This window comes from Tachypleus tridentatus, chromosome 3 (assembly GCF_004210375.1).
Source record: "Tachypleus tridentatus isolate NWPU-2018 chromosome 3, ASM421037v1, whole genome shotgun sequence".
Taxonomy (NCBI): domain Eukaryota; kingdom Metazoa; phylum Arthropoda; class Merostomata; order Xiphosura; family Limulidae; genus Tachypleus; species Tachypleus tridentatus.
In genome coordinates, this window is record NC_134827.1 from 87,935,115 (window position 1) to 88,007,203 (window position 72,089).

The following is a 72,089-nucleotide window of genomic DNA, read 5'->3' on the forward strand; positions in this document are numbered from 1 at the left end:
AAAATAAGTTAATGACGAAAAAACAACAATACAACGTGTAGAGTAGGTTAATAGACATATGCTTTCTATTTCCATGTTGAGGTAAAATTTAAAAAGATGCATTATTAAAATAGAATATTTGTTTATCATTTCATTACAAATTGCCATACACAACGAATTTTCTGAATCTACTTGAATTTTTTGTAGTAACAGGTGAATTCTATTGTAGGTTAGTTGAACTATCAAAAATGAAACAGGTAAAGACGTTCTTCACCATATAAAACGTATCGTTCTCTTTTAATTCGGGAATTATATTTAAAAACGCCTCAATCAGTAAATTCACCATCAATCAACGTATTACGTTGCCTTTTCTTGCGTTTGGCATAAGGTGAATGTTTACTATTTCATATTTAGAAATAGAATACAACTACAAATGTGACGATAAAATATTCCTGCAACTCAAAGATTCTGGTCCAATGTTTGTTGGTGAAACTGATGAGGAGCCCATTAATAATGATGGGAATTTTCGGGCAATTTTGGGCTACAGGGCAAAGGGTGATGTCAAGCTTTCAGCAAACCTTAAGAGTACAAAGAGAAATGCTACGTATCTGAGTCCTCAAATTCAAAATGAAATCCTCAATGCCTGTAATACTCATGTTCTTGATGCTTTGATCAACAGGATTAATGCTGCAAAGTGTTTCTCAATATTAGCTGATGAAACAACAGATATTTCAGGCATTGAACAGTTTTCGCTGTGTGTTAGATATTTGCATGCCAATGACAACTCTGTTGCAATGAGAGAAGATTTTTTGCAATTTATACCTTTTTATGATGTGACAAGCAGAAACTTGTCTGATGTTATTATAACCAATCTGACAAAATATGGTATTGACATGGCTTACCTGCGAGGACAAGAGTACAACCGTGCTGCCTCTATGAGTGGGAAATTCAATGGTGTCCAGAGACACATAACTGATAAATTCCCACTTGCACTCTATGTACACTGCAGTGCCCATTCTCTAAACTTGGCAATTTCTGATGCTTGTAAAGAAGTTCCTGTGCGAAATTGCATGGGAGTAATTTCTAGCATTAAAAGCTTTCTCAATACACCCTAACGAAAGCACGTTTTGGCTCTTTCGGTGGAGAATAAAGCACCTGAATCGAAAAAAGTTTGAAAGGTCTCTGCCCCACCCGGTTGGTTGAGAGGCATGACTCAGTCATTGTCTTTCTAGAATTAATCCATGCAGTTGCAGATGCCCTTGAGACCATATCAGGTTGGTAGGACAGAGATTCTGCCACGCAAGCCAATCAATTGTTGTGTTCTATAACACAGCCAGAATTCATCATCACTAAATTGTTTTCCTTTAGTTTACCTCTGTGCAACTTACTGCAGAAACAGAACATTGATTTAGGTGCTGCGATGCATCACGCAGAAATAGTGGAAGATTTAATCCGTTCACTCAGAAATAATACTGTGAATGAATTTAACAACATTTTCTGTGAGGCTCAAACTCTGTGTAGTGAGCTTCAAATTGGCATCATAATGCCCAAGGCAGGCTAAAAGACAAATGTACCGTGCTAACCCATAAACCACTAGCCCTGAGGAGTAGTTTTGTATTGTTGTATTTGTACCATTTGTTGATCACTTTCTTTCACAAATATGTGACCGTCTGTCCAGTCACAAAACTCTTCTTACAAACTTTATGTGTTTACTACCATCAGAATCTACCACAGAACGGTCAGAACCTACAGCACAAAAATGTGATCAAATTAAAGAGTTGGTCAATATATACAGGTCTAGCTGCAGTAGTTGAACTTAGGGTATGGCACAAATCACCTGCGAACAACAGACCAAAAAATGTCATAGATGCATATGTAATGTGAAATGCAGAAATGTTCTCAGTCATTTCTATACTGTTGAAAGTATTTGCCACCCTGCCTGTGTCAACGAGCTCAGTGGAGCGTTCGTTTTCAACTCTCAGAAGACTCAAAACGTATTTGAGAAATACCACCACTGAAGATCGATTGAATGGTTTGGCTTCATTATACATTCACAGTGATATTAAAGTTGAACCAAACTGTGTTGTAGATGTCCTGGCAAGAACGAACAGGCATTTGAGTCTTTCATAGACATTCGATTGTATTTCTATAGTTCTGACAAAACTTGTTGTATTAAAAGAGTGTTCAATCAGAAATTTGTATTTGACCACTTGTTGTGTGTGAAATTATCTGCCATGCAATCACGGATCTTTATGAAACTTCACAGGTGGCAACTGGACTTGTCTAAAAAGTTTGGGTTCATGGGGGTGTTTAACCCCCAACCCCCCTTGGCTACGCCCCTACTGACACAAACAGACATTGATACAATTATCAGGCTCTTTACTGCTAGTAGAGGTCTTGTGAGTTTCCATCTTGGTTGCGAGTCGTTGAAATTCCAGCTGATATGTTGTCAAGGCTGTATGAATTAACTCCGTCAGGTGTTTATTTGTAAGGATTACACGATGCTTCGATTTCACAAACACCATTACAGAGTACAGTGATTCACAATAGTATGATGTGCTGAAAATTGAATGAGTCGCACACTGGTTTTCTTCAGTTCATAAATATTTTCAATATTTATATATTGCTTTCAGAACTGAATTGTAGAATGGGATTTATGGATCATTTTTAGATCCAGGTCCTCCTGTAGTTCTACTAGTCCCATTTCCACAGCAGATGATTCTGTAACCAGAGGTTCGAGAATTGAACAACCATCATTGATAACATCAACCATAAATGGATTTACAAGAAAGGCGAAGCAAGTCTTCAGGTTCTACAAGTTCTCAAACCTGTCTAGGAAATTATCAAGCAGTCCTTGTAATCTATCTTTGTATTCTTCCAGTTTGTGGTCTTTTATTTCAATATCAGGAAATATATTTATTCTCCCTTTGAGATTGGGAAAGTAACTGAAGTTTTTTGGCAATGTTCCTCTTTGAAAATGTCTTTTTTTATTCCGAAAGCTGAAAATTGTCTGAGTAAGATCAGAAACAATCTTATCCTTCCCTTGGAGTGATGCTGAGAGTTTGTAGATGATTCATTATATTAGAAAGGAACATTAGATCTTGCATCCATTCATCGTTTCTCAGTTGAGGATAGAATTTTTTATATTCTTCAAGAAAAGTAATAATAGGCTCCAACAAATCCACAAATCTCTTTAAGACATTGCTGGTTGACAGCTACCTAACAGTGCAGTTGAAAGAGACTTCACTCGGTTTATCTTCAAGCTCCAGTTCTTCAATAAAATTTTGAACTATCGGTGTGTCTTCCCATTTACGCGTATGAAAGTGACAATTTCAAGAACAAATTTCATATCTTCATACTTGAGGCATCTGGCTGCCAGATGTTCACAATGAACAATGTAATAAACAGGGAGAAACTCTGGAAAGCTGATACCGAAAACTGGTTTCTAGCGATATAAGTATGCAAACATACCGCTTTTCCATTAGCAGTTCCAGTTTTTCAGTGGATTGAGATAAAAGTAAGTTGGATGATAGGTATTTTACAAACATATCTTCCATGTCGCATTAAACAAGTAGCTGCAACTGGCTAGCTGTAGCAACTGCAAACTAAGTGAAAAACGGCTGCAAGTATGTTGTTAGAATGCTTATTATTATATAATGTTTCTTTTTTTAGTTACCAAAACTTTATGATTTTTAAACATAGGAAATAAATACTATTAAAAATTACACAGAAGAAATAGTGGTATTTAAGTGCTTAATATAAGATATATTAATGGGCGTAAGGCCGAAATGGTTTGTTTTGTTTTTTGAATTTTGCGCAAAGCTACTCGAAAGCTATCTGCGCTAGCCGACTCTAAGTTAGCAATGTAAGTCTAGAGGGAAGGCAGCTAGTCATCACCACTCACCGCCAACTCTTGGGCTATTCTTTTGCCAACAAATATTGGGATTGACCCCACGGTTGAAAGGGCGAGCATGTTTGGTGCGACGGGGATTCGAACCCGCGACGGCCGGAATAGTATTAAATGTTCATTGGCTGTTAAATCTAACTATTACTCACTAGCTTCTAAGTATAGTGCTTGTTTGTTTCTAATTATTCGCGCAAAGTTATCTATATACAGCCATCCCTAATTCTGAATAGACAGTCTATAAGGAAGGCAAACTCTGGAGACTCTCTCATCTGACCAAACACTGAAATTCAATCGTCTTGTGTAATACCCAAACAACCTATGAAGGTGTTGACAATATTGCGTCATCCATGAAACACATAATACATGTAAACATTTTCATAGGTTGTCTTGGTATTACTTCAACTTTTTTTTTAAATATGTAAATGAAGCTTCTCACTTAGTTCAGAAGATTATATGCTAAAACGTGCACGTGATTCTACAACACTAATGACATTCTACAGTTAACTGTGAGAATATAATTGTTTCTGATGCGAGTGAAGAGAATCAAAAAACACGTTAGTAAAAATAGATCACTTGTGAATGATAAACGAAACGTATCTTGTGAACTCGATACATTATTTCCCATATTAGTAATATATAGTAATCAAAGAGAGATGATGGTGTGATGCAATACCTTTCTCACTAGTATGTTATGTAATTAGAAAAAAACAACAGCAGAAAATATTTATCTTTGTTGTTTTGTTAATTTCGCGCAAAGCTACATAGCTTTAAAGGTTTAAACACCATACTACAAGGGTTTAGAAATCAAAGACTGGGCAGGGCAAGGACATTCTATACAAAACCTTGTTTCAGCTTGAATTGTATTCAAGATTCTGAAGGAAGAACATGCAAATGGGACTGTTAACAATACAGGTATCTTATGGATCACAAAATGGAGTGTACTAACTGTATTTTCAATTTTCAATAAAATATTAGCTAGATTAACAAAATGCTTTGACGACATTAGCTTTAGAGGCAAAGCTTCCGGTGAAACACAACAATACCTTCATGAATGATACAATTTGATTTTATCACATCTAATATCTATATTGTAAGTTTATACCTGTTTAACCCTTTTCAAAACGTTTAAGGTCTGGTTAATGTTTTCTGTTCATTATGAGTAAATGTGTAAGAGAAGGTATATTAATTTTAAATTTTTGTGGCTTTTAAAATCCATGTTGGCTGTTCCCATGTACCTCAATGTTGTAGAAAAAGAGAATTACTGACAGTTATTAACGATTATACATGATCACCCTACCACAAATCATGATATAATATATCCACGAGATCAGGCAATTATATTACTGAGCAACGGGTGGACTACCTACTCACCAAATTTATTTGTATTTAAGCTACGGACGTGTCGACACTTAAAATAAACCTGACCTTAATCATCCCGTTTTATGGTCTGTTATTTCAGAGACATATGACAGTCAATTACACACTGTATCAACGACTTTACTTTAAATACAAATGTGAATATAATTTCGAGAACAGTAAAATACACTGTATGGAACGATTTCAGTGGATGCATGGCTGGTCAAAGGTCAACTACCAAGAACAAGTAATTAAATCAAAAAGGTTAAATCAGTACATTGTACACTTTAATATATTACCAAACTATTATATTGCAAACTATTTGTTTGTGACACTGTATGCATGTCTATCAATATGTGACTTGATTTGTGTGTATATCAATTTGTTTTTCGTAAATATTCCCATTACTATTTGTGTTCAAATTACAAACATTTTAGCTTTCATTTTGCCAACGTTTTAGTTTGGCTTTATTGTATGTTACGCATTTGAATCATTTCTGAAGTTACCACAAGAGGAATATTACAGTTGTATACTATGTGTTTTCTAGTGCCATCAGTCATGTATAAATTTAGAAATACCTAAAGGATATGTGCTCTTTATCTTTGCTTCTGTTATGACCAAATGACATTGATAACGCATGCAATCTGGGAAAGCTGATCCAATTCCTACAAATGTCCCCCAGTGGCACATCGATATGTATTTGGTCTTACAACGTTCGAAACTGTGTTTCAATAGCCGTGGTGGGCAGAGAACAAATAGTCTATTGTGTAGCTTTGTGCTTAATTACAAAAAAAAAAAAAAAAAAGCCATGAGTATATACTGGTTTTCTCGAGGCATTCACATATTTTATTGAAGAACTCTTGACAGTTATTAATGCCTTGTGTATTAAATGTCAATTGGTCTCGACTTTATAAATGATCGACTTGTGTCTTGTTTCTGTAACTTGTTGAAGAGGTGAGTACACATCTCTGCCAATGCCAAAGGAACACCCAAGGACCTGGACCATTCCTTTAACCCTTTCCAGTCTAAAAATACGATGTTCTTTTTCTCTCAAGTTTAGAAAGATTAAGTTTTAGTTCATACTACATTTCAAATATTTTCATGTGTACATACATACATAAAGACACATGTAAATTTCACATTTAGAAAACTGATCAGTCTATATAAGTCTTATTATTTGTACTAGGTACACATTTTCAGGGTATTTTGAAATGCTCTTAAAACATGTCACCAAAGAACTATTCTGGTCTGTTACGATGTCTTTAGCAACATATTTGTGTACAGGTGTAAAGAATAGCTAGATGTTCTGCCCTCCATTTATTTATTTATGGGATAACTAAGTGATGTAGGCAACATTGCAGGAATTAGGCTATTAGTACAATTATATAGTAGTTTCTTTCATTCTTCTCTAAAATTCTCTGTACAACTCCTCGGTATGGATTCCTGTACGTGGTGAGGGGACCTCCCAGGAAAGGTTCTGTTCTTTCTGTTTGCCTCCTCTGGGATCTAAACATCCACCCACGTGTTTGCCGAGCGTGGCGACCCGTGAAGGGGAGGAGAGAATCCTGGTGGTTGAGGGGTCCAACCCTAACACACCACTTTGGCCTTGAATTCCTGTAGACGGGTAGCCCTTGGGTGGTCTCCCTTGGGTCAATCGGCTGGTCCACTTGGGCTAGAGTCAACCAAGTACCAGTGTTGGAAGTTCTCAACGGGTGTTGTGGACATTGTGTCTGATGTTGGTGTTTGGGTATAGTGCTCACGAAACCATGGCGTTGCTGCAATGTCCTTGCATGACATTGTAGTGCATCCCCTCGTAGGGCTCCATGGTGGGTGGGGTCAGTGGGGACCGAAATTTTCTTTTTTTCCTATGGATCCTCCTAGTAAAAATTTAAATAAAATAATGAAAAAACAGTCAATAGGTAAACGACCACGTCTTGAAGACTCTGAGCAGCAATCTTCAACATCTGTAACACACGTACCTCATCTTCTTATATTACATTCTTTTTCAGAAAAATCTTAAGGGCAAATGTCCCCATTTTTTATTCAGAGGGGACTAGAGGGACTTGCTGGCTCTCCAAAGTCAGTAAAGAAGCTTCGATCTGGAGACATATTGGTTGAAACATCCACATCCCAACACAGTGAACTCCTCTTGAATTCAAAGGCAATTGGGGATGTGCCTATTGAGGTTATCCCTCATGCTACCTTGAATTCATCACGAGGAGTTATTGTTGAGAGGGATTTGAAGAACGTCCCCGAGTTAGAGATTCTCGCTGGTTTCTCCACTCAAGGAGTTTTTGCAGTGAGGCGCATCTCCACTCGCAAAGATGGAGTTACACTGCCGACAAATATCCTCGTTTTGACATTTACATCACCACGTGCACCTGCCACCATCAAGGCAGGTTATCTAAATTGCAGGGTACGGCCGTACATTCAAAACCCTCTCCGATGTTTCCAATGTCAGACGTTCGACCACTCAAAGACGTCATGTCGTGGTTCCCTGACATGTGCTCGTTGTGATGGCTAGACCACGATGCCTATGAGTGTAACACGGTTCCACATTGTGTCAACTGCAATGGTTCTCACCCTTCCTACTTTCATTCTTGCCCTAAATTGTTGGAGAAAAAAGAGGTGCAGCATTTGAAAACGACTCATAACATTAGTTATCCTAAGGCTCGGAAATTGCTGTCCGCCACTTCATTTCGGACATATGCTGCTGCACTTCGTTCCACAACTACAGTGGGAATGCAGACAGATATCTTTGTGCCTCCAAAGATACGTGGCCATTTACCGATGTTTATTAAAAATATTTTAATGGACAGGAGATTCCAAGTTCGTGTGGGTTCGACACTTTCCCATTCTTTTCTACAGGAACTTGGGGTCCCTCAGGGGTGTTTTGAGTGTCATACTTTTCAGTATAAAGATTAATGCCATCACTGAACAACTCCCTCTCACTGTTGCAAACGGGCTCTATGTCGACAACTTTTACATCTTGTGTCAGTCGTCGAACGTGAGATATATTGAGCGGCAACTACAAACTGCCCTCGATCGTATATTGAAGTGGACCACGGCGAACGGCTTTAATCCCTCTCTCTCTCTAAAACCATTTGCATGCACTTTTGCCACCAAAGGGGTATTCACCCTGATCCTGAACTCCGCATTGGTGAAGTTCATCTGCAAGTGGTTCCTGAGACCAAGTTTTTGGGGCTTATCTGTGACCGTAAGCTGACCTTTATACCACACTTATAGCAGCTACAGGTCAAATGCACAAGAGCAGTGAACATCCTCCGTGTTCTCTCTACCACCTGTTGGGGAGCGGATCGATGTTCTACGTTAAAGATATATCGTTCTCTTATTTGATCGAAACTCGACTATGGATCAATGGTCTATGGTTCTGCCAGACCCTAGACCTTAAAGATGCTGGTCCCCATTCATCATCAAGGACTTCGACTCTGCACTGGGGCTTTCCAACCCCCCCCCCCCAGTTCAGAGCTTATACATAGAATATCATGAACCTACTTTGCACCTTCGCCGTTTGCAACTGTCTTTACTCTATTCTTCGAAACTTTTTCCTTACCAAAGCATCCCACCTGGGGTTGTGTTTTCCTTCCTCGGTGGACCATACTTTTTCAGAACATGCGCAACTGGATGAATTGGGTCTGCCCTTGGATGACATTGCAGAATCTACTGGTTAACCCATCTCACCATGGCTTATTACAGTCCCTATATGTGACCTTTCTTTAAGTCATCTGAGAAAAGCAGATACTCCCGATTGGAAGTACCGTCTTTTATTTACTGAACATCTTTCGAACAATCTTTTCATTCCAATTTATACGGATAGTTCTAAATCATGTGACTCTGTGGGCTCTGCCATGGTTTGTTGCTGTTCGGTGGTTGCACGCAGAATCCCCTCTACAGCTTCTGTGTTCACTGCTGAACTGTACGCCATTTCTCTTGCCCTGGATCATATTAAAGCTAAGCAGCACTCCATCTGCACTATTTATACTGACTCGTTTAGTTCTCTACTGGCCCTGGAATCGCTTTACGTTGGTTCACACCCTGTTCTCGCTGATATTCAAACCGACTGGCCCATTTCTCATTGACATCTACTTCTATCCAGTGTTTTTGAATACCAGGCCACGTTGGTATTCGCGGGAACGAGCTTGCAGACACGGCAGCTAAATGTATCTGCTCTGGCACTATCACCACTGTGCCTATTCCATACATGGACTATGGTTTTGTATTCAAGGCTCGGCTCCGTGCCAGCTGGCAGTCGACTTGGAGTGAGCAACGCGAAAACAAGCTTTTCCAAATAAAACCCTGTATTGGACTTTGGCCGTCTTGCTTCCGTAAAGATCAGAAGGAGGAAGTTGTTCTGGCTAGACTACGCATTGGTCAGTTTTTTAACTCATCGTTTTCTTTTATCTGGAACTGACGCACCAGTGTATAGTCTATGTTACACTCAAATCACTCTAAGCCACATTTTACTTTCTTGCCATCGTTACGACTTTCAATGACGGCACTATTTTAAACATGTTCTGTCCCAAGGTTTGTTCATAACATTAGACAATGTTATTGGTGACGGTAACACTGTCCACCTTGATAAAGTTTTTAGTTTTTTAACGGCCATTATTCTTTTTAATGTCATTTAAGTTTTATATTTCTCATTAAATCTTTTTTATTGTGGTTCCCTTTAAAGAGTCACAATCTCTCTAATTCGATTTGAAATTAGAAAATTGCCGTAACATTAAATAACTCGACACCAGAAATAGAAAGGCAAACTTCAGGTGACTAACGTTGCTATTTGAATTACCCGTTAGTCGTTCTGGCGAGTTATTATTACAATTTTGCTGCATGTCTTTTAAAACACTTTTATTACTTTACCTTTTGATAATGGCCGTAATGACACATAACCCGGAACCAGGACTGGAAAGGCCAACTTCAGGTGGCTGACGGTGATTCTTGTACTTTCCCGTTAGTCTTCCTGGCGGGTTATGATAATTACCATTATGCAACGGAAAGTCTTTAACAACTTCTTTTACTTTGGTGTCTCTCTTAACATTGTAGACTAGATGTCAACGTTGGTTTTATGCTATTTTTTTTTTCAATGCTGTTTTGTTTTACCTTCACTTCCTTCTATGTATTTTACTACATTTACTTTTACCTTTTTACCGGACGTTTGGCGCAGATAGCCAAGCTGCTTTGTGCCATAAAACACTAAACCAACCAACCAATCTCTGTGCAATTAGAGTAAGGCCATTTATTGTACTGTACATTTATCTTGCCTTCATTCAGTTGGCCATATCTTGTTTTTGTAGCTAAAGCTATATTTTCCACAGTGTGTTTAGTCTTTATTCCTCAACTCAGTCACACCAAAGATTAATTTTCATCTGATACATTTTTACCATTCTTATTGAAAGGTTATAAGTGTATCCAAGAATACCACAGAAATATGGAATGCTATATTTGGTGTTGAGATTTTGGTTAGTTTTGAAGGACCAAATATCTAAGGTTCTTAACATTTATATGTTCAAGTCATCTTTATTAAATTGAAACATAATACATTCATGACTACTATAAGATACAAAAAAGACTCTCATACAACAAGTTAAAATTAGCTGCATAAACTTATTACTTTTTTCAATAAAACTGTTGCACACTGAAGAAAACCAATAGAAAATGTATACTAATTCATCAAAAATTAAATGACTTAAATGTTTGTCAGCCTATAAAATAAAATTATTTTAAACACTGGTAGAGAAATCTTGCACTTCACAGAAATAAATGTTTTGTTTAAATTGAAATGAAAAAAGTAGCAGTCTTAGAAATATGAATGTTTCAAAAATTCTGCAGCTAGCACTTTGACCACTATGTTACAATTACACATAAGAACATAGATATATTGCCATGTCTTGAGGATTTCTATGGAAAAGTTACTTTATATGTCTCATCATTTTTAAGAGTAGAACTTAAAACACAATTTTCTAGAAGAAAATTTTACAGACTCGTATCAGTTTCTCAATCCTCAAAAGTAGAGTTAGATGGCTGACTTTGGACAATGTCCATGAGTTTAAGTATTTTGAATTTTGCTGTTACTTGGCTATTAGGTATAATGATATATTTTGTGCAAATAAATTTGTAACCCACCTTAAAAGAAAACATCATGTAACACAAAAGTAAAATTCTAAGATATAGAGTACAAATACATATTTAAATGAGGTTGAAAACTATAACACATTTATACATTAGTTTTAACTGTTGGAGTTTCTGATAACTCCGACACTTCTTTTGCTTCAGGTTCGTTAAATTTTGCTTTCTTTTCAGGGCTACATTTTTCTCTCACTGTATCTCCTGCTCCATCTTCCAATTTTCTCTTTGAGAAATCCTTATCTGGTTGTTAAGGTTCTGCATCTGTATCTTCATGTAATAAACAAAGAAACATATTTTTAGATACCAGCACTACAGTACAAATGTATGAAACTTCCATATATTGATGTTTGAATCTACAGACACTGTCATTTTGACATAAATTTTTATAACATAGTTTTTCCCTTGCATCTGTAATAACAAAAGGTTAAAATTCATATTTAATTAACCACTTTCCTGGACTTACCACTATTATCTTTAACAGATTCCTCATTTACAACTTTTGTTGACTCTCCCAATTCATGTTCAACTTCCTCTTTTGGTTGTTTGTCATTTTGCTCAATTTTTCCTTCGTCTGTTACAGTTTCAGTCTCTTCTGTTCTCTGCAGTAAAAGATGTATTGATAAAATTTAAAATTGTTTTGAAATGAAACACACTAGGAACACAAAATTTTACACAGGAATAACAAGAAAAATTCATTGTTAATACACACATGCCACACACACTCTCTCCAAATAATTCTTGTCACTTGCAACTAATAATGAAACCCAAATTTCAATGTTTAACAGCTTCAAGATAAAACTTATTTATACAAATAGCCAATGTTATGCATAACAGTTCTGTGTATGATTCATCAAATGTGGTCTACATTTCAAATTATATTTAAATACAGCCTAATTTACACAGTATATTTCATATTAAGAATCTTAAACCAATTATAATTGCAACGATCCTTTTATAATTTGCGAGATCTGTTAAGATCATACAGGAATCATGTTATGAAATTTTAAAAACAACACCTTGGTATAACAACAAGCTCTTGGTCTATTTCCAAAGACAGGTTGTTTTGACTGCAACATTCAACAATTATATGACACAGAAAAAACTGACTTTTAAACAGCAAAAATATTTTTATAAGAATATATCACAGACTGTTGTGTTGAAGCAAATCAATATATTAATGGTTAAAATTTAAGTACAAGCATTTTAATTTAAAATACTACAGAATGTACTATTTTATTGCAAGTACCTCTTCATTTGTCTTTGGTGTTTGCCCCTTCAAATCATTCACAACAATTTCAGCTTGTTCTGAACTGTAAAGTATATTGAAATTCTGATATATATACTTCCTTCAAATGCAAAAAATATGCTTGTCTAAAGGTTTACTACAATAACTTTTCTGTTTATGATATCACTATTCAATTTTCTAACAATGGTCAACAGATTTAAATTTGCTGATAACATTAAGGTTCTAGTTGTTACTGACTGCCTTATAAGAGGATTTGGATTGTTTGGAGAGTTGGACAAATATATGACAGACTGTTTTTAGTTATAATAGATGCAAAATTATACATCTGGGATATCATAATTTACAATATTACGGAAGAAAACGACCTTGGTGTTCTACACGATCAGTCTCTTAAATCACCTAACCAATGTGCTTTTGGTAGTGGCTAAACAAATAGAACTTTGGGTTGTATCAATGGAAATAATTAATATAAGTCTAGTAAGGATGTAATGTTATATGTCATTGGTTGAGCCACATTTAAAGTATTGTTTTCAGTCTTGAGTTCCTCGCATTAAAAAAGACATTGAATTATTGAAAAGAGTTCAGAGGAGGGCTACTAGGATGATGCCTACCTGAAATGGAAAGGTTAAGGTGTCTGAACTTGGTTTCTATTCAATAAAGAAGTTACTGGGAATCTGATTGAAGATGCTTAACATAATGTTGATGCATCATTTTTCTTTATGTATTTAATGGTGAAAATGGTAAGACTAGGAAACCCAAATATAAATTATGGACAGGAAGAAGTCATGCTCAACTGCAATAGTTTTATTTTTGTAATGGGGTGGTTGGTCTCTGAAATGGGTTGTCTTCAGGTATGGTGGATACTGTCAATTTAAAGGAGTTTTATGGAAAGCTTGATAAATATTTGGATAAGGGCTAGCTTTGAAATTTGATTTTAAAGGGTTTGTTTATTTCAGTGGATAAGACAGCCTAGATTTACCAGGAAGTTATAATACTAAATATAAAATATTCAAAATCCAATCAAACTGATAGATGCTCAAGTCTCAAGTACATATTTGAGTCTCCAACACCACCTGCTGTAGCACACGCATCACCTGAAATCAAAGTTGGGCGCCAAGCAATTTACAAGTCCCATAAAATTACTTTTAGTTTTATAATTTCGTGTCACGTGTTTCTAGACTAGGGAACTAACTAATGATTAAATAAAAATAGTAAAGGTTCAATACCTATGTCTTATACATCGTTTGCAGGGTTTGTATTGTAACTGTAATCCTTCATTCCACGTGAAAAACAAGGATTCTCATCATAAACTTAAAGGACACAAAATAGCTAACTGCAATTCAAAATTAAAATTAGCACAATGTAATTAATAATATTATTTAGTAACTTTAGCAAAGTTACTTCCGTAAAAATCATACCTGATGGAACCAGTCTCTCTAGCATTATTTCTCAAACCGCAAAAACCGAGATGTGTTATAAACGAGTGTTTTGTATTTGTTTTAATAGGTGGTATGTTTTTCTGAAATTAAGCATTAAGCATAAAGCTACATAATGGACTGTCTACGCTTTGCCCATCACGGGTATCAAAACCCGGTTACTAGCGTTTTAAGTCCGCAGACATCCTGCTGTGCTAAGTAGGTTGAAGAAAACAACAAAAACATTATCTTTCTTCTCAGTACAACTTCCAAGTTAACATAACAGTAAATTTTATTCTTAGTTGTATTTGTTGGAGTTTTAACTAACTAAATAACCTGTTAGTCCTGACACTCAGAGACTAATTTAGCTTATTACGTTTTAAATTAATTGTTTACTATACTCTACGTCTAATTTACACTATAGTCTAAATAAATTCTATTTTAAATACAGGGTGCCCCGTAAGTCCCTACCCATCCATATATCTTATTTGCCAGTTATTGTATCCAGGGTGTCATCAGTATTCTTGCACTCATGTACCCACGTAACTGTCACAATACGCTCTTCAAGTGTAAATGGGCTTACATCGGCCATATTTCTCTGCAAAAAAAGAAACAAATTTATAATACATGCGTAATTGAATATAACATAATAACATATGGATGGGTAGGGACGCACGGGACACCCTGTACTTTAAAAATAGGTTCTGAGGCAACTTGCTCTGAGTGGTAAGAACATTAATCTTTATTACCTGTACAAAAATATTATAATTAATATTTTACACAAAGTTAGTAGGTTTACTTAAAAATACCTTTGTTCTACTTGTAGTACTGGCATTATTGATGTTGTATCATACAGAACAAAGACTAAAAAAATTTTCAACCAAGGTAGTCTTCCCAACAGTAAGACAACGAAACGAGTTATAAAACAGGCCCCAATACATATTTATATTCATTTTTCAATCACGTGGCTCTAACGTCCAATGAACACAGTTCAAACGATGGAGGAAAGAAGTTGCGTTTCTGTGGCGCGAAACTGTTATTGAATGTCGATACTTTTATATATTTGAAATTGTTTTTTTACACTCGACCTCTGTGGGTTTTTATCCAAACTGTCGTAATGTTACTTCATTCAGGACACTGTGTCAACTTATATACTAAATTAATTATTAGAGTAATTAAGAAGTACTTAAAGTATTTACAATAATTATTCGTATTTCATCAAGATTAACCTATCATGACATTAATCTCAACATTATAATAAAATTAAAAGACAAGCAATGCATATTCAGTACTTTATTTTACTTTATTCAAACAACTCATATTTGAGTCTACAATAGTACTTGCCACTAAAAGAACAAAATATGTTAATTTTTATCGCTTATTTCATAACACGAGGTAAAATAGTACACATTTCTGAATATTTTGCATTTAACATAATGCTAACACAATAATGCACAGGAATAATTAACAGTTTCTTGCAAAAGTTTTTTTTTTATATTTTGCTGAAAGTAAATTTCCTGATACATTTGACTTTATGAAAACTCAAAGTCCTAGTTATATCAACCTGTTATTATAGCAGGAATGGTATTATCAAGAAAACAAAAGCATAACTTTATTCATTTCATATATATCGTGTGAAACACGACTTAATCTCTCACACTTTTCAGTCTAGCAAACATCAACATTTAATAAAGCATTCTACTTTTATCTTTATAAAAATTATCATTACGTTTGAAGGACTCATTTGAATGTGGAAGTGTCAGTAATAACTGGTTTTTATGGTGTTACATACATAATTGGAACAATTTTGTCACCAGCAAGGTGTTTGCCAATGTCAGTTGGTATTGGTAGTTCCAGATGTTTATGATTTGCACGATGATACAACAACAGTTGGTTAAGACAGCTCAGGAAATAATACAGAAACGCGTTTTCAGTAGGTGGAAGAAGTCTGAGATCAGAGTTTGTTGAAACAAACGAGTGTTAGCGCCATATATCGACGTTGTTAAAGTCCCCTTTACAATACAATAAAACGAAAAACAACGTTGTTTCTGATACAACTTTATAAGAAACATGAAAGTCACCAGTTCTTTCAAACTGTGAAATACGTTGGTGTAGCTGATCGCTTTTCTTTTATGTAAGAATAAGACGTGATGTCACATGAGTATATAAAAGTATTCCAAGTTATTTTGATTTTGCTTCATAATTTGTCGATAAAGCACGTACAGTCTTTACACGTACACTGTGTTCTGCTACCGGTATAAAACAAAAATGGTACATTTAAGTTTTTATTATATCAGTGTAAGAACTTACAACTTGTTTTATTTCTAGGCTTTCTGGGCAATGTGCCAGACAAGCGATAATTTTGGTATCACTTCGTCACAAGACAATGATTCAAAAGTTGCCTGCACTTTTCTCCGCAAGGTAACACATCTGATTTTGTGTAGTAATGCTCCTCCCAATATTATTGTTACCTCTTCAGGAATAATGTTGTCATAAGAAATCTGAAAGATAGTCTACAAAGAAGATATGTTCTTTGACTTTACATCAACTCTTTAAGCTCAACGGTTTCAACTGTATCTACTAGTACGTACTCTTTGGACTGACCAAAACCAATTCTGTGCTCTTGATCATCTGCCTTGATAACACTGGGGAACACTCATTTTGTTGCATTTAAAAAAAGACCTTTCTATAGTCAATTTGAGTGTGTTGATTTCAAATCTGAAGCCGGTTTTTGTCTGCAAGCTACAGATTTTATGCAATTTGACATTTTTATTTATTTTTTAAGGCAGACCATTGTGTTTTCCTTTGGTCCAGTCTCGAAGCATTTCCTCACAATTGTGGCACACAACATGAGGAGCCCATTGCTTGTCTTGATCACCAAGATGAACTTCAAAATATGCCTTGTAGGCACGCTTGACGAACGAGGATATGTTACGTCTCTGACGATTGAGTGTGTAGCATCCACATATGTAGCAGAAGGCATCAGGCTTGTTTATGCAATGATATCTATTTTTGGAAGCCATGTTTGATCTGAAACAAAAGAAGAATGATCAAAATATTAGAAGCTATATATATATATGGACGTGAAAATGCTTATACATGGTTTACGCAAGTTCACATTTGTACAATTTCATTAACCTCAAATTGCATACAAACTAGAGCTTGTAGAGAAAAACTAATTTCAGATTTGAAATCAGCGCCTAAAACTCCTTCAGAATCAGTTAAAATATCCAATGCAACTCAAAGTTACTGAAAATTACACTGTTCCCCAGTGTAATTTAATTTCAGACTGAGCAGATTTATAATGGTCATCAATCATGTTAATGTGCTTACAAGAACTATGAGAGATCTATAACATTTTTCAACATAAAAACTGATAACTGTTTATAGTACTTTGTTCTCAATTATCAGTATTTTTGCACAAATTCCATGACAGTAATTAAATATATGATTGGTAAATCTTAGTGTGGTAGCTCCTGCTTTTGTGATAATCGCCCTATCTTTTAGCTAGTAAAGTGGCCAAAACGATAGCATCGTTTGGTTTTTCTTCATCGAAACGCTTGAAGTATTTTGTCTTTGGAAATTCAGCACAAAGCTACATAATGGCCTACCTGTGCTCTATCCACCACGTGTATCAAAACCTTGTTTCAAGCAGTGCGAGTTCACAAACACAACACTGTTCCACTGAGGAGGAGCTTGAAATGTTATTGTTGTTTAGTTTAAGGACTGAGACAGAATACTTTGTTCATTCAAGACAGTATGTTTCATTTCTTGTAAACTCATCTATTTATCTATCTATATATGCTGTATGAAACATTAGGCTCTTGTGACAGCTATTTAATTTTGATAGATCAGTGTCAGAGCACTTGCAAATCATCTAAGTGTTTTTGTCCGATTAAGTGTTTGTGTGTTGGGGATTTCTGTTTCTCTGGAAAGCTTTTTTATTCTCCTCAAATTGCTGCTATTTCATTTTCTCTCACTTGACCAGAAGATGAAAATTTTGCATCAGTAGCAATATTTATCAAGTTCTGAAGATGGTGTAGAGTTGTTTAATGGATTTATCATTTTATTTGTAGTGCATCTGGAATCTTTTTTTTAAAAGAATCAAGTTTGTTTTTGATGTTTTTTATCATTCTCTGTGATGTTGGATTCCCGCATCTTTATATTAACCATTGCCTTCACAGATTCGGACAGTATCATTGAGTGTTTCAAATATAGTTGTTTTTGGCCAAGAGGTTTAGAGAGATACCTTTCAGCAAATATGTATTCCTTTTTGTATTGTCCGTTTGCTATAAGGCAAAACTTGTTCATACTCCACTGAAGTATCCACTAGTATTATGCACTGTAAGCTGTGCAGTTAAGAAACATTAATGAACACCGGATTGAGTGTTAGGCAGATCTTTCATGTCTTTCAGGTACAGAGGCAAATAACTTGCAGTGATGAAATAGGGTAGCATATGTTTAACTTGTTTTAAGTGGCAAATACAATTACCCTCTCTTTCAACCCATGTGTAATTTCTTAAGGTTTATACTATTGTTATGTAAATTAAACAGTTTGTTTTTGAATTTTGCGCAAAATAACACAAAAGCTATATGCACTAGCCATCCCTAATTAAGCAGTGTAAGACCAAAGGGAAAGCAGCTATTATCACCACCCATCCCAATTCTTGGGCTACTATATTACCAACGAATAATGGGATTGGTCGTAACATTATTACGCTCTAATGGCCAAAGTGGCGCTCATGTTTGGTGTGATTGCGATTTCAACTCACGACCCTTGAACTACGAGTTAAGCGCCCTAACTACCTAGTCATTCTGGCCCCTCTATAGTTTGGATAGGATAATATTGCAGGACATATTTCGTGGTTGGAAAATGAAAAAATAAAAGGAAATTGATTAGTTTATATGAGAGACTTCTTGTTTGTTTTTTGTTTTTTAGAATTTAGCACAAAGCTACTCGAGGGCTATCTGTGCTGGCCGTTCCTAATTTAGCAGTGTAAGACTATAGGGAAGGCAGCTAGTCATCATCACCCACAGCCAACTTTTTTACCAATGAATAGTGGGACTGACCGTCATGTTATAACGCCCCCACGGCTGAAAGAAGGCCGAGCGTGTTTGATGTAACAGGTACTCGAGCCCATGACCTTATATGAGTCGAATACCATAACCACCTGGCCATGCCAGGCCATTGGAATTGAAAATGGATAATTGTAGTGTACCAAGTATTACTTATTCTTTTATATCCTTTATTGTGAGATAAGCTCATTAAGCTTGAAAACTGTATTTAAATATTGTAGGATTATGTGTACTGTTATTTTCTGGGAGAGAGAACTTCCATTATCTTTGAGTGAAAATTGAATACCCCTCTTCCACTAATTGTGATGATATCTTACAGATACCAGTTTTGGTTAATCGGTAATTTATCAGAAATTTTGCCTCCAGACGTTTACTTCCATGAAAGAAAAAGTGAATAGTTTCTGTCTCACAGCATTTTATGTATCTGTGAGTTGTATCAAAATAACTTAAAAATGAAGAAGATCAAAGAAGACAATTTACTCTAACAATTAGACAACGATAAACCTGTCACATGATCTAATGCAGTAATACTTTTTCTTGGTACATACTTTTAGTTTGAGCTTTGAGTCAGGGTATGCTTCTAACATAACTTGCTAGCAAATTAAGAATAATTTTATTATTACAGGTAAATCAAGAGATAATTCAAAGTTTCAGCCACTACCTTTAAAGCTCTAGAATCTGCTCAAGCATTAGAATAAAGCCTCCTGCCAATGTGTTGATCCTGGACAACCACCAAAGCAGTTCTTTGACTACAGCGGGAGGAAGGGTAGTAGGATCCTGCATAGTCTACTAATTATGAAAAGCTCACAAATGAGCCTGACTAAATGGAACCATGGTAGCCAAGGAAGACCACATCCCCAAAAGCATAGCACATCGGAAGTTAAATTTCATTAACCAGTCTACTCGAGCTGTCGTCTTCTGGAGCAGCTGAAGTTTATGATGGGTAGACTCCTGTTCAGAATGAGTTAATAGTAGCCGGTTATCCATATAATAATAAAAATGCATCCCAAGAGCATGGCGATGATGAGAAAAAGATCAAAATATTTAACAGAAATATACAGGGTTAAACAAAGCCTGAAGGGGAGCTTGTAAGATTGATAACTCATCCCTTGATGGGCAAACATCAAAATATGGTCATGACTGCAAAACTACTGGAATAAGTAAGAAAGTATTCGCGACCTATGTCTTGTTCATTCATATACTTGGAGTAAAAACCGACTTGAGAGTAAGAAACAATTTCATGATAAAACGAGGGAGATTGAGAAGTTGATTGGGGTGAAACAAATCTATGACAGACCGCCAGTCTTTATTTTTGTTGGAGAAAACAAACAGCGATGGAATAAGCCTGAGATAAGTCATAGGTTCAATGGCCTGTCGGTGATAGGGTCCTGAGGCTGAGAGAAGGAAATAGGTACCTTTGACAGAGGAATTGGGGAAAGAGATTGTAGTAAAGATCCATCTGATAGAATCCAAAAATCTCACTCATCTGTGACAAAAGATCATCACAGGGAAACAAATTCTCACAATCAAGCTTCCACCAAACCACATTTCAGTGATTAGTCACCGATACTCTTAACATTGTGCCAATCTACATGAAATAAAATGATGAAATACAGAACCTCTGGAAGAAAGAACAGGTAAGCATTGATGAGGACTAAAACAGGAAATGGGAACAGGGACTTGTCATGGTTTTACTACAACAAACAATTTACAAAGGTATAAATGGTAAATAATTCCTCACGTGATTTCAAAGTGTCAGGAACATGGTTCATACATACCACTAAAGAGAGGGGCAAGATGTAATTCTCCGAGATAAAATGGTGGCAAACTTCCTTGGGATAAAGCCACACTGGAATCCAGAAGATCCCAACAACAGAGAAACCACGTTTGTAAGTCAAGAATCAAGGATGACAGATGAGGCCGTCACTTAATGAACCCTCAAGATTTTGGTGCATACATAGCCTGGGAAAGATGATGTATTGTAGATAAATACCGTCAGAATGTAGTAAAGTTAAGACGAATATGTGAAAACCTGTTGTGATTGGTAACCCATGAAAGGAAAGACATGCTGGCACTCTCAACCAATTGGGAAGTAAAATGCTCTACTAAAAATATCATATATTTAGAGAAGATTGGCAGAGTAAATAATAATGATAAAGATGACAGGAAACATAAGAAATCGAGGAAACATATTAAACACCACAAACCTGAGAAATCATATGTTAATATGTCATTAAGGGCTAGCTGATTCCATAGATGGGGCATAAGAATGTACGGCAAAATTGAGCGTTGGAAAAATGCAATCAAAATCTTCGTTAAACCGAACATGTTTGATATGTTCTTGGGGAAGCGAGGTATAGTTCAGGAGAAGGTGAAGGTTGTTGGCCCATATAGTACCTATCTCTTGGCAAATAATCGTAGATAAATCCAACGATGGATGACACCACCTGTTACGAGTTACGAATGAAAAAGTGTTTTGTAAGAGGTGTGGTACTCAAATTGGTAACATTAACCTCGACATTCGTGGTAAATAGTGAATCGAACAAATTGTTTTATGGATGAATACAAACGTGCGAAAAACAAACAAACAAACAGGAAAACAACAAAGATTGGACAGTGAATTAACAATAATAAAAGCGATTAATAAAAAATACCATTTCAATAGTATGACTGTTTAAGTAGTAATTAGAAAACACACCAAAGAAAAAATCAACCATCTAAACATCTAGTAGAATTGAATGGAGGTACTCGTATGTGTGACAAGAATATGTGGTACTATTATTGGTGGAGGGTTTTCGTCTGGTAATTTGCATGAAAGACTCATTGCAATGAATTATTTCCAATGGAGGGGCGGTAGGACACTTGTGGTATGCGTAAAACCCTTTTTGCTTATGGAGGGTAGCACTGAATGAGTATAGCTATTTAAGGGGCCCGGCATGGCCAAGTGTGTTAAGGCGTTCGATTCGTAATCCGAGGGTCTTGGGATCGAATCTCGGTCGCACCAAACGTTCTCGCCCTTTTAGCCGTGGGAGCGTTATAAGTGACGGTCAATCACACTATTCGTTGGTAAAAGAGTATTCCAAGAGTTGGCGGTGGGTGGTGATGACTAGTTGCGTTCCCTCTAGTGTTACACTGCAAAATTAGCGACGGATAGTGCAGATAGCCCTCGAGTAGCTTTGCGCAAAGTTCAAAAACAAACAAAAGCTATTTAGGTGAAAGGAGGTAATATACGGAAAAAATTAATTGCAATGAATAAAATGTGTATACATTTGCAATATGTACTAATGATGCATAATGCTAATAAAATAAATAAACTCGTAGTTTTCAGTTTGAGCTAGTAAATTTCTCATTTCTACTAACATGTTTACAACTCTGCTATTTTTTTCTTCTACTCAAGGAGTTAGTGAAATACTATCAAAGTTCGAATTATTATGCAGAAAGTGTAAAGACATCTTTCTCCACATTTCAGTAGCCAGTGTATGAGAGTCACTTAACCCTTGTTTGAAAATACAGCAGGTTAATAATCCAGAACTTTGGTTTCCTCTGTATGAAATTATTTGAAAGCGAAGGAAAGAAATTGGGATGTAAAATTGATCAGTTTAATATCATATACTTACTTAGTATATCACTCAAAGTGATCAGTTTAATGTGATATAATTACTTAGTTGAAAAGTTTTTAAAAACTAATGAACGTAAAACAAAAATAAACAAAATACCAGCATACAAAAAACAGTTAACTGATTATTGAAGTAATATACTTAAAGTAATATCGGCTTATTATTTAGTGTTTTGTTCCAGGAATGATCTTTTTATCTCTAATATTTTACTACTTAGTACATATTTATATTTAAATCACTATATTATTCTTTTGCAACTTTTCACAAAATGTTAAGTGCTTGTTCTTTGGATTCAGTCTTCTGAACAACTCAAATGCAGAATCTCAAACCAAAGAGTGTCTACCACATAGAATTTAACACACTTTTCTTTAAGTTTTAAATGTAGAAAAAAGCTCCTGGTGTACATATTACATTTAAACTCACCCTTGGCCAATCTGTTTTATCACAGAATATTTTTATAGGAATCGCCCATTGAAACAATACTTTTTAACTTTTTCATAATTTTTTCATCTGTTATTTTCTTTTTATTTCACAAAATATCATAATATAACAATTAGCATGCCATGCAAATATGCGTTTGTCAACAAATATTACTTTTTATGATTGCTGTAAAAAACATTCGAGATTACACTATCAAATTTATGACCAAAGTTGGATCTACTTAAACAAAAGATCAATGTTATGTTTCACAGGCAAAAAGATTCATTATGAAAAACGCTCATTAATCAGGACCGTATACACATTTACAATTGTTTAACATATTTCATCGTGTTTTACAAGTATAAGAATTTGTTGTAATTTTCTACCATTTATTACATGTTGAACAAGTAATTATTATTTAGCATTTTCAGTTCCTTATGTAACCTTTCGCAGCAGACTTTTAGTAAAAATTAGGTATGTTTTCTATATAAATTGTCATAAATAAATACTTTTTGTCGTTTTAACAGGAGACAAGAGAAGTTGCCACGACTTACTATGGATATAACTTATAAAGCGCCCAAGTTTGCTAAGTAGTTGTGTAGATTTTCCAGCTGGATTCCACTGTTTCTTGTCATTTTACTGAGGGCAAGAAGAGACCTCTACCGAGGTGAGCATTTTTTAACAGTTGTCGTTTCTACACGAAGTTTCAAAGAGATTTTATTCAATGCAATTTATTCGACATGATACAATATAATAATGCATGAATAGAATACCAACATGAAAAAAATTACATCTTTAAACTGTTACTTTCATTTGGTCGACAAAGTAAGTCCTCTTTTTCTATTGTTCTTTCTTTCTTTCTTTCATAAAATTTCCTCATAAAACAAAACATTTTAATAAGATATATTTTTCTCGGATTGACTGCCTCCCAGTGAAACAGGATAAGTCTTCATATTTACAATGCTAAAATCAGTGGACACAGCATAAAGCGTGATGTGGGTATACTATAAGATCTTTGATTGCTGAGATTTGTTTTGCGTTTGAAACTGGTTCTATGGCAGATCGTAAACGCGGTAGGAGAATTATGTTACAAAATAAGTAGTTTTCTTCATCAAGTACGTAGTTTTTTCATAATCTGAAATATTTAAAACATTTATTTATAAAAGGCCGCGCAACCGTAACAACGCAACACGGGCTAAAGATTGATTGATTTCAACGGTGCACATCTCTAACAGCTCTAGCGGCACGAGTTAACACACATAACGATCTAACGCGGCTTGTGCAACACTTCGTGACCCTCCAGTAGTCCTCACATAATTAACCTCATTTAGTCACAATAACAATATTGTTTTCCAGCACTGCATTAGAAGGTCTGGTTACTTATAGAAAGCAATTGAACTCAATGAACCCAAATATTCTTGCTTTAATTATATTATCTATTTCTGTCAAGCAACTATTGTTAGTTTCTTCATACACCCTCAAGTCCTTCCTGCATATCCTAAAACTAATTGTTGAACATTTACTTGTCTGATTTAATGGCTCCTCTGCAGCCTGGGTAATGACATGTATTTGGATTCTATCCCTAAAGCTGTTGTCACTTTAAGATCTATTTATGAAGTGTCTTTTTACTTTGGTTGTACGTAAGAATTCTTATATTACAAATAATATATATATATATATATTATTTTTCATCTCATGTGCTTCACTACAATGCTTCCAATCTCAGTACCATTCTTGTATTTTAGTTCAATACATGGCTTGGCATGTTAGGGCGTTTGACTCGCAATTTGAAGGTTGCGGGTTCGAATCCCCGTTTACCGAACATACTTACCCTTTTAATCGTTGAGGTGATATAATGTGATGGTCAATTCCACTATTCACTGTTAAAATAGTAGCCCAAGAGTTGACGGTGGAGGGTGATAACTAGCTTCCTTCTCTCTAGTCTTCCACTGCTACATTAGGGACAGCTTGCAAAGATAGCCCACTTGTTACTTTGCGCGAATTTCACAACAAACCAAACAGTTTTACATTTCAGCTTTAACAATATTATGTTTTTCCATTTTCAGTAAAAATCTTCTGTGTAGCAGTTCTACACTACAATTCCCACATTATTATCCCTTTACGGCCTCAGTAGCAATATTTTCTCTCAGGTTTATATCACAGTTCAAGCAATATTATATTTTTTCCAGCCTCAGTAGGAATTTTATTTTTCAGTTTTACATCAAAACCAATTTACAGAACAAACATTATTATAATCTTCCAATCTCAATGTCCCCCAGTGGCTCAGCGGTATGTCTGCAGACTTACAACGCTAAAAACCGGGTTTCGATACCCGTGGTGGGTAGAGCACAGATAGACCATAGTGTAGCTTTGTGCTTAATTTAAAACAACAACAACCAGTCTAAATATACTATTACTAAGTTTTCAATTTATAAACATCTTCCTAGCCTATAACTTGAATTTGTAGAGAAAGCAGATTGTCCAACTATTTGATTGATGGTTAATTGTGGATTTAGACCTTTGATGGAATAGAGTTCTTTGATCCAATGCTAACTTAGCGTGTTTGTTACCACAAAATATCTAAAATCAGCATCAAACGGGCCATCATAACAAGTGGTATTCGAATCATTTTGTCCCCTCTCTACCCCAGTGGCTCAACAAGAAGTTAGCAGACTAACAATGCTAAAAATCGAATTTCAACATCGATTGTGCAGTTGCACACTAAACAACCGACCGATCCGCCAGTTTAATCATTTTGTAAATACGAAGTTGCCGTTGTGACTTCTTTTTTGTCTTTCTGTAACTAGGTTGTCGTGTGTTCTTTGCTGCACTTTTACAATTCGATTCCGAACAAACAGTAGGCCAGTGTAAGCCCCATATCGTAAAGAATTTTGCATTTTTCATGACATATAGGATTTTTAACTACACACAAAGTTAAAATGAAGTTAGTTCGCCATTCTTTGTAAATTTGAAGAAAGATTACTGGAAAGTAAACATTCCATATTATTATGAACAATACTGGTATAAGACGGAGGCTAAGAAGAGTTAAGTGAGTTAATTATAAAGTAAATACGTAAAGCGCCATATAGTTTAGTAGTGGTTAAATGCATAATAGCTTACGCATGCGCACTAATAATGGTTTACTCATGCTAAAATTACCAGCCTTAAGTAATTACTTTTAAAGTAGTTAAATGAACTCAAATGTTACACAGGTAAATTGATAGCGATATAAAATTATATAATCAGGACTCTTCTTACATATGGCTTGATAATTTTACGAAGTTTTAATGAATAGCCGTGTTTTTCAAGAGTTTTCTAAATGTCATTGTGTTTGAATGTTTTTCAGGAGGTGTGTGATCAGGAGTAAGGTGCTTACTCACCAACCTCTTCACTTCGTTATCCAAACTTTTTAATTTGACTTGTAAGTGAGGTAACGAAAACGGCGTCAACTCTTTTGGATTTTCACATTCAATGACTAAGGTGCACCTTTCAACCCTAGTAGCCAACAGCAGTCGATTTAGCAGATCTTCGAATTTTGAAAGCTTCATAGCTCTTGAATTTTGCCGGTTACAAGTGGCGACATCTGTATAGAGTTTAGGAAAGATGTTTTGTCACATTGATCAAATTCGACCCTCATAAAATAATAAAATATTTTTGTATGTCCGTAGTTATCAACAGACTCAAACCATTGTGGCAAAACAATGAGGAATAATATTCTACATATGTCCTTCATGTTTCATCAGAATTCGATCACCTTGGACTGAGTTATAAAGCAAAAATAGTATAAAAAATATATCCTCATGTTAACGGATATGGCTGTAACCTTGACCCAAAGTATATCAAATTTCGTCCATATCCATTCAGCTGTTTATGATAAATCGTGCTGAAAAACACACACAGAAATAAACACACTGGGATGAAAACATAACCTTCATCATCTTCAATGGCAGATACAATGACTGGTTTAAACCCCAGGAAGTTACTTTCTATTTTTTGGAGCGAATGGAATTCTGTAACGTTTCTTGTGTGCATGAAAACATTTTGTTCACTGCCTTGACTGAGGATTTAAATGAACTCTCAATACAGGATAAATGTCAGCTCTGTCCACAGATTTAGCTGCTGTTTCATCAGTCTTTTTCACATAGAAACAGTTACGGATATAATCGACACATAATTCCCAGATATTTTCAGTTACCTCATTTTCAGTGTTTAATTTTGAAAGCACACAAAGTTTAGATGCCTTGTAACAGGCTGGGTGCACGTAGTCAGACGCATCAATTTTCATAATCCAGTCGAAGTGAAAGAACTGGTACAAAAACTGTTAAAGTGTTAAACACACATGAGTTCTATATAACCACCTTTACTTGGTTAGAAATATTTAATGTGGGTAGATATTGTTCTACACTTAACGAGAAACTACTTATTTGTTAAATTGTTTAGTAACGTTTACCAGATATATTAGTGTTATTGTTTGTTTGGGGAAATTTCGTCCAAAGCTACACGAGAGCTATCCATGCTAGCCGTCTCTAATTTAATAGTTTAAGACAAGAGAGAAGACAGCTGGGTTTCACCACCCATCGCCAACTCTTGGGCTAGTCTTTACCAAAGAATATTGGGATCAATCGTCAATTATAACGCCACCACGGCTGAAAGAACGAATATGTTTGATGTGACGGGAATTCGAATCCATTCCCCTCATATTACGAATTGAACGCTCTAACTATGATGTTATGTCGGGCCATTAGGCCTAGAATCTAGATCTAATTGTTTAACGGGGGAACGCTTGAATTGTAACCTTACGATACATTTACATTTATATTTTATAGATCATATACCAGTAAATATATTTTAATGCATGATTCTGTCCAAATAATCACATTTTTCATGAAACAAGCACCACCTACAAGCTGCTATATAAACTTACAGTTTCGGAAATATAATGTGTTGATGATAAATATGTAATTAATGTGTTAAAATGAGGCAACACTCACAGTTTACAACAAAAGTTTATTTTCATATAAGTCAACAACTGATCTTGATTTACAGTAAAATAGTAAAACATAAGGGCAAACACAGTTATTAAATTTCAAGTTGTTCACAAATTAACAAAAGTTTATATATTGATGCTATATTTCAGTACTAGCCTAAATATATATAATAATAACTGTGGGCTATTGTTTTAGGTAGGATTGTTTGATCTGTATTAAAAATTATTCCTGTTCTCGAATCTCTCGTGGTTCTAGTGCTAATATTCATGATGTCCTCCGATGATACAGCAGTATATCTTTAAGTTTAAATTTCTAAAATAAGGGGATAAATTTCCCTCAGTAGAGACAGTAGATAACCAAATATTCATGACAATTTCATTCTCCAAAGAAAATACTTGTATTAAATTCGTGTATGTTTGTAACTACGTCAGTCACAATGACTGTCCGACAGCCCTTTGTATGGGTTTTCGGTCAACTAGAAGGCAAGGACTTGACTGCACATTGCACGTATATACACCCTTGAGCAAATTAATTGAAACAAAACGGAAAATTACGATTTTTTAAAATTTTTTGCGTTTTATTTCTGAGAATCCAAAAATTACTCACAAATTAATACATGATATGACTGCCTTTATTTTTCAGCAGATCATTAATCCGCTTTTGTATCGAGTCCACGAGTTGACTGTAATCTTTACTAATTTCTGGATCGCGGTACCACACCTTAATTATGGCCTCAATTAGCTTATCTTGCGTATTACAGTCTTTTGCCCGAAGGCTTTCTTTACAAATCGCCCAAAGATTTTCAATAGGATTTAAGTCCAGAGAGTTTTCAGGCCAGTCCAGCACCTTTATTCGCGTTGTAGTCATAAAATTCTTCACAAGTTTCGATGTGTGGTATGGAGCCAGATCTTGCTGAAAAATGCCACATCCATCTGGAAATCTCTTTTTCAATTCTGGAACGACTATTTTCTGCAAAACTTCGATGTACTGTGGTCCTCGCATTATACCTTCTACGATATGTAAGGCTCCGACTCCGTAGTATCTGAAAAAGCCCCAAAACATCTTCTTCAAGGGATGTTTTACGAACTGATTGATGTGAGATTCTCGAAGTTTCTCACCTGGAGATCTGTGAACATGCAGACCTTTTTGACCCTGTACGAAGAAATGAGTCTCGTCACTGAATAACACCTATCTCCACTGTTCTTGCGTCCAGTTCTTGTATTTCAGACCCCATTGATACCGTTGTTTCGTCATTGAGTTGATAAGAAGTTGTTTTTTGACTGGTCTCCTTGCCCTTCGACCGACATCAAGAAGCCTACGACGAACCGTTGAAGAGTTTGCTTTTATTCCTTTGACCTCCAAATCTCTTTTTTATGGCGTCATATCTTTCACACACTCCCTAACTACGTACGCGTCGTCTCTTGGCGTTGTTTTCCTTTTTCAGTCTGGCCCGGCATGGCCAAGCGTGTTAAGGCGTGCGACTCGTAATCTGAGGGTCGCGGGTTTGCATCCCCGTCGCGCCAAACATGCTCGCCCTTTCAGCCTTGAGGCGTTATAATGTTACGGTCAATCCCACTATTCGTTGGTAAAAGAGTAGCCCAAGAGTTGTCGGTGGGTGGTGATGACTAGCTGCCTTTCCTCTAGTCTTGCACTGCTAAATTAGGGATGGCTAGCACAGATAGCCCTCGAGTAGCTTTGTGCGAAATTCAAAACAAACAAACAATACTGTGGATGGTGGTTCAGAGTTATATTAGTTATTTTGAATAACTGGTTGGATCTCTTCACTCTAGTATTACTTGTCTGCTGGACTACTAATTAGTTTCTTACCTTCATATTTGGGGCTGGAATGCCAATTTCAGGAGGTAAGTTTATCTTACTTACCCCCAAGTGGTGATATGCTATTATTTTGATTTCTTCTTTACTTTGGAGAGCAGTCACTTTCCCACAATTGTTTGCTGGTAGTAAAGGGTGATATAGATGTGGGACGTTATGGACTCGAACACCCACATCTCGCTCTTCTAATTTCAATTGATTTTGATTATTTTATTGCTCTTGAATTTCTTCATGTGAGACTGGCGAGTGGAGGTTAAAACTGACAGTCAGTGTTTCCAACCACAATGTGGTTTCTACGTCATCGGTCAGTGTTTCCAACCACAATGTAGGTTCTACGTCATCGGTCAGTGTTTCCAACCACAATGTAGGTTCTACGTCATCAGTCACCTTCCAAATCTAGAGTACAGTTTACATATCACATTATAGCCTGGGGATCCTTTTAATTGGTGCAGCGTCTTTGATTTTTGTTCGGATATATTTTTCTGTTTATTACAAACATATGTTATACATATATTAATTATAGAAATGTAAACTAATTTGTTATAGATAAGTGCTATACCTATGAAACGTTATAAATGCAAAACTATGCCATGCAAATTAAATGTAGAACTGTTTGTTTATTTTTTGTTTAAAGTTAACTACACAAATACACAATGGGCTATCTGTGGCTGCCCATCACGCTTACCTAAACTTATTTTCTAGCATTATAAGTCCACAGAAATATAGAAGTGAAAGCCATTGGTAAAAGAGTAGCCCAAGAGTTGGCGGTGGGTGGTGATGAGTAGCTTTCTTCCCTCTAGTCTTACACTGCCAAATTAGGGACGGTTAGCACAGATAGCCCTCGAGTAGCTTTGTGCGAAATTCAAAAACAAACAAAACCCTTTTGTTTCTCTATTCTGTTGGTACCGTCTTCTTTGTCTTCTGTTAAATTTTCTCCCAGGCATTGTCCCAAAGTTTCTGCAATGGAGGGACTTTCTTTCATGATTCCTTCAGTTCCTACAAACCTACATTCGGGATGTCCCATTTTTGACACTTGTAAGGTCTTGATGTCTTGCTTGCTCTTCTTTTCTTGACCACTAGTGGTGACCATCAATGGTTCATCAATCTTCTTTCGGTCTGGTATCTGAGTTTCTACTAGCTGGTATGTTTTAAACAATTTGGTCAAATATGGATGTTTTATACTGTTGTCTCCAGGTCTCCCACATAATATAGTGCATTTATCTTTATTGTCTTATGGGACACTTTCTCATTGTCCCATCAATAAATACACTCACATGTGTAGTTTGCCTCTCATTTGGTCATAATATAGTAGACTGGTTCTCACTACTGCAAACAATTTCTTGTAGGCACTTCATTCTTTTGTCCACAACATATTCTTCACTCACTGGCATGTTGTGATTTGTTGATACTTCTGAATATCTGTAACATGCTCCAATCACTATTGGCACTGTTGATCCGTTTGTTAACTTAAGTCGATTGTTAGTCGTGTACTGATTAACCATGGAAATGGAACTTCCTTCTCATAATAAATCTGGCATCTTTTATTGATTTTGTTTCTTTTGGCAGCAGCATCTATGCTGACAGTCAAACTTTTCTCGTTTCTTAACAACACCATCTATAGAAGTTGCTATAGCAGCTTTATACTGAGATTTCTGCTGTTGCTTGTCAGTAATGGACTTTTATTCCTTCGCAACGTTACACATTTTATAGTAAATATTACATTTCTTTACCAATTTGTCTTGTACTTGTACTTTTATTAGATTGGATGACTTGGTATTCTGAGGCAGTATATTCTTTATGAGTGATAGTACAATCAGTTGGAAAATACAGCCAAAGAAGGATTTTTGAACCTGGTTGAATAGTAATAAGACAATTTGGGGATGGTATAACTAAGATTTTAGGTCTTTAGCTGAAGTATTTTTACAAGGTTTTGTGAGTATGTTAAAGTTAAAATGGTCTTGTTAGAATCAGTGTTATTTATATTTGTAGGAAAACTTTTATCCGTTTTAACATTGTGAGTGCGTTGTAGAAAGGATGTAGCTCTGGTGTTAAAACTGTTAAGTAGGTGGTTGTAGTCAATCCATGATGTTATTTCTTAGCTCATTCTTTACTGATTCATATTGAATTATAGACTGTTTCTTCTGTCTGAATTTGTACCTCATTTCTTCTAAAAGGTGATATTAACGTGTGAAATAAACTTTTTCTGAGAGATGAGTTATGGTTTTGGAATAGAGAAATTTGCAGATAATTTGATAGATAATATTTAGATATTGCTAAGAAATAAATGTCCAGTAATGGTATATGGAATCTTGGGTAAATGTTTTAAAAATATTGAAATTGCCAGTGTTACTATTTCATTGCCATTTGTAATGTTATAAACTTAGAAATCTATTTTATATTTTATCTTGTTTAATATAGCTTGCTCAAAATGGAATATGAATATTCCAAAATGTTGAAATACTAAATCGCTGTTGTCATCTGAAGTGTTAAATGTTGTTTCCATTGTCTTCATACTTTTATCATTAAACTTTGGTTTCTGTATAGATAATATGTTGTGTGTGTATAAATCAGAACATTTCAACTGACAAGGAATGATTTAAATAATAACAGCTTCGATAAAATTAGTTAAAAACTAACTTCATGTAACTGTTAGTCCTAGTCAGTCCAACTAGTTTGCGAAATATGGAATAATTAATAATTGGACTAATTTACTATAAAGTATTGAACTGTATGGATGGATAATTTAGTTCTATTTTGCACTCATGGTCATTTAACTTTGGATTCATGGGTTTAGATTAAGAGTTCATATAATGTGTTTTGTAAATTATACAGAAGAATACTATAGTTTTATTATTTTATCTGTCTTAAAATACAAGGGTTGGTGAAATTTGTGATTACACTTTTTTGTGGGGGTACTTAGCATTTTAATTGGTCCTCTGGGATGACTTGTAGTATCTGCAGTTAAATGTAGGTGACAGATGTTAGATCATCTAAGGACTTTATGGATTTAAACACACAGTTCTCTCCCAGTTTTATTGTTGTTGTTAAATTTCTTGCCTTAGCATTTCACCAGCAGTTTGAAAGTTAGATATGAAAAGTTTTGGGTGCTGATTCTGCAGTTACTTTTTTATACATTTGTGACTTTTGGATACTCTATTTTTTTTTTTTGTTTAGAATTTGTAAACATATTTTAGAATTATTTTTTGTGTTGTATGGTTTGTGTTCATATAACCACCGAGCAGAGGTACCTACATTAGATGCAGAATGTGTTTTTTTGCCTTTGTGAGAGGGTGATACCTCAATAGCTTGGGGAAGGAAGGGGGTAAATTGAAGTTTTAAAATTTACAAAATAGAAAATGAATGAAATAAAAGACTTAAATAAATGCCTGAAATTAGACTCTGCTAGAGTTTAAATTTTTCTTTCAAGAACTGCTGGTTTTCAGGGACTTGGATGCTTTTGAGAAGGCATCTGTTGTGATAACACTAGTGTTAAAAGTTACCAGTGAGCACTTCTTAATTTCCAAGGGCCCCTGAAAGTTTCACAGAGATAATGTCAGAGAATTGGAAATATGTCTTTACAAATGGACATAGATATATAATCTGCTTTATGGCTTAGATTACATTAGATTAATTTCATCACTGATTAGTGATGTTGATATATTTATAATTTGTATTTACTTGTGTTACACACACAACTATATTTGCCAAGTGACATCTGGTGGGTGTAGTTATAAATGTTTGTTCTTTTTTTTAAAGTCTGATTTTACAGCATGTAACCCATTTGTTTTTAACAATTTTTTATAATTCTGTGTATCTTAAGGACTAGAATTAAAAGTGGTTTGTTGTGAAGCAGGTAGATGTAGAAGTGTATGTGAAAACCTTAGAAGAATATAGTTAACATTTATTATAGTATTTGATTGATGTGGTTTTGTTGTAATTTGACAACAATAGAGGTATTTTGATAAAATTCTTGGATTTAATAGATTTTTGAAACCTGTTTGACCACTTTTGTTTAATATTTATAAGTTCAGATTTTGTTTATGTATCTTTCTATTAGTATTTCATAGTTTCTGTTTTTTTAGTTTTATGTGTGTACAGTGCATACAGTTTATTAATATTAACATTTTGTTCTTTAATAGAATAAGAAAATCATAGCTCTTAAAGTGGTTGAAAATATGAAATTCTTGTTTGCATGACATGATGGTGGAGTTAAGTTTTTAGAAATTTGAAAGTTTAAGTAAATTATTACTTCTTCAGAGCTCTTTCATACGGAATGCACTCATGTCCGGAACCTGAAAGTGTTAGATAGGCTGTTTTTCAAGCCAATGCAGCAGGAACAGCTTCTACCATCAGACCAATTATATCTTCTTTTTCCTAACTTGGAGGAGATGCTGGAGATCCACAGTAGGTTCAACAATAAAATGAAAGCCTGCAGGCGGGAACAGCCAGTGGTTGGTGATGTTGGAGACATCATGCTGGAAATGGTGAGTTTTACTGACATAATCAAGTTGCTCTGATATCTTTTATTTATTTAGTTATTTGAGATAGTGTCTGTTTCTAGCACAGAATCATATTTATTGAATTGGTTTCCAGATGATGTCAAGTTAATGTGATGTTGAACCTTCAGGTGATTGAGATTTTATGTAGTTGTAGGGGGCACAAAACTTCCAACTTTCCTGATGCTCACAGAATTTCAGAATACAACAAGTTTCTGTCAGATAACATTTATACAGTATTTGGCATTTAGAATTCACATATCCACTGGCAGTGTTTGGGCATTTTGTTTAATTTTCAGTGGTAAATAAAATCCACAAATTGTCATGGATCTTTAATATACAACTTTGGGTTAGATCACTAGATATTTCATTGTTTATTAAGATCTAGCAAAATACTTGTATTGAGAGGAAAGATAAAACTTGTAAAGGGTCTGATCTTGTCCTCACATTTGTATTGATGATAGGTCTATTCCACTTAAATTTCTGTTATTTAATTTGCCCTATTTTAAATCTGGATTTTTTTAGACCAAATTTTTGTGTTTCTCTTAAATATGGAATATACATTTTGAAATTATTTTTTTTCTAACTGGGGTATTTTAAAGTTTTATATAACAAAGCTCAACAAATGTATTTACTGATTTTTTTTATCAAGATTGTGCCTAGCAAATCTAATGCTTGCAAAGACTAATAAAACACTAAAACTATTTTACTAGTTTGTTTTAACTTCTGTTTAGCTTATAGGTTTTAGATATAAACAGTTCATTCTTAAAATTACTTCAGTGGAAGTAAGAATATTTACGTGAGTGTTATTTTTATTCAGAAATGTGTTATTTTTCTCTATAGCTTGATGGATCTTCAGGTAAAGAAATCAAGAGTGCAGCAGCTAAGTTTTGTCATAACCAGTCGATTGCTCTGGAAGCACTTAAGAATAAGCAGAAGAAGGAACAAAAGCTGGCACAGTTCTTATCTGTAAGACTGGTGTTTTTATGTATTCATATTGTTCTCAACAAAAAATGTATATAGTTTTATTTGTTTATCCTTAAACCTCGTTTTATTTGAACATAATCCAAACCTCTCAAAATTTTGTGTTATCTTACTGTATTAAATATTATAATTGGCTGGTTCAAGGTTAAGAAACTTCACAATATATCTTCCAAATTGTTAAGTTTAATTAAAACTTTTGTAAATTGTAGTTTTGTGCAATTTGATGTAGAAAATGTAAGTAGAATTCATATGTGCACTCGTGTGGATTTGGAGACTTGAAAAAATTTGTGATTGTACGCTATAGTAATCTGTAAATTACGTGCCATGACATATTTTAATACACGTACAATAAAAGTCTGCAGTATTAATACAAGTAAGATTCTTGTTTGTAAATCACGTTGGAACAGTCACTTTACTCTGTGACCTTGGAAAAGTATCATGTTACTGAGCATGTTTCAGAAAGTCAGATTTATTGTTGAGCAGTACAGTTTTGTATTATGGTAAATATTTTTATTGTATATTTGATTTACTGTAGATGCTGAAGCAAATCATCTCTGTAGAAGGTTACAGCTAAAAGACATTATTGCTACAGGCTTTCAGAGACTAACCAAATACCCTCTTCTTTTAGAAAATATTGCAAAATATACACCACGTAAGTATGAAATATTCCATCAACTGTGCTTTTGTGTGTGTGTGTAATATCATAGTTTTTGCATTGGAAGTACCTTAATAGCTTGTCAGTTCATGTACTTTTACATCTGCCTCTTTAAACCCTGTAATATAATCTGTAGTGTATTTAAATCGTATAATTCTCTGTGACATAATAATGTATGTGTAAGCATTGTTTGTTTATGTACCTTAATGAGCTAATAAATACTGATTTTGAGGTTTGTACTATAATTTACATGCGCTTGAAAACAAGATTTTTTGATCTAGTATTTCCGCACTGTTTCGACAACAAACCTCTTTACAGCACTAAGCCAGTAACAAATAATGATTTTATTAACCCTAACTCACCATTTAGTTTAATAGTTTCAAAAGTTTTAAACATGATGCCGTGTTGCAAGTTCATTTAAACAAAACTGTGGTAAGTGATTCACTCTTATTGTCCAAACTTGTTGTGTTATATTTGAAAAATGGGTGGTTTTTTTTAGTGTGCAGTTGTCAAGTTGTGCTTTAGTTAGATAATTGCTCAAACAACAAAATTTGTTTTAATGACTGAAACTTGTATCTTTTTTACACTAGTTTTATAAACCATCAGTTGTGACATCCTTAAAGCTTATATAGGTAAATGATTTTGCTTCTGCGTACTAAATGGTCATGATGATAAATATCTCGCAATGAGATTTTGTAAATTTTCATTAAGTATTCATATAAGTGCTTGATATATTTTCCATCATAAGAGACAATATGGCAAAACACAATTTAAAAATATCCTAGCAGTGTGTTAGTCTAAATCTTAAAACTTCAGTTAGAAATACTTGAGAATAAGAAGTGTTTACAACTACTAAATTTCTTTTTTTTTAACACACACATGTATGTATGTATGTATGTATGCTCCATGAATTTCTTTTACTGAATATTATTACATAGAGAATTCTGAAGAACATAGGAGGTTACTGCAGGCAGTACACTGTAGCAAACAAATCCTGGCACATGTCAATCAAGCTGTTAAAGAATCAGAGAATGAACACAGACTTGGTGAACTTCAAAAGAAAATGAACAGAAGTGTCTTTGAGAAAGTTAAAGCACCTATTGTTCAAGCTTATCACGTAAGCATTTTCATGATCAAAGTATGTAGTTGTATACCTTCAAGGTAGATAAGTCATTATGCTGTTTTTTCTATGGAAGGAAGGAATACCTCAACATTACAAAATGTAGTACTTATTAAACTTGATAATAGTGTGTAGACAATGCAGTTGTAATGTACTAAAATGTTTTGTTTTTCTGTGTATGTGTATAAATAGTACTTCATAAATTAGTTATAGTTTTAAAGACCCAAGTAATCAGTTAATCTGAGTGTATATGCACTTTTGCCTGTTGTATTAAACATTTTGAGTTTTCTGTCCAATAAAATATTCAAGGAATTTGTAAGTAAGTAAGTAAGTAATAAGAAAGTGGGTCTTGTTTAAACCTAGAATACATCTGGGAGAATTTTCAGTATATATAATATATATGTATGTATGTTGTAATAATTTACAAAAATACCAGATATTATCAAAATTTGCATTCAACTTTTAAATAATTTTATAAAATAAATTATGGAGGTTTTATTAATTAAATGCAAACACGATAGACAACTGTCATAGATAATAGTAAGAAATATGTATGCATGAAGTAATAACCAATGTTTATTCTTGGTTATTAACCGTTAAATTGAGAAACTATTTTGTTTGTGAATTCTGTCTTTTCAGCACCTTGACTTAACGAAGCATAAGCTGATCCACAAGGGTCCATTGACCTGGAGGTTACACAAACAAAAGACTATTGAGATGCATGTGGTATTACTTGAGGACATTCTTGTGTTGCTCCAGAAACAGGATGATAAGTTGCTGTTGAAGTTCCACAACAACAATCTGATGTCAGGCCAAGAAGACACCAAAGTCACCCACAGCCCAATACTTCGTGTACAAAACCTGTTTACAAGAAGCGTGGCCACAGGCAAGTTATATTTGCTGAATGTGTTTCTTTTTATAAAATATGCAGATCATTTAGAGACAAAAATTACAAATGTAGTTAACTTGTGCTCTTAGATTTGTATGAAGGGAAATAAATATTAAGAAATAAAATATATTGAGAAGATATTATAAAGAAATTAATTGTAATGAAACTGTATCGATAAGCTTCAATGCTCCAACTTTTTTATCATGTAGTTAATATATTTAAAAAAATTACTGTCCATCTTTATCTTCTGAAAAAAGTTTTCTAGTCTTCTTGAAACTGTGAGAAGAATTTTGTTAAACTCCAATTATTGTTAGATGTACAAACAAAAACAGTCAAGTATTTGTTGGAAAAAATATGCTTTGAAAATAATGGGCTGGCCAGCCAACATTTGTTTTCTTTATTGTTACAAGGAATCAGTTTTTCTTGCATTTGACTGCTAATCTTAGTGAAAGTTGTAAGTAAAATAAACTTCAAACAAAAAACAACTTATTTAGATATTTTTATCACAGATGTGTAGAAAGTTTACTTTTTCTTAATTGACCATTTGAAAACTGTTGAAAATGTAATGTGTAAGTTATAGTGATTAAAAGTAATGTTTGTAGGGAGTGGAGAACTGAGAAAGGCCCATTATTTATCACTGGACTTGGAATGCTGAATTATTACCATTAGTTGAATATGTGGCAGAAAAAAATAAATTTAAAGAAAAGCAGTAATCATATAGCCAAATATATTATAAGGAGTTTTAAAGGTTTAATTGTAAAATTTATATTTCTGATAGTTTTGGAGATCACAAGATCCAATTAAAATGTAACTTTTGTTCTCTTCATGTGTTTCATGTATATATTAAGCATTCTCGTGTTTTTCCAAAATTGTAACATTCAACCTACATTCCTATCTAATAATTAGTACTTGACCTTATGTAAAGTTATTGATTGTGTGTTTTTGTAAGGATTTAAAACAAAAGGAATTTTACTCTCTCAAATAATATTACTGTAAATCTACAGGTTATATTTCATTTAGTATTTTATATTAATAAATATGGCATACTGTACCCTTGTATATTATCTCCTGTAAAACAATTTCATTGAAGTCGCATTTTGTATTACTGTATAATTCCTGTTTATAGCTATTATAACATACTAAAATTATTTTTGTATTTAGAAGTATATATCAAAGTATCTTTAATTCTGCTTGTATTAATAAAGGTATTTCAAGAAATGGTACTTGTAAATTGCATGGTAATATTTGATATATGAACTAGTTATAATAACTTGTTAAATTTTAGATAGCAAAGGATTTTTTCTTGTTTCTACATCTAAACAACATGCCATCTATGAGTTTGTGGCCACATCAGCTTCAGAAAGAAAAATGTAAGAACTGATCTTTATTTTTTGGCATGTGCAGTGTAAATTTTAGATAGCAAAGGATTTTTCTTGTTTCTACATCTGCCATCTATGAGTTTGTACATCAGCTTCAGAAAGAAAAAAGAACTGATCTTTATTTTTTGGCATGTGCAGTGTAAATAAAGAATATATTTAAACACAAGTTCTTTTTGTTATAACATGTTTTTACTTGATGTCTGTTATAGACTTATTATTAACCAACAAATATGTAGCTGATAGATGATTTCCCCTTGAAAGTAAACTATTAAAAAAATTTTAAAGTTTTGATAAATGGTTGATGTACAGAATAATGTTGTCTACTATAAGTGTGGTTATCTTCACCTTTACAAACAAAAAAACAAAACACATAGTTGTTAATGTAAATTCGTATAGTTTCACTGGCCACTATTCAGTATTTAAGGTTATTTTATGTATGTTATGCCTTTTGAAATGTTATATTAAAATTAAACATTTTTCATTTAGTTTGAAGTAATTTTTGTATCTTGAATACCAGGTAATATAACTAAAGAATGTACAGTCCAATTTCTAAAGGTTTTAGTGATTATTTAGATGTACCATGAAAAAAAATTATTTTGTGAACTTTAAGGAAGTGTTAACATTCATCATACATGCACAGTTTTTACATTGTCTAAATATAAAATTGTCCCTTGGTTCTATAACTGTGGCTGTCAAATATGAAAAATGTTGATGCATCAATTATCAATTCCTTTTACAATCCTAAACACTTTGATCAAATGCCCTCTAATTTTTTTGTTTTTCAACAAAAACAACTTTAAGGATCTTAATCTCTCCTCATATAACAACCCCTCCATCCCAAGTACCATTTTGGTGACCCTCCTCTAAACTCTTTCCTACAGTTGAATGTCTTTCCTAAGGTAATGACCCCAAGATTGAACATAATACTTCAAATTATGGCATAACCAGGGACTTGTACAATGAAATGTGTATTTTGCTTGTTATGTCAGGTTGTGTTAATAAAATACTGTAGAATTTACTTACATAAAATTTATTTGTAATAGGTGGTTAAAGTATATCACAGAAGCCTCTGAAGCTCACAAACTGAGACATGGCCAATCAGCCAAAGCCCAGGATTCCTCCACATTGTTGTCTAAACAGAAGATATTTCAGAAGATTCTCTGGCAATAAACAAAGTGTAAGCTTTAAAATTAGCAGTTTGATATTATTTTTAGAACCATATGAACACCAAACTTTAAACTTTCATTATAACAGTTATTAAAGAAAACTTTTTTTTTTTTTTATAAAGAGAAAGAGTAGTTGAGGTTTAAGGTAAAATTATTTACTAAATATTAATCAAACTGATTTATTTAGATTTAATTTTTAAGGATACTTTATTGATTGATTCTTCTTTTAGCAGAAAAACATAATCACTGCTGTACTTTGATTAAAATAGTTAATGGAAATGAGTCTTGTTTTTGAAGATTAAATATAATGCTTTTTAAGTAGCATGAAAACCTTTAAGAAATGAAATATTCCTGTGTACAATGCATATTTCACTTAACCCTATTGCAATGGGTATCCTTTACTGTACATGACAAAAGATTTTAGTGTCTTATATTTAAAGTTTTACTAAGCTTATTGTATTTGTGTTATACCAATTAGTATAACATTTATCAAATAAAGTATTGTATAACGTTTTCTGAATCAATAATCATCAATTTTACTTAATATGCTGTTTATTCCTGTGAGAAACCAGCTTGGATGATTTTGTACCAACTCTTGTCACATAGTTAGAAAACCTGAAAAATTATAAGGGGAAATTGGCTACTTTTTGCATGTTGTTAGTCTATTTTCTTTGGTGCATTATTGAATTAAATAAAAATTATTTAGTGCATTACTACCATTGGTGTGGTGTGTGTTAAAGGGAGTGTTTAGTTTCATTGACAGTTGACAGCAAGAGAAAAGATGATTTGCTAAGTGCTTTATATCTTGTTTTCTATGGTTTTTCTTTATTTATTATTATAAAAGTAAAGTATAGAATTAAGGATCTCTCTCTTTACATTAAGTTTAGATCAGGTAAAATAAATAATAATAATTTTATAAGCTACACATGCAAACAGCTTGTAGTAACTCATTGGTAATGCAATTCAGTAGTTTAATGTGAACTGCACATTTCCAGAGTGATATGCAACTTATAATGGTGCAGGTAGTAGTTGGGGGCTTATTTCAATTTGGCAGGGGGGTTAAGAGGTCAGTCATATTGACTAACTTTATATATAGTTAGGGTAGAGAAAATAACAGATAAAATGTAAAGTTTTACTAAAAATAAACATTTGAAATGTATTTAGGAGGTTTTAGAGATTAAACAAGTGAAACTTGATATTTTTGACATGAAAAACTATTTTAATTTAAACATGAAAATCACTTTGCACATGAACTGTTCAAAACAAATACCCTATATATTGATGGACTATATATTGAAATCATTATTTTAATTTATTGAAAGTACTTCATTCAAAATTATTTTTTTTACATGAAAGACACATTAACTGAAAGATTGCCAATGATATACACACTATTTTGAAAATTAGAAGTATTAAATCTATAATGATATTAAATGATTACAAAGAGATCACATGGTTGGTTAAATTGTCCGAGCCAGTGTTGAGAGAATTAATAAGAAATTAACTTTGTCATAAACCTAGGATGCCTGTATCATTAGAATCTTCACATTCTGAAGTAAGCAATGGTGTGGAATCCACAGACACAGGAGAAACAAGTGATAGCAGCTCACATAGTGTTCCTAACACTGAAATATCTAGTCCCAAACTCCCACCAACAGAAAATCATCCACAGAAGGGTACTTCATTAGTCACACCACAGAAAGAAGCTCCTTCACCTTGTAGCTCAGTTGAAGATAGCCAAGAACAACAGAATCTTGAAAGAGTAAAAGTTTTTCATGTTCCAGTCAAACCCCAGCTGATAGAACCATCGGAGATTAAAGTCAGCGAAAGTGTGGTTCTTCAAGTTGCAGAACCTGTACTTACTCCAATAGGTACAGTTACCTTGTAGATCATTTATTTCATAAATCATTTTACTGTGTGCGTGATGTTTCCTCAGTTCATTTATATTTAAAAACAACAAAATCATGTACAAACAATGAACATACAGTTAATTTTTTTTTTCTAGGCAGATATATTTCTAGACGACATTTCCAATCGATAAGACACTGTAGGCAAAGTAAAGATGTGTAGTTGGGCAATTTTTACTGTTTTTTGTTTTTTTAGAGTAAATCCAGTTGACTTTTCATAATGAAAACTATGTGTGTGTTTATCTTATTTAGAATTCGGGTACTGTTTTCATGTTTAAACATTAACATTGTGTATTTTTATTGCTAATAGATCTCACTGATTAACTTCATAATTGACATTAAAAATAATTTGTTTTCGTCGTATTTTAAAATAGTTTATTTTGAGCATTATAAATTATTTAAATATTAATAAATGAATTGGAAAAATTTCCAAATGAAATTGATTTTACCCAGACTTGACTGGAATGATGTATGTACTAGTAGGTGGTTTTTAAAAGCTATGGAAGTATTAAAATATGCAGTATAAAGGAAGGGGTTATTGTTAATGTACAAACCTTATGTACTTTGTTATTCATCTTGCTGGTAGCACTAGTATTAGAAGGACAGTCTTGCTACTAAGTTTTGTAAATTCGTTTTTTTTTCCATCATTTGCATGGAAAGATTCAACTTGGATTTCAGCCTAATATTAACATAAAGAATACAGTATAGATTTAAAAACTGGTTGATGAAGGCGAAGTGAAAGGCAGTACTGCCATGTAAGAAGAGCAGTTTGGAATGAGAGAAAATTCTGTTATAAAATCAGCTGACATAAAAAAAAAATGTATACCAACTGGCTAGTGTCTTTGAAAGTAAATGTTACGTTGACTAAAGTAAATTTTTCTACTAAAATTGGAAGCTCTATTAGCTTTAACAGAATAGTGATAAAATTGGAGGTACAGGTTATTTTATTTCTTGTAGGCTTTATTAACTTAACCATGGTCATGTTTTTAGGATATTGAAGAAAAACAACAAAAAACAAACTTGCATCACAAAAACTTGTACCAAAAAGTTTTAAAGTCCTCTTTTTGAAATTTAATTTTTTCCTATATAAGTGTACTTTTGAATACTAACTTTTCACCATATTTGTCCAATACTTGAGTGTATTACTTGTAACTTGTACAATAATGTTGTGCTGCTAGAGTAAACTAATTTATAAAAAAACAAAAAATTCGTGCATAAGTTTCATGTCCATCTTGCTGTACTATCAGTAGTGGTCAGGATTGTCTTGTTATTAGTTCATAAAGTTGGTCTGATCTTGTAATAATATATTCGTATGTTTTGCCAAATTGATAAGAGGATTAGAACTAATTCGGTAGCAATTAGTGTTTTTAAAAATTTTTACAAAATGTTTAAAACATTTTCAAGATACCAGCATATACCTCTAACAGCTTAGTAAAAATCGTGAACATAATTTGAATTAAATTAATTTCAACAGTTTAACTAATCTTGTTTAATTTAGAAATGTTACATCGCAAAGATCAACAAATTGCAGAAGCTTTGGCAGAAAAGCAAGAACTCATTTCCCAGATTTTTCAGATTCCAAGGAAAGAATTTCAGTATGTTGCTGAGGTATGATAGAATTCTATAATTTTTTTCTTTTACAAATATAAAAACTCCTTTTTGGATGTGTTATGCAAATGTTAAATAACATGGTTGTTTTAGATTCCAAGAAGTTATACTAACCAATGAATCAGCACACTTGTCTAAATCAGTATTAAATACTTTAATGTTACTGTGAAAGTTTAATGTATTTTATGTACATGTGATATTCACAATTGTAAATGTCTTTTTCTAAAATTTATTTAATCTGTTACTAATATGAGATTTACAATGTTTTACTGAGAATGAAACATTAAACTGAATTATTTTTTTCAAGTTTGATTTTATAATGTTAATACTGATTTGCTGGGGTTTATGCTACATTAATCTGGATTTAATAGTTTTATGGAGAATATGTGCAATATTTGGTGGTAGTTTATTTTGAATATGCTCTTTTGATGTATTTTGAAATCTTTAACATTTGTCTTTGTCTCTATGTAAGTGTATAAACAAAAAACAACAGTGTTTTAGAGTAAGTCCATAACAAATTCTTACTCCTAAAAAAAAAAAGTGAAACAATTAAAACTCTTATCCTTTGCTACCAAATTACAAAAGTAGCATACTGTAATGGGATTCTTGCTTATATGATGCTGGAAAAGCTTTATTACATGATGTATAACCCATAACTTTGTGAAATGTTTTATCCTCTGTGCATGTAGATTTGCAATAGTGGTCATGATTTTTCTCATTTTGCCTTTGTTTCCCATCATGGAAAACCTTATTTTTCTCCATTCTAAGGGTGCAGATATGATGTCATGAATAACTCACATGCAGATCTAATGTACTGGTGCCATCTATATAAATATAATAACACTGTCTGTTGTATGACCACGCAAATACTTCACAGGGTGTGGATGGATTTTCACCAAAACTGGTATGGAGGTTCATTAGGTCCATGGAGGGGAATGCACAAAAATTTTCGGTTTTGTAGTTTGAGGTTTTTATGAGTGTTTTTTGTAGGTTTTTTTAAACACTATTTCTCCTCTGTTGATGGATTTTCACCAAATTTAGCATGAAGGTTTGTTGGGTCCTTGAGGAGTTGCATGTAAACTTAGTTTCACTTTTTGTGTTTTGCTGTGTGTATGGGCATTTTGGGTTTTTTTTTAAAAATTATATATAAAGGAAACAACTTTTCATTTCTTAAGATAACCTTTTCATCAATTGTGAATTTAAATAACTTTTGTCCAATGTGCAGGTACCTTAACTAGTAATTTTAATTTTACTTTTCTCTTTAAAAATTATAGCTCCATCATTGTTATGTAGTGCTGATTTTCTTACTTGTATACTGTTTACACTATTTAGTGTTAGGCTATTTTTGTTATGCCTGTGTGTGTGTTTCAAAGGAAAAATAATCATGGAGCTTTAAAGAATGCAGAAAAATGAAAGTTTAAATGATTTTTTTTTTTTATGTATGTGTGAACTTCACAACATAAATGTTACAAAATGACAGTCATAAGGTAAAAGTATTTTTGTATTACAATTATTAAATTAAAGTTAGAACTATTATTTTTACATAAATTTGATATGCAAGTATGCAATTGACAACTAAGAGATGTTTACATGTCTTGGTAGCATCAAAGACTTGTGTAAGTATTTTATCCAAGTGATATATTTGTTTTCATTTTTACATGCACGCACATGTGTATGTGTATATAATATATATAATCTTTTTTTTTTTTTTTTAATGTGTATTCCAGATGGCAAGTGAACTTGAGGGTCAAAAAGATTTGAAAGAACTAGTTCTAGCATCCATTTACCAAGGTAGCTTTATTTTAAGCATCTGAAAAATATTAACTTCTGTTATGACTTGTTAGATACTAATTTTGGTACTAACTTCAAACATACCATGATTTTTGGAGGTATTTGTTTTTGAAGTAGTTTTGATAAGAAAATTATTCTGTACTTTTGTTTTTGTTGTCATTTACAGTAGCACTGGAGTCTTTAATGTTGATGTAATAATATCTCGTATAAATTTCAGTGTTAAAACTGTGATAAGTAATTTGTTGTTACAGGTGTAATGCATGTAACTATATTTCAGCTAATCAACTTACTTCAGTATTAAATGAAGGCCTAAGAGTGTCTGAAGATGACATGTTTAATGCCTGCAGTGGAGAAGGTGAGTACTAGCTTTGAAAAACAACTTGATAGAAGTTTGTAATGAAATAGAATCTCTTGTTAATGTCAGAATATTTCAGCATTAATAGTTAAGCAAAGAAATTTTGTGAAGATATGACTATATAGTATTTTCTTTAGTTTAAGAAATACAAGTCTTTAATTGTGAAACGGTTTTTCACATATCCTTTTCCTGTCAAAAACAGCTATTTTCATTTGAGTCGCATGTTTTCTGATTGATCGCTATTCGATAAATGTAGCATGAGATTCTCTGTAATGAAATAAAGCAGCAAATGGACTAGATTGCTAGTATGGTTGAGCAAAAACAACAAAGGCCACTCTTACAATAAAATAACATTTGTTGAGTCTTTGAGATTATCATTTTTGCATATATTTGAAAATGTATGTTTGGGTGTTTTTGTTATTGAATTACAAAATGCTGGTATAAAACTGTTTTTGTTTCCAAAATAAAGTTGATTTATAACTTGTATTTGTTTTCATTATTACAGTTCTCTTTACACAAAAACAGGCTGGCTTAAACATTTTGTACGTTACATTGTGAACGTAATTAAAAAGGAGAAAACAAATTGTATAATCCAACTTAAATGTTGTATTTACCTGTTTGCATAATCTGATAATCCATTCAGATGAAGATCACTTATAAGGCTTAACATGGTTCTCAAACCTTATTGGTAAGGAAATATTAAATGTTCTCTTAATATTGTAGCTTGTTTATTACTTATTTCATGATTTAATAATTCTGCTGCTTACAGTTGTGGGGGAAGAAAGCAATAACACTCATGCAGAAACTTCAGTTGTTGCAAGGAAGACAGGCCTGTTACTTAGTTTACCTTTGCCAAAATTGATAAATATATCTATCACTATAAATAGAATTTGACTCAACTCTTGGTAAGTTGTATATTTTATAGAATTTATCTAATCATAAAATCATCCAATTTAACAATGGTAGTAAAAGCATAGAAAGATGGGTATTGTTTGTAGAGACGTTTTTTTAAAACATTCTTGTGTGTTTAAGAAGTTGTGGATGTATTTAACCTATAACCAGATATCTGTTTTATGACTGACTACAATGTTTTATACCTGATTAAAACAATCTTCAAATAATATTTGAAGAGAGATTTTATTTTATTTAATGTGTTACTTTTTCAACAAACAAGGGAAATGGAAATCATTCGTTATAACAATTGCTGCTATTTCAAAAGATGAATTCATCATTTTCCAAAAAGAATCTGAATTTGTTCTATTGAATTATATTTATTATTTGACTAAGTATCAATTAATAAATGAATGTTTTAACTTAAAAAACCAACAGATATAATTAAATTCTCTTTAGTTTCCTTTGAAAAAATAAGCACTGTAAAAATAAATAAAAAAGACAATTTATTAATTTATTTTGTATATAGTTGTATAGCCAATAAAAAAAAAAAAAAACTGTCACAAAATAGATTTTAAGGACCCAAAGTATTGATCAGGTTTGTCCAGAAGTAAAATTGAAACCACAAGCTGGTCAAAAATTGTTTAAGTTAATTGAGAAAGTGAACACAATAATATAAAGAACAAGAAAAGTCTTAAACAGTTACAGTTTCAGAAAAAAACATTATAATTTTCTGCTTTTTGTTTCTTTTTTTGAATTTGTGTACTTGTACTTATATATTGTAAGTCATATTTTACTTTCTAATTTTCTGATAAATCTATCTTTGTTTAACTAATATACTGAAGTTCATTTAACTCTTATATCTCTTCCTATCATATAGTCGTATGTCTCAGAGAGGGAAGAAGAAAGACTGTGAATGCATGACGAACTTCATACTTCAAGAGAGCAGCTTCATTTTCTTCATGAAAGTCATCGCCTTTGTCACAGATTATGCCCTTCTCCTAGCAACTTGAATGACATTCAATCTCGACCAAATAGCTACATCTCTGTAGCTTCATCAGTATTGGAAGGACCAATAGACTTTGTAGATGAAAGTGAAGAAACAACAGGTTTTGTGATAACATTCACATTTCATAGAATGATACTTACACAGCATATGTCAGCCACTGTTTCTTATTGTATATTGATTCTTCTTTATATTATAAATCAGAATGAGACAAGGGTTTCAAAGTATAATTTTACCTCATAGCCACAGTAACAGATGAAAACCTCAAGGAGTCTGGAGATGAGGAAAATGATTCAGAAGAAGAACATCAGGACTGTGATCTTGAAGGTGAAGACATTGGTGAAATCGGGCAAGTTGAAGATGAGGGATACAAAGACACTGAACACCTTTTGTATGAAAAGAAAGGAAAACAAGAATATCTTGGGACTGAAGGAAAAGCCAAACTGGAATTTTCTGTTGAAAATTATACAGAAAAAGATGTAGAACATGTTGGACCCTTTGAAGAAATTGTGCATCCTGAGGAGAAACTAGCAGAAATCTCTGAGAAAGGATTCTTAAAATTGAATAAAGATAAAATACAGCCCAGAGAAGAATTGAGCAAAGATTGTGATAAACAAGCTTTGTATAGTAAAGAATGTAATACGGAATACGAGTCGGAGATTGGTAGTAAAGCAGTAACTGAGGAAGATTTGAGCAGTGTAAAAGAAATGGAACCATACAACTTGGAGGAAGAGGAAGATAACAAAGAACAAAGATTGTGTGAAGAAGATGAAGAAACCAAATCTGAGACTGAAGAACACTTGCAAATATTAAATTCTGAATAGCAAAAATTTTTTAATACAGGAAAAAAATACAAATGCTTTTATACTTTATAAATAATCATTATAAATACTTTTGTCCAAAATATTCAAGGGCCATGTATATAACTTGTAAGAAATTGTGATGAAAAATTTTCTCTTTGAAGTGATTCTTAAATAATTATTTTTCGTTGTTTATTGTAATATTTGAAAAGTAGTTTTGGAGTATAAATTATTAGTTATTATTGGACTGTGTTATTAAACATGTTTTTAAAGGTGGAAAAAAATCTTTCATTATAGACAAGATTACCTGTTTAGCTAAATTGAAGAAATCTTATGAAAGTGAGATCTATTTGCTCTGAAGTTTTACATTGGTATCTATAAGTGGTTCAGATTACGATGGTATAAATTCAAGCTGGGATCATAACTTGAATTATATATGCAAAAACGGCTTGTTTGGGTTGAGAAAATATTTTACGTAGAAGAGCAAACAACGTTTCGACCTTCTATGTAAAATATTTTCTCAACCCAAACGAGCTGTTTTTGCATATATTTCTCAACAAGTGGGTTTCTCGACATCACTGATCATAACTTGAATTGTAAATATATATTAATACAAAATTTTTTTGAAAACGAAATCATTATGCACTTAATTTAAAATGTTTTAATAAATGTAAAATTCATTTTGTCAATAACTTGGTTTGGTTTTTGTTTCCTTTTTTAAACCCGAAGGTATTATGCTCATAAATAAACAAGAGGAAATTCCCAATAGCCATGGCATCTTAAATTCTTTTAGGCAGGATTAGAGTAAACTAATCTACGAGATCTTGAATGTGGTTAAATACAACAATCGAAAGAGTTTGATCTGCGAGCCCAAAACTGCAATTAGATCTCGAATCGGTCAGGAGATGAAGGACCTATGAGCTAAGTTTTTTTGTGTGTTTTTTTTAAGTACAAACAATACCTCAGAAGCGTTCTATGAGCCGCACACCCTAGATTAATAATGAAAGAAGAAAAATACATGTCTTATCGTGACACACTGTCTGTGACTCAAAAACTGCCACTTAACATATGGGTTACATACAACACGCCACGTGTGTAGAGGTAAATAAATTAACCTTGGTTCTCGAATCAACAATGGTTCGTGAACAAAGTGTAAGTGTAGGAAACATTAAGTTTTATGTCGTGTTCAGTTTTGAACAACTGACCACAATAAACTAAATTTTAAAGCCTTACCTTACCGAATTCATATTAGTGCAATTAAAAATGGAATAACTCCAATGAAATCGATTGTATCAGCAAATAAAAAAAAAAATTATTGTATGAAGAATCCATGTTTGACTACCTTTTTACCTTGATGTATTGATTCGTTCGTTATACACTAGCGTTGTTCTGAGGTTATATATTTTTCATACAATAATTATATTCTAGTGCATCACCATTTCTTTATATTTGTAGTAGACAAGCATATTCATACAGTAGAAAATAATTAAAACCTTTAATTATTCTGTTTTTAAATTCTGAAGTTACACTTATTTAAACCTTCGAATTTCCAAAGGGATCTGAACGTCGTCGCCTTCCGAAACACTGTTTGTTAATTTATTTTTGTCTCTTTCTACATATCGTTGCAAGACTTTATTTTTATCCCTTAATTAAGGACTAACAACGCATAGAAAAATACGATCAATATTGCAATTAATCCTTAATTACCGCTTGGGCAACCTGTATATTTTACATAGAAAAACAATGTAATTGCTACAAACTTAACATTGATGTAGTATGTGAATTTCAACAACAAAGAACAGTATATTAAGCGAATTATTTGAAGGCTAGAGATTGTTTAAACTGTTATTTTAAAGCATAATTAGGGATATCGTCAATGTTGCCAACTTCAGGGATGGAGTGCCAGATTTTGGTGTTATAAAGACTTAAAGAACTCGTTCATGGAAAACTTTCACCAGAGAATATTACACTACTTCAGTTATTGATGACTAGTTCAATATTATTGATGCTTTTCCTTGGTTTTTGATTAGTGGAAAGTTTGGGGACCTACAACGCTCAAACTTGGGGCTTGAATTGCGCGTGAAAAACAAAGCACATATGACTAATCCCTTATGTAATTATACACTAAACCAATTGTTCTTGGTGTTTTCGAAAACAAAATACTCGATTGTCGATGGTTACTGGTTAGCTGAATACTGTTTCAAGTAGTTCTGTATTACTGGTAGTTATTTGGCATAAGTTTGTAACACATTCGAAGAGATAGTGTTGAATATTTTAATTGTCCTTGTGTGTTTCCTTATTAGTCCATAATTTTTTTTAATATGATTGATACTAGCGCTACTTAGAAGTTTTTTTTTTATCTTAAAGCGCTTGTGTAGGATGAAATATTGTGAAAGAGCTAGAGGTATCTTAGAGGATATCGCTTTCTTTTTTTGTTTCCGCTGGGGTACCGTTCAACGGTTGAGCAGCACATGTTTGATTATGGCACGTATAAGAATCTAAATCGTTACTCATGTTGATATCTTGATCGGTTTGACAGGAGTGGAAGTTTAATGCATGTTCTGAAGAGCTAAAAGCTGTTTAGTAAATACCTCAAGTGTATTCCTATGAACTGAAACATCAATTTCCCTTTATTTTTAAAGCGGTTGAATTATTAGATGGTTGACAAACACTCGGTAACGACGTGGAAGTATTGGAAGCAACGTCATTCATCATGAATATTAAAAGAGTATAGTGAAAATTCATGCATAGATATGTGCTTTTAATATTATTTCTCAGTATGAAAATACTAACATTATGAACACCATAACGTTATGTCTCATAAGATTCCAAGATATGTGTGTATTAACAAACGTAAAGAGACAATCCCTGCAGGTGTATTATTGGATATTTATAAAATTTAATTATTACTGGATTGGTTGGTTTCTTTTTACTTATAGCATGTTGATAATGTCTGCTGTTATCCCATGTTTGAAACTCAGACCAGCGTGTAGGTAAACGGCTGGTAGCACTCACCGCTGTCCCGGCCTACGCTCATATCAATAGATGTTGTGATTGATTGTCATATAATAACGTCTTTACGGTTGAAAGGGCAAACATCTTTTGATATATTGGTTCATTATATATTTAGATGTTGCCCCGTGTTTTCATGTCTTTTAATTTTAAACAAACTGAAATTGTATATATACAGTAAAATATATCAATTTTTTAAACTTGTTTATTGATTTCTCCTGCCACCACTATTGGTTCAGTCTACAGGCTCACTACGTTAAAATACGGGTTTCGATACCTGCGATGGACAGACCATAGATAACTTATCGTGTAGCTTTGCCCTTAACAATAACTGAACCGAACCTGTTTAACTTCATTTAGCATGTATTCACTGTTTTAAATTTTAGAGTGAAATTATTGAAAAATAAAAATATTATTAACAAAATTAGTTCCCAATATTAATAGAGAGTAACTGTGTCAAAATATGGTATTTTGGTTAAACTAGTGGAGTGATGTAGAACATTATTCGTTATTATCCTACCAAATATCGTCCGTGTTCGTTTTTTTTTCTAGCTTCCGTAAGGATCGAAAGGAGGAAGTTGTTTTAACTAGACTACGCATTGGTCACAGTTTTGTAACTCATTGTTTTGTTTTATCTAAATCTGATGCACCAGTGTAGTTTGTGTAACACTCAGATCACTATGAGCCACATTTTACTTTCTTGCCATTGTTACGACTCTCAACGACGGTACCATTTTAACACTGCTCGGTCCCAAGGTTTGTCCGTTACATTAGATAGTGTTATTGGTGATGGTAACACTGTCCACCTTGATAAAGTTTTTGGTTTTTTAAAGACCATTATTATTTTTAATGTCATATAAGTTAAACCTTTTTTTAATGTGGTTCCCTTTTAAGAATCACAATCTCTCTAGTTCGATTTGAAATTAGAAAATGGCCGTAACATTAAATAACTCAACACCAGGACTAGAAAGGCCAACTTCAGGTGACTAACGCTGCTGTTTGAACTACCCTTTAGTCATCCTGGCAAATTATTTTTACAATTTTGCTGCATGTCTTTTAAAACTTTTATTACTTTACTTTTTGACAATGGCCATAATGTCACATAACCCGGAACCAGGACTGAAATGGCCAACTTCAGGTGACTGACGGTGTTTCTTGTACTGTTAGTTTTCCTGGTAGGTTATGATCATTACCATTATGCTACAGAAAGTCTTTTACAACCTTTCTTACTCTGGTTTCTCTCTTAACATTGTAGACTAGATGTCAACATTGGTTTTATGCTATTTATATTTGTAAATGCTGTTTTGTTTTACTTTCATTTCTTTTTATGAATTTTACTACATTTACTTTATTTTAGCTTTTACCGGACGTTTGGTGCAGATAGCCTAGCTGCTTTGTGCCATAAAACACTAAATCAACCAACCAACTACATTAGGGACGGCTAGCACAGATAACCTTCGTGTAGCTTTACGCGAAATTCAAAAACAAACAAAGAAAAACAAATCGTCCCAAACTATTATTATATCTCAAATAAATGAAGAGATAATGAAGCTCCAAGTTTTTAAAAACAAGTACTTCAAAAAGGAAAAACAAAAACTCAAAACTTTACTAACAATCCATATACCCTGGCTAAAAAATAAAACGTATATTGCACAACATATATAAATAACATTTGCCCAATGTATAAAAAAGACCTTACTTCAGCAAATGTAAAAAGTAATAATTATTTAACATGCGTATTGATGAAGTGTTAGTAAGTGCGATCCAAGAGATGGATTACAAAAACAACTATAAACTGTGAATTACTATTTATATTATTTTCTGGATTACTTAATAAGAGGCCAGGCATGGCCAAGTGGTTAGGGCGTTCGACTCGTAATTTGAGGTTCGCGAGTTGAAATCCCTGTCACATCAAAGATGCTCAATTTTTTATCGTAGTGGCGTTATAAATAGCGGTCAATCCAAGAAAACCAAGAGATGGCGGTGGGTAGTGATGATTAGCTGCCTTCCCTCTAGTCTTGCACTGCTAAACTAAAGACGGCTAGCGCATCAAACAATTCAGAAATCCCTCAGAAGAAATATATCACTTCCTCAGAAAGAAACGACGTAATTGAGGTATAAAAATTATTCTCAAGTTTAACATTTAAATAAAGACTTATGAGCACAATAAATTTATATATTACAATGTGATTCCCAATGATCCAACGATAAGTCTGAAGGCTTATAATGCTAAAAACCAGGTTCTGAACTTTTCACTCTTCAGCTGAACACACTAACATCTAAGTGACGTCAGCCTGCTTCTTTAAATGAGAAGAGTTATATGTATTGATAAAACTTCCCACTCTATCCTAGCAAACTTCCTAGACTTTGGTGTTTAGTTTGTTGTAATTACCAGGATCGAGCCTCCAATACTCAAACGAACATTTTCATGACTGCTAATCGAAGAAGGAATCGTGTCTGTCAACTCATTGCGCATGATATCAATATAAATTCTTAAACATTTCATACGTCAGATAAAGTACTACTAATATTGAATTATCCACCATGTGGTTCTATGCTTCACATTTACAGGACCACTACAATACAAATTTAAGTTTTTAACTTAAGATAAGAGCGGTGATTAATAGCAGTATTTGTTTATTCTAATGTAAATCAACGCCACATTTGGAGACCGCTTTTGGGGAATTTCCTTTAAAATGCTTTTGTGAAATATTCGGGTTCCCTAAAGTGTTGGGTGAAGTTTTTCTTCTTTACATACCTCAAGGCCTAAACGGTTCGTTTGGAACCATTTAGAAATTAATGAGTCAAGAATTTTAAGAGAAGAGATTTGGGGGAATTTCCAGTTTTCCCTAAGGGCTTAGGCGATTTTATTTTTTTTTTTTTACCTTTTTGCAAATGTCGGAACCGAGACGATTCGTTTGGTACAGTTTAGAAGTTGATGCGATCAGCTGTTTATGGAGTTACGTTATACGAAGTCCCTTTATCTAATTATATATATATTTCTGAAAAGTGGTTGGGTACGTTGTGATTGTGTAAAATTCAAAATATAGTTCATGAATACAGATAAAATAGCTGATATTCATGAAACGCTTTGTCAGTGAAAAATTTGCGTTAAGATTTCGAGTATTTTTGACATTCAGCCATACTCACGACATGACTTACGTTGTGTTGTGGGAAATATTAGCTTTGATTGCATTTTCTTCATATACATGGAATAAAATATCTTCTAGCCTTCCTGAGTATCAAAAAGTATTAAATAAAATAGGTCAAACGTTCCAGTTGTTTTATAATGAGGTGTAGTGTTTTCTATTCTGGAAATTTTTATGATTTTATTTTTATATTTGAGAAGTTTGTAACGTTTAGATTCCTCGCAAATAAAAGGAAGCGAAAATACCTTGACCCGTATCTGTTTCCACTGTTTGGGAATTTTGCATTAATTTAAATCTAAAATTGTGCTAAACACCATTCACTTTACTTTTGGCATCAAGTGTCAATCCCTCTTCACAATGTACACACTTGTTAATTGAATTTGCTACGTCTGTATCACGTTAGGCGCGACAAAAGGAAAAATGGTGAGTGAAGTAATCATATTATATAACCTCGTAACGCGAAAATTCCTACGGCTAAGTTTAGTGCCAACAGTTAAAAATGCTTCAATAAAAATATCGCTGTCTTGTTTTGTTACTTAAGGATTATATTTTCAAATGATATCAAAAAAATAAATAGAGAGACAGAAAAAAGGGAAATAAAACAAAAATTACTCAGAATAGGTGGCAGTTGAGCAGCAAAACTATCTTTAGGTTTATTCTCTTAAGTGTGTATATAATTATTTGAACGTTCACGAGGGTTAGCTTGAAATCTACTGCTTTTAGATCAGTTTACATTTTTATTTATGTCTATTCCTTGCGAGAAGTACCAAGATATTTCGAAGTACTGTAATTTAGGACTTTTTCGAAAGGTTATTGTAGTACAACAACATTTCCAATTACAGAAATAATATTTATATCTTTATAAAGAAGTGAACTAAAAGATTTGTCTCAAGTGGATATTTAGTTAGTATCAAGCCGTGATTTGTTAATTATTCAGATTAAAATCAATATTTTAAGATGAAAACAGCATGAAAAAGAGAAAAACGAACACCCAAAAATAATAAATAAAAGTAGAACATGAATACAAACAGCAATATTAGGAAATAAATGAACATGTGCGTCGGGTAATGTTGTTTAAAGGGATACAACAACAATAGGTACATGAACATGAACTCGATAAGAGCGAAGAACGACTGTGAAAAAAGATTAATATGAAGGTGTTTGTGTGTTTTGTTATAGCAGAGTCATGTCCAGCTATCTGCTGAGTTCACGGAAATGAATCGAACCGCTGATTTTAGCGTTGTAAATCCGTAGACTTACCGCTGTACTAATATAAAGGTAACAAAAGTGTGTGGCTAAAAGTGAATTGGCAAGAAAAAGAAAAAAAAAGTGTAAATCTTCAAGGAAAATGTTGTAGACACCTTATTAGGGTGAGAAAGTGTAGGAGGGAAAAATGGAAGGATACAGTTAAAGAAAATATAATTCTTCTTTCATTCTATAGGGGACGGGAGTGCCTAATCTAAAAAAAGAATCAAACTTCTTTACCGGTTTTTTCTTTGTTTTACAGTGGATGGAGCAAATGTGTTTAGAAGTATGGATATATCAGATATGCAGTGTTATTAAAGTGTCAGCCTGTGGGTTTGGTAAAGTCATTATTCCTGATGTAAAAAAGATGTTTATGTGAACGATCGTTTAAGCGGCGAACCGTTTAACCAACGAAAAACATGCTTTACTTTTTACCGCCCACTCTGTGTATTCTATAGATACTAGCACTTGGTAAAATTGTAAGATACTATTCATTAAACTACAGAGATATTACTAACTGAAACATGTAAATAAAAGAAAGCTACCAAGAATTATTCCAACACCTAATTTATTCTTTTTTTTTTTAATTCTACAAATTAATACACTAATATTACCATAAAACTAAGGCTATCTCACAGTTACACGAGTTTGAGCAATTGCATGATAAATAGAAACAGTGTTTACCAGGAGAGAATTCTTCAGTAACAATTCCAAACTGTCTCCCTTGAAATATTTTGACGATTTTATCTTTGTTTTTACAGATATTATTAATATTTTTATTGCAGAGAAACGTTAGAAACCGAATGAAAGTCGTGACGTAGGAGTTAGCTTTACTATTATTCCGTCATACACCTGGACTCAAAGAATATAGAAACATAATAACGAAAAATTCTGGTAACTTCTTCCAAAAAGGCGTGTCTCATCTTGACAGCTAGCCAATGTATATCACGAGAAAGGTGGGTTTGTTTCAAAGAATCCAGAATTAGACATAGATTGTATAATCTAAATATAGAGCTATTACCAAACATTCGTCAAATTTCTTGAAGTATGTAAACACTATATTAGATATGTGGATGTTTCTAAAAGATTACTTGTTTCGCAGTGTTTTTACATTGTATAGTTGTTTTGTGAGTTATTTTATATTATAATTAAACTGTGTGATTTGAACTTTTCTGTGGTAAAATGTGTCAGAAAAATTAGATCTACAGTTTGTTACAGAGATACCTAGACTACAAGTTGTGAATAGTGTTGTGGTGTTAACAATGAGTCTTTGGCTCTAACAGAAGTTAAACAGCCGAGTCTTAGAACTAATGGTGTTGATTCGTCAGCCTCTGCTGCTGCAAATTCCTCATCCTCGAAATCGACTTTTGTTAAATACCAGAAGAGATGGGAAGGAAGGTACGTTTTGTAAGTATTACCGAGAATTTATGAGAAACGATTTTTATTAACCACATAGAACATGTGATGTTTTCATGACAACTCTGTTTACCAATTTTCGAAAAGCAAGTTGGGATGATGGGAAACATGCTCAAACCATGAAAAAAGTTGTTACATTAAATTATAACGAGAAAATAATCACATATATATTTATTTATTGTACAAAACAACCACAAAGTCAATGCCCAAGAACAGGTAAATTCATTATAAACAACTGTTAAAAAGATCAACTTAAAAACTCTCAACAGTTCTCCGACGAACTGACTGAATACCCTTGAGAAAGTATGTAAGTAATTCCAAGAGAGGTTGGTTTTCATACAGACGTTTTTGCAAGTTTAACTTCAAGCGTTCAGAAGAGACAACTCTTTTTCTTCCAAGCTTCAAACCGTAGTTTGTGCTGAAACAAGTAATATAACACATAACATAACTTTTTAAATAATGCTAAAGTAAATTAAAAAAAGAGTTTGAAAAGATCGTTTATATTTCTTTATTTTCGTTTGTATGTGTGTATATGCATTTATTTAGGTATGTGTACACAATATTGTTCATTAACTTATGCAAACAAATCTTTACAAAGCTCCTTGCTGGGCAGATAGTAGGTGTTATTCATCTTCGAATCTAAATTGTTGTTTTTGAAGTATTTTAATGGTTTGTGATTACAATCTTAGGTTTACATAGACATTCTGTTCAGCAATTACTTATTCAAATTGCACTATTTTAGTTACAATAGTATTGACAATGAAATCTCACCTTTATAAATTTTCTTTATTCAGTGGTATCCTGCATGTTTGAATCCGTACGTTGGGTAGCTAACATGGTAGCCGCTGTAAGGTGTCTTAAACTATTGGGAACTATATTCATGACCTGCATATCCATGTTCTAGTGCAAGATATCCAACGTGTCCATAACCATACTTGGGATAACCACCATATCCATACTTTCCTTGTCTATAGCCATAACTGGGATAACCACCATAACCGTACCTGCCATATCCATAACCATAATTGGGATAGTAACCATATCTGTATCTGCGATGACCATAACCATAAGTTGGATACCTACCATATCTGTATCTATCATAACCGTAAGCTGGATATCCACCATACCCATACCCAGGCTGATGATAACTTACATAACCAGCAGCAGCAAGAGCGAATAGGGCAAAGAAAAGAACCTGAAAAGAAACAAATGTTTCAAGCACTTTTATTAATATCAAATTTTGTCCTGTTCTATTTATTTATGGATATGGACAATTAGAACTGAATATGTAACAATTATATTTTATCAATCATGAAATAATTGAAGATGGACTTAAAAACTTAAGTACGTCCCTAAAAATTGAAAAGATTAATCCGAAAACAATTTGTTTTGACGACTGGGTTCGGATTCCTTAAAACTTTCACTTTGATATTTTTGGCGAATATACAGGGTGTTCGGAAAGAACTGTGCGCTTATATATTTATTAACAGACATGTTTCAATATAGAATACAGGAGGTAAATATGAATGACAATTATGAACAATGTTGAAAGTGACCCCCGTTGGCATCAATGCAGACTTGGATCCTTCTTATTTTGTTTCTAAACACCACTATTAGTTGCTGACTTGAAATAGACTGAATAAAATATGATTACAAAACTGCACAGTGACTTTCCGAACATCCTGTGTAATACTATTAAAGAGCTTAAGTGTGAAAATATATATAAATATCTGTTTGTTTGTTTTTGAATTTCGCACAAAGCTACTCGAGGGCTATATGTGCTAGCCGTCCCTAATTTAGCAATGTAAGACTAAAGGGAAGGCAGCTAGTCATCACCACCCACCGCCAACTCTTGAGCTACTTTTGTACCAACGAATAATGGGATTGACCGTCAAATTATAACGCACCTGCGATTGAAAGGGCGAGCATGTTTGGCGCGACGGGGATGCGAACCCGCGACCCTCAGATTACGAGTCGCACGCCTTAACACGCTTGGCCTTGTCGGGCCCGAAAATATATATATACATATACATATGATAAATATATTTTGTACTTACCACAACCTTCATTCTGAAACTGAGAAAACTTTCTAATGAAAATCTATTCAAGCTGATTTGTCTTCAAATCTCTAACTGATTCCCAAATGACTGGAACCACCTTTTATACTGTAATCAGAATTTTTTGTTTTTCCGGTATAAAGAAGCTAACGAGCTCCATTAGCACAATTTTGTTGTTGTTCTGTTTTTGTTTTACATAGATATATCATTATTTAATCGGCGTGAAATTAACAGACAATTCTGAAGTCAGTGGCTCGGAAGAAATTAAGTGGAACGCAAAGTCAAAGCGAAAAAGCGAACTTGACAATCAATAAGAAAAATCTTGTACCTGTTTATAGGTGGCACTTTATTTTTAATCTAGAACAATGCATTAGTTATTAATTCATGTCAGTATGCTGTGTATTAATTTGCGGTCTGTCTGTTGTAAAAGTAAGTCAAGGAATAAAAATAATGATTTTGTAAAAATATTTATGATAAAATTTCCACACTGACACTTTAAAAATATATGATTCGTTTGAGCGTTACATTATAACACCCCACTGCTGAAAGAGCAAACATATTCGCTGATGGTGTTTCGAACCCGAAGTTTGTGAATCTAGCGCCCGTCAGGTCATTCAAACAATTTATTTCTTTTTGTTTCTATAGTTACGATATTTAGGTTCGAAGATGCTACGAAACTATTTTTTTTTTGTTTGTTTGTTTTGGAATTTCGCACAAAGCTACTCGAGGGCTATCTGTGCTAGCCGTCCCTAATTTAGCAGTGTAAGACTAGAGGGAAGGCAGCTAGTCATCACCACTCACCGCCAACTCTTGGGCTACTCTTTTACCAACGAATAGTGGGATTGACCGTCACATTATAGCGCCCCCACGGCTGGGAGGGCGAGCATGTTTGGCGCGACGCGGGCGCGAACTCGCGACCCTAGGATTACGAGTCGCACGCCTTACGCGCTTGGCCATGCCAGGCCACTACGAAACTAAATCTTGTAACGTGCGCGTGAGATAAAAAAATAAATTAACTTTCCTTTGACTTAATGTACAATTCATTAATTTGGTGACTTGCCAGTTGCTATTGATATGTGTAATTAACATTACTCAATAAATCTTTAACAAGCAGTATTTTTAAGTATTTATCTATTTAAAAATACATATAAACAGTTTTAGAAACTTCCTTTCACTTATGAGTAAACTGTCAGAAACAAATGCATATCTTTTACTTCATGATAAAATGATATTTGGGTTAAGAGTTTTGTTCACTTCACAGTACAGTAAAGGTAATTTTTAATTAGTTTCAATATTTCAATTTTGTAAAGTTGTATTTTTCCTTTTCTTATATTTAGAAAATTCTTTGGCTCTTTATTACTTTTTTCCCCAAAATATATATCTAAATCTGACTCACTTGCTAAATGGTTATTTACTTTGTCTTTGAAATATTCGAATGGCTTAAAGGCATTGTGGTGACGAACTACCCAGGAACGTCATACCACGTTATCACAATACTGGCAGATACCCGTTGAAACAATTTAAAGGTAAACTTCCTACACATACTGATGAATAAATAAATATGTCTTGGATCATAGCAAAGGAGCCTGAAAGCAATGTTCGAAAAAATATTTGAGTTTCGACAAAAAGAATGCATCCAGCACAATAGAACTCTTAGCTTCTCTCAGTGGACACAGGATTTTTATCTCTGCAGCCACCATTCCACTTCATTTTAATAAGCGCAAGAACAGACTGCTGGTAAAGGGAGCGCTTTTTGACAGTTGTCATTTCTATAAGAATTGTCAAAGGGAATAATTCAATTAAATTCAAATAAAATATTTAATAATGTACAAGATGTTACGTGTGTATATAATATTAAGATGAAAAAACAGAGAAATATAAACCGAACAACATCAAATATATATACACACAATCACGTTCCTCTCTATGCGTTTTTTCTTTCACGTTATTTTTCGAAATATTTCTTTCAGTCAGTCGACAGTGGAATTCTTCAGCACACACAAAAAATGTTCTTAATTTCCTTTGTCTCAGGTTAGTCATTCAACAAGTGAAGACTGAACTATCGATGCTTACATCACTATGGCATTTTAAAAATAGTAATAGTAAGCCTTTAGGATATACAGAGTGTGGCATACAAACTTTTGGCTATCATATATATATATATATATTTTAATGTGTATGATATCGAGTTGCCCCCTAGTGGCTCAGAGGTAAGTCTGCGGACTTACAACGCTAAAAACCGGATTTCGATACCCATGGTGGGCAGAGCACAGATAGCCTATTCAGTAGCTTTGTGCTTAATTCAAAACAACAACATATCTAGTTCTGTTGGGCAGAGCAGAAAGGATAAAAGGCGAGTCTACTGTTTTTGGCTACAATGTATCATTCTATTTAGAGTCAATTTTTCTTGAACAAATTAACTCTAAACTTAAGAAAAATGGTTGATAGAAACAAAAACTTAAAAGTAACCTACATGAAGCTTACATGTTAAGACTTTCACTTTCAGATATCTGAATTGAGTCTACAACAGACAGTTAGAAGCACCTTTTATTTTTAAGTTTTAAAAAACTCATTGAATAGCTAAGCTGTTTTTTAGTATAATTCTGTATTATGGAAGAGTGATAAGAGAAACAGTTTTTAGTACATTTCATATTTTACACTCAAGACTAAGGTAGATGTTTGTTATAAATAAAATATTGTTTAGTTTCATTCCCTTTGTTATTCGTAATAACGTCCGTCTACTGACTGTAGGGAGTATAATAAAAGAACAAGTATAGATAGGATTGTTGAATAATCCATGGTTTATTTGTTGTTCAATACGTAGCAACACAGTAAGATATCTGTGCCGTGTTCATCACTGTTTTAGACCTGCAAGCCCATGATAAAATTAATTATAATATTCCTCCATAATTTTGTTGTCGTAAGTACGGAACAATATTTCAAACCTTCTTAGAGAATCTTCAGGTTAATAAAACCTGAAGTTCATCTAAGAAGGTTGAAATATTGTTCCGTACTTATTTTAATTAAAGTTTTAATGCCTTTTGCCAGCCGTCTTTAGAATATAGGATAACAGATGTTGCATTGCAATATTTTCTGTGTTTCAGGTATACATCCACTGCGCCTTATTCAGCCACAAAGGTCAATAAAACATCCTACTCGATAAATTTATGTTGACGCTGTAACGAGAACAAGCAATCCACGCGTACAAGGGAACGCTAAGAAACTTGGCTTAGCTCGCGTGGACGCCACCAGTTCGAGAAGAAATCGACGTTTGACCCACAAAAACACTAGGCGTGGCACTTGCAAACTTTCGTACGATGAGAATCGGAACACGTTAGACAACCTTGGTCAGTTAGTTAAGATTCAGCAGTAAAGACAGTATCAACCGAGTAGTAAAAACATAAATCACATACAGTTATTTAATCAAATTTGACAACTCAGATCCAAAATACAAATCAATAAATTATTTTACCTCCAATTGATTTTACTTCCACAAATCCCAGCCAATTCTACGAGAAATACTGAAGTACAATCACGAGCAAAATAAGTATATGTTTATTCGCCAGCAATGCCAAGCTTGGGGCGCGTGCATACTACATCAGATGTATTGTTTTGAATTAAGTACAAAGCTGCACAATGGGCTATCTGTGCTCTTCCCACCACAGGTATTGAAACAAGGTTTTTAGTGTTGTAAGTCCGCAGACATTCCGCTGATCCACTGGGGGGCAGATCAGATTTTATTACTCATCAGGATCTTTATCACCTACCCCCAAACTGAAATTATTTTAGAACAAATGGATCAATCGAAAGGATCTGATCTCTTTATCCAAAACTATTATTATATCTCAAATCGATGAAGAAGTGATGGAGCTCTGAACTAAAAAAAATTATAGTTGAAAAAACAACAAAAAAACTCAGAACTCTTCCAAGAATTGATATATCCCGGCTAAAAAAAACTGTATATTGCATAACGTATATAAATAACCTTTACCCTACATGTAAACAAGAGTTTATTACAACAAATGCGACAAAAAATAATTGTTAACATGTGTATTGGTGAGGTGTTTGTAAGTGTGATACAAGAGATCGATTACAAAAACATTTATAAAATGTAAATTATGATCTATATTATTTTCTGAATTACTTCATAAGAGTCCCGGCATGGCCAGGTGGATAGGGCGCTCGAATCGTAACCTGAGGTTCGAGGGTTGAAATCCCCGTCACATCAAACATGTCCTACCTTTCAGCCTTGGGGGCCTTGGTCATTTATAAATGTTACGGCCAATCCCATTATTCGTTGGTAAAAGAGTAGCCCAAGAGATGTCGTGGGGGTGATGACTAGCTGTCTTCCCTCTCGTCTTACACTCCTAAATTAGGAACAACTAGCGAAAATTCATCATACAAACAAACAAACAATTCAGAAATCCCTTAGAAGAAAGTTATCACTTTCTCAGAAAGAAACGACTCGATTGAGATATAAAAAAATTCTCAACTTCAGTATTTCAATAACAAAATTTTTAAGCACAATAAAATTATATATTACAAAGTGATTCTCAATGTCTCAACGATAAGTCTGAAGACTTATAATGCTAAAAACCAGGTTCTGAACCTTTCACTCTTCAGCCGAACACACTAACATCTAGGTGACGTCAGCCTGCTTCTTTAAGTGAGAGGAGTTTTATGTATTTATAAAACTTCCCACTCTATCCTGGCAAACTTCCTAGACTTTGTTGTTTAGTTTGATGTAATTACTAGGATCGAACTTCCAATACTCAAACGAACATTTCCATGACTACAAATGAGAGAAGGAATCGTGTCTGTTCACTCAATGCTTATAATATCAATTTAAATTCTAAAGAATTTTATACATCAAATAAAGTACTATTTATCTTGAATTATCCACCGTGTGGTCCGTTGCTTCACATTTACAGGGCCACTATAATGCATATTTAGTACTTGTTTATCGTAAAGTAAATCCACGCCACAGCGATCAGCTACTTGACACAAAGCCTCTGAATCTTATTACATTTGTATTTTTGAAAAGTAGGTCGTTTGATACCTTGTGATTTTGTAAAATTTGTACTCTCAATATTTAAGATAAAGTTTCTGAAGTTAGATAAAATCGTTAAAATTGATCAAACGTTTTGTCAATGGGAAAATTCCTACTATTCTTGTTGTTCAGCCCAAATTTATATTGTTTTATATATTCAGCCGTACTATTTTAGGTATTCAACCATACTTACAACGTGACTTACGTTATGCATGTGGTATATCTTAGCTTTATTACATTTACATAAACTAAAATAACTTCTAGCCTTCCTGAATATCAAAAAGTATTAAACAAAATAGGTCAAACGTCACAGTTGTTTTATAATGAGGTTTAGTGTTTTCTTTTCTGGAAATTTTAATGTTTGTATGTTTTATATTTGAGAAGTTTTTAAAGTTTGGATTTCTTCCAAATGAAAAGAAACGAAAGTATCTTGACCCGTATCTGTTTCCACTGTTTGGGAATTTTACAACTATTTAAATCTATAACTCTGTGCTAAACACCATTCAATTACCTTCAACATAAAGTATCGATCTCACTTTGATGTCCACACTTGTTGGGCCCGGCATGGCCTAGCGCGTAAGGCGTGCGACTCGTAATCCGCGGGTTCGCGCCCGCGTCGCGCTAAACATGTTCACCCTCCCAGCCGTGGGGGTGTATAATGTGACGGTCAATCCCACTATTCGTTGGTAAAGAGTAGCCCAAGAGTTGGCGGTGGGTGGCGATGACTAGCTGCCTTCCCTCTAGTCTTACACTGCTAAATTAGGGACGGCTAGCACAGATAGCCCTCGAGTAGCTTTGTGCGAAATTCCAAAACAAACAAACACACTTGTTGATTGAATTTGCTACGTGTGGATCACGTTAGACGTAACAAAAGGAAAAGTGGTGAATGATGTAGTCCTATTACATAACTTCGTAACGCGAAAATTCAAACGGCTAAGTTTAGTGCCAACAGTTAAAATAACTTCAACAAAAAGATAGCTGTCTTGGTTTGTCAGTTAAGGATTACATTTTTAAATGATATTAAAAAAGTAAAAGGGAGAGAAAAAGCAAATAAAACAAAAATTACTAAGAATACAAAAATGTTGAGCTGCAAAACTTTCTTTCGATTTATTATCTGATATATATATATATATATTAACTCCAGCTTTGTTTTGATATATATATATATATATATTAACTCCAGCTTTGTTTTGATATATATATATATATTAACTCCAGCTGTGTTTGATATATATATATATATATTAACTCCAGCTTTGTTTTGATATATATATATATATATATATTAACTCCAGCTGTGTTTGATATATATATATATATATTAACTCCAGCTTTGTTTTGATAATGCTTCGTTCATCTGGGCCGTTATCAACAAAACTATAACCTGTTATTGTCCTCTTAAGTGTATGTATAATTATTCATACGTTCACGAAGGTTAGCTTGAAATCTACTTTTTTAGATTGTTCTACATTTTGATTTATGCATATCCTGAGCTAGAAGCACCAAAGTATTTCGAAGTCCTGTAATTTAGGATTTTTTCGAAACGTTATTTACCGTAATACAACAACATTTCCAGTTAGAAGAACAATATTTATATCTGTATGAAGAAGTGAACTGAAAGAATTGTCTTAAATTTTAAGTGGATAGTAAATCAGTGTTAAGCCATGTTTCGTTAATTATTTAGATTAAAATCGATATTTTAATAACAAAGATTTAGAGCTCATCAAATCACAGAATATTTAATCAAGAAAAAAGAAGATTAGAACATGAACATATTCTTGAAAAGTTGAAAACAAAATTCAGAAGCACACTGAAAAAAAGACGGTGTTTTAATGCAATTCAAAGCTGAGCAAATAGTTTTTTTTTTTTTTTATTTCGCACAAAGCTACTCGAGGGCTATCAGTGCTAGCCGTCCCTAATTTAGCAGTGTAAGACTAGAGGGAAGGCAGCTAGTCATCATCACCACCCACCGCCAACTCTTGGGCTACTCTTTTATCAACGAATAGTGGGATTGACCGTAACATAATAACGACCCACGGCTGAAAGGGAGCAAATAGAAGAAATATACAAAGGGAAATTACCACCATCGATAATAACGCATTTGATAAATCAGTTATTGTTGTTTTGAATTAAGCACAAAGTTACACAATGGGCTATCTGTGCTCTGCACACCACAGGTATCGAAATCCGGATTATAGCAGTGTGAGTCTACAGTCTTACCTCTGTGCCACTCGGGGCAGGCATGATAGGAATTCTGATTGAAGACGTTACTACTTAACATTGGACGAGGTTGCAAAGGTTTTTAGAAAAAAAATATGGAAAACCACTTTTTGAAAGAAATATCAGAGTATATCCACCTAATGTATAACATTCGTTAATAAATTTGAACATTTTGAGCCCAGATTTGGATCCAGTGACTTATACGTTATTTTATCCCTATAGAGAATCAGAATGAAAGTCGAATATGGAGATTGAAAGTTATGAAAATGCAAAACGTTAAAATATTTCAATGTTAGAGTACAAAGTTGTTCAAATAACAATTCGTAAAGATTAACGTAATCCAATTTTAATTGGAGGAAAGTTATTTTAGTAACGGGGTGTTCATTCACATTCTCATGTTGAAGCAAACACAACTAATTAAAATAAAGCAATCGTAATTACATGTTGAGAAATATAAAGATCTGATGTATCGTTTACATGATGTCGCGCATACTGCTTGAGTAAGAATGGTTATATACTGTCATCCTCTCAACATTCACGAAGCAATAGCTATTGTTTGTAGGTGTGCAAGACTTTACCTGTTTGTAACGATGACATGCGATCCAAACCGGTCTGTTTGGTTGGTTGTTTTGTTTTGTTTTGTTTTTAATTTCGCGCAAATCTCCTCGAGGGCTATCTGCGCTAACCGTCCCTAATTTAGCAGTGTAAAACTAAAGGGAAGGCAGCTAATTATCACCACCCACCGCGAACTCTTTGGGCTACTCTTTTACCAACGAATAGTGCGATTGACCGTCACGTTATAACGTCACACATTATATTCAGCCTCCACAGCTGAAAGGGCAAGCATGTTTGGTGTGACGAGGATTCAAACCCATGAAAATCGAATTACGAGTCGAGTGCCTTAACCACCTATTCATGCCGGGCCCAAAATCGGTCTGAAATGCAGAAAGACATATTTCCCGGACGTTAGCATTTGATAGACTTGACTTAGTTGCAAAAGTGTTCAAAATTACGCTTGTTGCATTACTGGAGAATTTTGAAGTAGGATATTTAGGGGTAATCAGTACCTTATGTACATGCTATAAAGGTACATGTGTATGTTTTGATTATACTGAGATAAAACGTTAAAATACAAGGTTTTAGAAATGACAGATAAAATAATGTGCTAAGAAACTCCAGATCCAGAATTTGACGCATGTTTGTTTGAAATAGTGAGGAGATGTGTTATGATACATGGATGTGTGGCTAATGGAAAATCTACAAATAAGTTTTCGAAAGAATTTATAAATAAGATAATGACAATTGTAGATAGGTATCGGTTGTGTAAGATAAGAGACGATAGAACTGTTCAAATTAGAAATTATGATTTTTAAAACAGGTTTGTTTAATGAGCATTTTAGTTTCAAGTATAATGCGCATAAAAACGTCGAAGTTTGAACATATATGATATCAGTGAAGTACATTTTCAGATACGTGTAAAATACCACTACTACATAAATGTGATTAGACAGAATCAAAATGAGCCAAACCAAGCAATAGTTCATGATAAAGCTGCGACTTATTTGGATATAAGATACATTAGCGCACCTGAAGCAATATGGAGACTTTTAGAACATAAAATGCACTATCAGTTTCATACAATTATTTGACTTTTTGTTCATTTACCATTTGCAAGTAGAAAAATTGAATTAACGGCATAGTTTGTGTTGAATCAAACCGATGAAAAACAACAACAACATCCCAATCCTTTGCATAACGATGAATAAATTATAAGCAGAAACTTTTGATCATGTAATTATTTATACCTGAAGCAGTGTTTGCTCACGACTGCTGTAAGTTACATCGACGTAAAAAAATAAAACTAGAGAATAATTTGAACGTATTTCTTATTGAGGATAAGAAACAAGGGAATTTATCAAAAGATGAATAAGAGCTCGTGAGAAATATTACATAACACGAAGTATTCAAACTGTTAGTGAAAATCAAAGTCAGTAAAAATTAAGCAGTAGTTTATAATGAATCTGCAATTTATATAGATGAATGTATTTTCACTTACGTGACTAAATAAAAATTAATTATTTTAATTTTTAGGTTAATTATAGCAAACTTTTCATTTTAATTTTGGAGACAAAACATCAAGAAAATACGCAAAAGTAAACGAAAGTTATTATTCTTACAATCTGATTAGTCATCTAATCGAAGAAGAAAACGGCAAACCTTATCATAAATATTAGTGAAAATAATAACATTTTAATGAAGTTAAATAGTAAAATAAGTAAAATCATAAGAAAGGGCTGCGGTAAAAACAGCAAATCCAAACCTCTGACTAATTATATAATTTGCTATTTTAACTCAAAAAGAAGTCGAAACAAAAACGCTGTATTTATGTATATTAGATATTTTTTAACAAACTTATTCAGCGTGATAGGGATAGATTGGCTTAGTGAAACTAAAAGAAGATGAAATAAGGATGAATAGAAAATACTTTATTTTGAGTTGTAATAATTAAATGTATATTAATCTTTAACAGGAGTTACAATGTCAACAACAGAAAGAAGTATTAGCAAGTATACAAGCACTCAATGTACATAAAAGCTCTCAATCAATGATGTTTTATCTCGAAAAAAAACTTTTGTTTTAAATGAAATGTTTGTTTGATTTCACACTTCCAAACATAGTTGTTAGAATTAAAATGACATCATTGGAAATGCCTTTAGACATCTAATTACATTTTTGAATAATGAAAATATTGAGTTTTAAAATCATGCATTCCTGTTTTGTGAAAATTACCATCTTTTGTTACAACATGAATAGAAAAAAAAATATTTCTAAAAACCTTTGAAAATGTAATATATTCGGAAGAAATAACTAAAATGCTGAAAAAATTTTGTTTTCAATTTTGTAACGATTTTTTAACATCAGAAATGGCATGTAAACAGTCTTAATACAGTTATAATGTGGAGAATAAAGTGAAAAGTACAAAAAATATTAATAATAAATAAGAGTTTTGTACAATGTTCATAAATGTATGTGAAATTCAAAAACACTGACGTGATACAATTGTTTTTCTGCTGATTAAACTCTAATATATTACCGTGTGTCAGTTTTACGCATGTGTGTGTAATGTTATTGCGAATTACGTCCAATTTAAATTGTACCCATTCCCCTTGATTTTGTGAGAGTGCACTTGAAACTTGTTTTTATTGTTGCTGAAGGAGAGTTATGGTGAACAAAGATCTCAGAGAAGGGGCTGGGTTTTTTATACAAATCTCCAATCTAACATGTTCTGACGGGTCGAGGCAATGCTAATATATTAAATAAAAACTGAAATCCACTCTTAATCTTGCTACGTAGTGCATATATACTACAATTTGCTTATATTTTTATACAGGTTCTGATATCTATCTTTCAGGTAGAAATTTACTCGTTTAAAATTGAAGCTGGCCTGGCATGGCCAGGTGGTTAGTGCTCTCGACTCGTAATCTGAGGGTTACGGGTTTGAACCCCGTCACACCAAACATTCTCGCCCCTTTTAGCCGAGAGGGCATTTTAATGTCATGATCAATCTTACTTTTCGTTGGTAAAAGAGTAGCCCAAAAGTTGGCGGTGAGTGGTTATGAGTAGCTGCCTCTCTCTGTCTTACACTGCTAAATTAGAAACAACTAGTGCAGATAGCCCTCGTGTAACTTTGCGCGAAATTAAAACAAACCTGTATATATATACATATATATACACATTCAAATCAGTGTTAGACTCGAGGTTAGATTCTGTTTCCTGACTCTGTTTTTAAGGAGTGTCAATAGCTTATGCTTTGCGAAACGAGCGTTCTTTTTTTATATTCCTATTAGCACTTAGTTTTTAATAAATAGTATTTGAGGAAGTTTGTAATTTTGCCATTTTATTTCGCTTTGATTAAGCCAGTATATTTTACTCAATATTTTCTCTGTGCTTCTAACTCTGATATAAATATAGTTGATGCTATAATTAAATATTTAAATAAATATTTATTGTCATATATTCTACGTCTGGAAAGATATGTTGTTATTTTTATTTATTCGTCGCTTGAGCGTTGTGATATTCACGGCGTTTCGATTAGGCTTTACTTATTAAAATACTGTGTAATAAAGTGCATAGTAATTTGTATCTACTTGTGAAAAAGTAATTTCTAATCAGTAATTGGATATGGTGATGCATACTTTCATGTGTTTTCTATTCCTTTAGTTAATATGTACTTTAAGATTCCTGTTCATATTAAGCAAGAATACTTATAGAAAGTTGATCAAAGAAGCTAGATGATAAGTGCCTTTGCCCTGGATACTCACGGAACGAGATCAGTTAAATAAGTGTCACGTGTTCGTAGGAAAGATTGCTGAACTAGATCAGTTAAATAAGTGTCAACACTTCAAACACTGTAGAAACATCGGCATTGACCTGTTCAATTAGCTAGTTAGGTGATGTCCAGGGGATACAACATGCCTCGTTTTGAAGTTAAAGTGACCATCATTCCCGAGGATAGCTCGTGCAAAAGAAAAGAATGATTTCTCTTTAAAGTTTATAATGCTCTTTTTTCTCCTCACTAGATAACTGAAAACACAGGACTTTATCTCAGATTATACATCTCTAGAGTAAACGTACCACTTGTGTTCTTTAACTTTGCTTTGGGTTAAATTAAATATCATTTCACTCTATTTAACGTGTGTCTAGTTTATTTATTTGCCTCAGTGGCCCGTCATGTCCAGGTGGTTAGGGCGCTCGACTCACAATTTGAGAGTCGGAGGTTAAAATCCCCATCACACCAAACATGCTTGCTCTTTCAACCGTTTGTAACCTAGAAGTACACCTAGCTGTATACATGTGTAATACTTTCCAAAAATACACGTACGTATTTATATGTATGGTACTATACCCA

General features: G+C 33.4%; 3 protein-coding genes and 1 long non-coding RNA gene across 6 annotated transcripts; 2 read left to right on the top strand and 2 right to left on the bottom strand.

Moving 5' to 3' along the window:
- Positions 1-10,846: 10,846 nt before the first annotated feature.
- Positions 10,847-14,962, bottom strand: LOC143246128 (uncharacterized). Its single transcript, XR_013025808.1, has 4 exons — positions 14,860-14,962; positions 12,636-12,699; positions 11,853-11,988; positions 10,847-11,656 (listed from the first exon to the last, which is right to left on the bottom strand). It is a non-coding gene; the product is annotated as an uncharacterized LOC143246128 (long non-coding RNA).
- A 17,219-nt stretch (positions 14,963-32,181) lies between these two features.
- On the top strand, positions 32,182-37,195 carry LOC143247424 (rho guanine nucleotide exchange factor 11-like). The gene is made up of 5 exons (XM_076495497.1): positions 32,182-32,297; positions 34,242-34,468; positions 35,324-35,449; positions 36,000-36,116; positions 37,058-37,195. Exons 1-4 carry the CDS (start codon positions 32,279-32,281, stop codon positions 36,036-36,038), a joined length of 411 nt encoding a protein of 136 aa, XP_076351612.1. The 5' UTR covers positions 32,182-32,278; the 3' UTR covers positions 36,039-36,116; positions 37,058-37,195.
- A 2,188-nt stretch (positions 37,196-39,383) lies between these two features.
- Positions 39,384-49,866, top strand: LOC143247423 (uncharacterized). 3 transcript variants are annotated; one of them, XM_076495492.1, is made up of 8 exons: positions 39,384-39,498; positions 40,551-40,684; positions 42,195-42,544; positions 44,079-44,188; positions 45,916-45,979; positions 46,257-46,334; positions 47,104-47,239; positions 48,106-48,617. In XM_076495492.1, the coding sequence occupies exons 3-7, from the start codon at positions 42,196-42,198 to the stop codon at positions 47,226-47,228; spliced, it is 726 nt and encodes a 241-aa protein (XP_076351607.1). In that variant the 5' UTR covers positions 39,384-39,498; positions 40,551-40,684; position 42,195; the 3' UTR covers positions 47,229-47,239; positions 48,106-48,617. The 3 variants fall into 3 exon arrangements, with proteins under 3 accessions (XP_076351607.1, XP_076351608.1, XP_076351606.1); XM_076495493.1 differs by lacking the exon at positions 39,384-39,498 and adding an exon at positions 39,709-40,406; XM_076495491.1 differs by lacking the exons at positions 39,384-39,498; positions 40,551-40,684; positions 42,195-42,544; ... (1 more) ...; positions 45,916-45,979; positions 46,257-46,334 and having other exon boundaries at positions 48,106-48,334; positions 48,475-49,866.
- Positions 49,867-57,912: 8,046 nt separating this feature from the next.
- LOC143246129 (uncharacterized) lies at positions 57,913-59,973 on the bottom strand. Its single transcript, XM_076492345.1, has 3 exons — positions 59,911-59,973; positions 58,625-59,048; positions 57,913-58,271 (listed from the first exon to the last, which is right to left on the bottom strand). Exons 1-2 carry the CDS (start codon positions 59,920-59,922, stop codon positions 58,716-58,718), a joined length of 345 nt encoding a protein of 114 aa, XP_076348460.1. The 5' UTR covers positions 59,923-59,973; the 3' UTR covers positions 57,913-58,271; positions 58,625-58,715.
- Between the last annotated feature and the right edge of the window lie 12,116 nt (positions 59,974-72,089).

Bases quoted from the DNA above. Each gene is read 5' to 3' on its own strand.
- LOC143247424 (XM_076495497.1), top strand. The intron at 34,469-35,323 runs GTGAGTTTTACT...TTTTCTCTATAG, and splicing joins GAGACATCATGCTGGAAATG to CTTGATGGATCTTCAGGTAA. The intron at 35,450-35,999 runs GTAAGACTGGTG...GATTTACTGTAG, and splicing joins AGCTGGCACAGTTCTTATCT to ATGCTGAAGCAAATCATCTC.
- LOC143247423 (XM_076495491.1), top strand. From the start codon at position 48,142: ATGCATGACGAACTTCATACTTCAAGAGAGCAGCTTCATTTTCTTCAT. The intron at 48,335-48,474 runs GTTTTGTGATAA...TTTACCTCATAG, and splicing joins TGAAAGTGAAGAAACAACAG to CCACAGTAACAGATGAAAAC.